Source organism: Antennarius striatus, chromosome 6 (genome assembly GCF_040054535.1).
Source record: "Antennarius striatus isolate MH-2024 chromosome 6, ASM4005453v1, whole genome shotgun sequence".
Classification (NCBI taxonomy): domain Eukaryota; kingdom Metazoa; phylum Chordata; class Actinopteri; order Lophiiformes; family Antennariidae; genus Antennarius; species Antennarius striatus.
Window position 1 is genome coordinate 6,101,878 of NC_090781.1, and position 72,089 is coordinate 6,173,966.

Sequence of the window (72,089 nt, forward strand, 5' to 3'; positions counted from 1 at the left end):
TCAACTGTTTTTGTAACGTTCATATGCCGACTGACTGTTTTATTTACACAACAATAAAACATTTTAATGTATTTCATTATTTAACAGAACCTGGTATAGATGAGAGCGCATTTATGTGCGTGAAAAGAGCGTTATGTTGGGGATAAAACAACCGAACAGTCAAACGTCCACTTAATATTTACTGTACAATATCAAACATAATGAAGATGAGGAGGATCCCTAACGAGATGACGAAGTCTGACCTGTGTGAACGATGTTCACGATACTTCATTCTCAGCTGCTGACGTGCCCTTCTCCCCCCACTGGATCGCACCTAAATAAAATAAATTAATAAACTATTATTGAAGCCGTTTACTTCCGTATTTTTACCGTGAGTGCAACGGACTTAGAACTTACGCATCGACTTGAGCAGCAATTCACTTCCACGACATGTGCCTCTTCTTTGCAGCTGCAACGCTGTTCTGTTTCTTCTGAAAATTTCCTCAAAGTCTTCATATTCATCAATTAAAATCTGTACTCCGACTTCCGTAAAGCGTTGCGGTGCGCGTCTCGTCCGTCGTCATGGTGAATCGATGAATCGGGGCTCCATTGATGATTGCTTTTTTTCAAGTTGTCGTGTCAGTTAAACTGCGGGTCAATTTACTCTGGGTTAGGAAAACTAACCCTGCACCGTGTTTGTGAAACCGAAATCCCTGGTTTTTCCAAGTTCAGGGTAAAGCAACCCAGAACCACAGGTTTACCTCAGTGTAGGTTAACCCTGCCTTCGTGAAATAGACCCAATACCACAACACCGGAACAACACTAAAACAACACCAAAACAACACCACAACAACACAACCATTCCCAGTATACCTTCTTCTTTTCCTTTCAGCTTTTCCCTTCAGGGGTCGCCACAGCGAATCAGATGCCACCATCTAACCCTGTCTTCTGCATCCTCTTCTCTCACACCAACTACCTTCATGTCCTCCTTCACTACATCCATAAACCTCCTCTTTGGTCTTCCTCTAGGCCTCCTGCCTGGCAGTTCAAAGCTCAGTGTCATTTCAGTTTGGATCTGTACTTCTGTTTTTATCCATTTGTAGCTGGGAGTACACACTGAATGGGTATATTCTGGTGTTACTTTTCTCTTCAGTCTTGCAGTCAGAGTCTTTGTTTGGCAGTATTTACAGCCTGAATTATGGGAATCTTGTGCTTCTTTTCCATCGTCTTCTCACCATTATTCAGTTCTTTTGGGGCAATTGACTTCCTTCCAGGATTTATTGACCGTGGCGTCATATCTTCTTTTTAAAAAGAGAACAGTCTCTGCATTCGCATTCTTGATCATCTTCTTGTTTTCCTTTTGGCTTTTCCCTTCAAGGGTCGCCACAGCGAATCAATTGTCTCCATCTAACCCTGTCTTCTGCATCCTCTTCTCTCACACCAACTACCTTCATGTCCTCTTTCACTACATCTATACACCTCCTATTTGGTCTTCCTCTAGGCCTCCTGCCTGGCAGTCCAAAACTCAGCATCCTTCTACCAATATATTCACTGTCTCCTCTGGACATGTCCAAACCATCTCAGTCTGGCGCCTCTGACTTTATCTCCAAAACCTCAAACATGTGCTGTTCCTCTGATGTACTCATTCCTGATCCTATCTATCCTGGTCACTCCCAAAGAGAACCTCAGCATTTCCATCTCTGCTACCCCCAGCTCTGTCTCCGGTCGTTTCCTCAGTGACACTGTTTCTAGACCAAACAACATCACTGGTCTCACCACAGTTTTTTACACCTTTTCATTTTAGCTGAAACTCTTCTATCACACATCACACTTGACACTTTTCTCCACCCTTTCCATTCTGCCTGTACACGCTTCTTCACCTCTTTTCCACACTCTCCACTACTCTGGACTGTTGACCCTTAGTACTTAAAATCCTCCACCTTCTTGATCTCTTCTCCCTATAACCTCACTCTTCCACGTTGGTCCTTCTCATTCACACACATGTATTCTGTCTTACTGCGGCTAACCTTCATTCCTCTCCTTTCAAGGAAAAACCTCCACCTCTCTAGCTTCTCCTCCACCTGTTCCCTGTTTTCACTAAAGATCACAATGTCATCTGCAAACATCATAGTCCATAGAGATTCTTGTCTAACCTCATCTGTCAGCGTGTCCATCACCTCATCAAACAACAAGGTGCTCAGAGCTGATCAGAGCTGATGCAGTCCCACCTCCACCTTGAACTGCACTGCTCAAACATACTTTTCTGCCACTCCAGACTTCCTCATACAACATCACAGTTCCTCTCTGGGCACCCTGTCATAATCTTTCTCCATATCTACAAAAACACAATGCAGCTCCGTCTGGCCATCTCTGTACTTCTCTGTACTTCATACTGCTGCTCATAAATGTTCACTTCTGCCCTTAGTCTAGCTTCCACTACTCTTTCCCATAACCTCATTGTACGGCTCATCAGCTTTATTCCTCTGTAGTTGCCACAGCTCTGCACATCCCCCTTGTTCTTAAAAATGGGCACCAGCACACTTCTCCTCCATTCCTCAGGCATCTCCTCACTATCTAAGATCCTGTTGAACAACCCAGTCAGAAACTCTACTGCCACCTCTCCTAGACACTTCCAAACCTCTACAGGTATATCATCAGGACCGACTGCCTTTCCACTCTTCATCCTCTTCAATGCCCTCCTCACTTCATCCTGACTAATCTTTGCTTCTTCCTGGTCCACAACAGCCACCTCTTCTAGTCTTTGATCTCTCTCACTTTCATGATTCATCAACTCTTCAAAGTACTCTTTCCATCTTTCTTAACTTATTTATCAGGTTTTCTTCAGGAATTGCACAATTATACAAATCAAATTCACAGTATAAAACATAAACTATGTTGTCCAATCCTGTAAAAAGAAAAATAGAAAAGAAACAAGAAAAAAACAAAACAAAACAAAGAAAAACAGAATACAGAACAACAACAAAAACCCTCAACTCACCTCCAAACAAACAAACAACCTCCATCCACTCACGTTACAACATACAGTATACAAATGCATACAAAAAATATATTAAGACAGGTAAAATAGAATGAGGTACACTCTATGCAATGTCCAATACAAGCCAGAAGTAAATAGGTATACAGTATATAGAAAAAATGTATGTGTGTGTGTGTGTGTGTCTATATATATAAATATATATATATATATATATATATATATATATATATATATATATAAATATATATATATATATATATATTATATATATATATATATTATATATATATATATATATATATATATATATATATATATATATATATATATATATATATATATATATATATATATATATATATATATATATATATATATATATATATATATATGAGGCTTCAGATGTTGTTCCAGGAATCTGCTGGAGCCACTCTCCCAGTTTGGGGGTCACTGTCCCAAGTGCTCCTACTACCACGGGGACCACATTAACCTTAACCTTCCACATCTGTTCCAGCTGTTCTTTCAACCCTTGATATTTCTCAATCTTTTCGTGTTCCTTCTTCCTGATGTTGGCATCAGCTGGAATCGCCACATCTATCACCACTGCTCTCTTCTGCTCTTTGTCCATCACCACTATGTCCGGTTTGTTAGCCAGTAGCTGTTTGTCGGTCTGGAAGCTGAAGTCCCACAGGATCTTAGCCTTGCCGTTCTCAACCACCTTTGGTGGTATGTCCCATTGGGATTTGGGTACTTCTAGTCCATACCGGGTACAGATGTTCCTGTACACTATCACAGCTACTTGGTTGTGCCTTTCCATGTATGCTGAGCTGGCGAGCATCTTGCACCCTGCTACCACATGCTGGACTGACTCTGGGGCTTCTTTACATAGCCTGCACCTTGGGTCAGAACTACTGTGTTAGATATTGGCCTCTATTGCCCTTGTACTTAGGGCCTGTTCTTGTGCTGCCATGATCAGTGCCTCTGTGCTGTCTGTCAGTCCAGCTTTATTCAGCCATTGGTAGGTCTTCTTGATATCAGCCACTTCCTCTATCTGACGGTGGTACATGCCGTGTAGGGGCTTGTCCCTCCATGTCGTCTCCTCCTCCTCCTCTTCCTCCTCAGGCTTCTGCTGTCTAAGGCATTCACTGAGCAGTTCCATCTGTTGGGGCCATCTTCCTGATGTACTCTTGGATTTTTGATGTCTCATCCTGGACAGTGGCCCTGATGCTCACTAGTCCTCGGCCTCCCTCTTTCCGCTTAGTGTACAGCCTCAGGATGCTGGACTTGGGGTGAAACCCTCCATGCATGGTGAGGAGCTTTCTAGTCTTGATATCTGTGACTTCTATCTCCTCCTTTGGCCAGCTTATGACCGGCAGTGCATACATGTTGATGGCTCGGACCTTGTTCTTGCCATTCAGCTGACTTCTCAGGACTTGCCTTACTCTCTGGAGGTATTTGGCTGTGGATGACTTCCTTGCGGCCTCCTCATGGTTGCCATTAGCCTGTGGGATTCCAAGGTATTTGTAGCTGTCTTTGATGTCTTCTATCCTGCCCCCTGGTAGGTTGACCCCTTCAGTTCTGATCATCTTGCCTCTTCTTGATACCATCCGGCCACATTTGTCTAATCCGAATGACATCCCTATGTCATCGCTGTAGATCCTGGTGGTGTGGATCAGTGAGTCAATTTCTCGCTCACTCCTGGCATACAGCTTGATGTCATCCATGTAGAGGAGATGGCTGATTGTTGTCCCGCTTCGGAATTGGTATCCGTAGCCACTCTTTGTGATGATGTGATTGAGGGGGTTCAGGCCTATGCAGAACAGCAGTGGTGATAGTGCATCCCCTTGGTATATGCCGCACTTGATGTTAACTTGGGCAATTGGCTTGGAGTTAGTCTCCAGGGTTGTCTTCCACTTCCCCACTGAGTTCTTGATGAAGGCTCTTAGTGTCCTGTTGATCTTGTACAGTTCCAGACATTCCAGTATCCACGTGTGTGGCATTGAGTCATAGGCTTTCTGGTAGTCAATCCAGGCGGTGCACAAGTTGGTCTGCCTATTCTTACAGTCTCTGTGTACTGCTCTGTCCACCAGTAACTGGTGCTTGGCTCCCCTGGTGTTATTACCAACTCCTTTCTGTGTCCCACTCATATATTGATCCATGTGCCTACTCATCTTAGCTGCCATGATGCCTGACAGGAGCTTCCATGTTGTACTGAGACAGGTTATTGGCCGGTAGTTGGATGGGGTAGATTCCTTCTGTGGGTCTTTCATGATCAGGACTGTCCTGCCTTCAGTCAACCATTCTGGGTGCGTCCCATCCCTTAGCAGCTGGTTCATCTGTGCTGCTAGACGCTCGTGGAGTGCTGTCAGCTTCTTTAGCCAGTATGTATGGATCATATCGGGGCCCGGTGCTGACCAACTCTTCATCTTTGACACTCTTTCTTGGATGTCTGCCATTGAGATGGTTACTGGTTCTTGTTCTGGGAGGCAGCTGTGGTCAGTCCTTAGGTCCACTAGCCACTGAGCATCGGTGTTGTGTGATGCTTTTCTTTCCCATATGCCCTTCCAGTATTTCTCCACCTCAGCTCTTGGTGGGTCTGGCCGGATGCTATTTCCCTGCCACTGAGAGTACACCGTTACTGGTTGAGTGGAGAAGGTCTTGTTTATTCTCCTGGCCTCAATCTCCTTGGTGTATCGCTTCAGTCGGGTAGCCAGAGCCGTTAGTCTCTGTTTAGCAGTTTTGAGTGCTTCAGGTATGGAGAGCTTGCTGTTTTTTCCCCTTTATTCACCATGTTCCCCTTCTGTAGCTCGGCTAGCTGGCTGACTTCTCTCCGTGTCGCCTTTATCTTGGCCTCTAACCATCTCTTCCATGGAGGGTATTGTTTGTTATGCCCTGTGTTGATCTTATATCCCAGCATTTCGAGGATTACTGTTGCTGTACTGTGGATCAGCTTGTTGGTCTCAGTTATGTTCCCTGTGGGGATGGTTCTTATTGCAGCATTCACATCTTCTAGCAGATCTTCTGAAGGTACTTGACAACTTAGGTTCGGTATTTGTCGGAGGCTCCAGGTTTCCATTTGGGTCACGATCTTCCTTCGCAGGTCAGCAGCTCTTGTATTGAGGCTGTGTATGTCTCTTGGGGCTTGGTACCCAATCACGGATTGTGGGGGGGGTGATATCCCCCCGCTGACCTGGCCTCCTGGCTCCCCCTTGACGTAGCGTTGTTGTTGTATTTCGTCGATCTCTAGTTGTGACAGCAGTTTTCGGTTGCAGAGGATGTATTTCTTGTGGCAGCTTAAGAAGTTTCACCTCCCTGCAAAGATGCTGGTGAACTTCTACACTGCCACCATTCAGTCCATTGTCACATCCTCTATGTCAGTGTGGTTTGCTGCAGCCACGGCCAGGGACAAGGCCAAGCTGCAGCGAGTCATACGTTTTGCAGAGAAGGTGATCGGCTGCAGCCTGCCAAACCTCCAGGAACTGTTCGACACAAGGACCCGCTGACGTGCAGCCAGGATTGCTGCTGACCCCTCTCATCCTGGCCACAACCTGTTACAGACCCTCCCCTCTGGCAAGAGGCTACAGTCCATCCGGACCAGGACCTCACGCCATAAAAACAGCTTCTTCCCCATTGCAGTCAGCCTCATGAACAATGCCCCCCCCCCCCAGGTAACCATCTGCCCCTAACCACCCTGCAAAGACAGTTTACTCTTTGGACTTCTCTTCTTTGCCTGTAAACACCAACCATATACAGTATATCTCATCTGACCGTAATGTAAATTGTAAATACTCTTTAAAAAAATGTTTTATTCCTTATTCCTTATTGCTTCTCTTCCACCTTTTAATGCACCAACACCGCGTGGAGTTCCTCGTATGGTAAACTTTACTGTAGAAGAAGAAGAAGAAGAAGAAGAAGAAGATACACTTTATTGATCCCCTAGGGGAAATTACATTTGACACTCAGGTGTACATTTGTTACATTTTTTTTGTGTTAGTTTTTCACACACACTATGTATGTACAGGCCCCTGAAACAACCACAGCACACAAAGGGGCCTGTAATCATGCAGTTAGTATACAAACACAACATCAAGCTGTACATCGGGAGGCAGAGTGACGGGCAGCAGCTTCCTGGAGTGCGCCCCAATAGAGCAGCTTGTAAGGGGGACGGCGCCTTGCTCAAGGGCGCCTCGGCAGTGGCTGGGAGGTGAGCTGACGCCTCCCACCGTCAGCTCACACTCCGGAGATGTTCTGGTGGGAGCGGGAATCGATCCACCGATGGCTGGGCGATCTGTCTTCAAGACATCTGCTCTACCGCTGAGCCACTGCCGCCCCTCACTTGACAATATTTTCTGATTCTGAACATTCATTCTTATACAATTAACACGGGCCATTAACGACAGTTTGAGTAACAATCTGCTTTAAATTTTGATGAGAGTGGAGAAAAATTAGCTTTAAATAAATGGTCTTGTTTGTGTGTAATCTTAATTCCCAGATACGAAAAACTGGTATCAACTTTAAACGGGAATAATTGTCAAAGACGGTCTGTTGCAACCAAATTAATAGGAAATAGCTCACTTTTACTCAGGTTTAATTTATCCTGAGAGTTGTCCAAAGTCTGAAAGTAAATGCAAAGCAGCAGGAATAGAAGTATCAAAATTTGATATATATATAAAAGACGGTAATCAGCATAGAGTGAAACTTTTGCAACCAGACCATGGTGCTGTATTCCTACAATAGACATATTAGAACTAATAGAAATTGCAAGAGGCTCAATAGCCACAACAAATAAAAATTTGTTGTCTCAGATTAGTCACTTTCTCCTGCCTCAATTTATTTTCATAATGAATGTAAGAAATAATTTCTCCCCGGATAAAAGCCTTCAAAGACTCCCAGAGAAGAGATGCCGATATCCCTGGTGTCTTATTGATAGATAAAAAGAAATCGATCTGTTTTGATACAAAATTGGTGAAGCAATCGCTCGAGAGACGTGTGCTTAATCGCCAAAGAGGACATTTAGATGGTTCAGCAAATAATTTGATATTCATTAGAAGTGGAACATGGTCAGAAAGAACAATGGCCTCATACCTACACAAGGTTAGAGATGACAGTAATCTATTATCGATTAGAAAAGGATCAATACATGTAAATGTACGGTGCACAGCTGAAAAGAAAGATACTCTTTTTTTAAAGGATTAAGAAATCACCTCGCATCAGACATTGAAAACTTCTGCATGAAGGAATGAATAATTTTGGCTGACCGTGAAAGTGGCGCTGGTTTCGTTGAAGAACGATCCAGTTGAGAGTCCAGCCAGCAATTGAAATCACCACCTAATATCAAATAATGCGATGACACGTCTGGGAGGAGAGTGACAAAATGTCTAAAAAAAGCTTCATCGTCACAGTTGGGTGCATAAATGTTTACCAGTATAACACAAACATTTTTAATTACACCAGTAACAATAATATATCCCCCATTGGGGTCAGAAATAATCCGATTACAAACAAATGGAACCGATTTATGCAGAAGAATAGCTGTTCCCCTGGCTTTACCAGAGAAAGATGAGTGGTATATTTGGCCTACCCAGCCCTTCTTCAGATTTTGATGTTGAGAGTTCTTGAGATGAGTCTCCCGCAAAAAAAAAGACCTGGACTCCTATCTGATGGAGATGACTGCGTTTAACAGGGTTATTAAGCCCTTGCAGTTAAAACTGGCCAGCAGGAGATTCTGTCCCATCAAAGTTGAAGACATAACAAGTCAGAGTTCATAAAAGAGAAAAAAATAAATCAATAAACTGATGAGCATCTGGGCACATAGGTTGCAAAATGAAACAGGAAGAGTGATACTCTTTAGTAAACACAGGAAAAGAGTGGATGGAGGTAAACAAACACACAGAAATACAAAAACAAAAACAAGAAGAAAAAAAAAGACGAAGAAAAAAAAATACCCCAAAAATGTCGCAGCAACCCCACAAACAGGGTGCGGGACACCCACCCCATCCCATAAAGCACATAGCCTAACCTAAAAGTGTCTCTTGCTGAAGCAAAATCAAACAAGGAAAACAGACCTGACTCCTCATAAGGGAATGTGACAAGTAAAAATGTAATTGCACCACAATATTACCGAAATCAAAAACTATGGATTAATAATAATTAATAACTATCAAAAAGGAAAAAATTAAGCTAGAGAAAAAAAATGCAGCAAATGTGCATATCTATCTTTCTCAATACAAGTGCTGGTCGTATCACACCAGTGCCATTTTAGTGTTTGTCTTGGGCTGGTATCTTCTTGAGTTAACCTTCAAGCTGAGTTCAGAGCCACAGCCTTTTTAATGTTTTTTCCAACAAAGTTCATAGCAGCTGAGGGGTCTTCAAATCCATGGACCTGCCCTCCAGGAAGAGTGATCCGCAGTGTAGCTGGATAGAAAAGCCCGAATTTGACACCTGGACAGGAATGTAGTTCGTTCTTAACTTTAGTAAAGGCAGCTCGTTTTTTTTGTCACTGAAGGGGTATAATCAGGAAAAACTGACATTTGTTTGCCTTTGTAGTACAGAGGGGCAGCTGCTCCAGCTTTACGCAGGATTTCATTGCGTTGTTGGAACGTATTGACCCGAATGACGAGAGCTTGGGGGGATTCCCCTCCTCCAGGTCTGGAGCGTGGGCTCCAGCACGGGTTTGTTGTCTAGGGAAAGCAAGTCCTGCAGTAAGTTCGCCACAGAGACAGTCGGTTGGGTTCCTTCCATTGCTCATCCTAGACCGTCCCTCTAGGTCTTCACACTTCTTGGACAACGAGTTAGCCAGAGTAGTTAGCTTAGCCACCGCTGCCTCCAGGTTACTTAGCTTGTCACCACGATCACTAGCAGAGCGTTCCAGGTCCACAATAGTCTTGTCGTGTGATGTTACTTTAGCTTCAAGCATGCCAAGAGCAGCTGAGAGCTCCCTCTTCACTGTCACCAATATTATCTGATCAAATCTACTCACAATATCTGAGCCCATATCCTCCATCATCGTCTCCTTTCGGGTTAGCAGTCGCTCATTGGCATCAGGCTCGGGATCCATGACACAACCAGAGCATGTCGGAGCCCTGCTCTGACATGCTCTGTTTGTGTCGGGTTTTCCTTGATTTGCCATGATTTCGAGATATCACCACACTAAGTCAGATACGGACGCCGTTCGACTGTTGTTACTAATTTGTGGTTCAATAAATAAAGTAGTAAATGGTGCGAAAAACACGTTAAAATAGTCACATTCCTTCAGAGCACCTGCAGACGTGTCTCACATGCTTACAGCCACACCCCCTCTTTCCATCTTTCCATCACACTACTGGCCCCTGTCAATAGACTTCCATCCCTATCCTTAATCACCCTAACCTGCTGCACGTCCTTCCCATCTCTGTCTCTCTGTCTTGCCAACCTGTATAGATCAGTCGCTCCCTCCTTACTGTCCAACCTAGCATACAAGTCATCATAAGCTTCTTGTTTGGCCTTTGCCACCTCTACCTTCGCCTTACGCTGCATCTCCCTGTAATCCTGTCTACTCTCCTCAGTCCTCTCAGTGTCCCACCTCCTGTCTAACCTCTTTCTCTGTATACACTCCTGTGCCACCTAATTCCACCACCAAGTCTCCTTATCTACTTTCCTTCCAGATGACCAAGTACTCTCCTACCTGTCTCCCTGATCACATTAGCTGTAGTTGTCCAGTCATCTGGAAGCACCTCTTGGCCACCCAGAGCCTGTCTTAACTCCTTCCTAAAAGTCATGCAACACTCTTCCTTTTTTAGCTTCCACCATTGTGTCCTCTGCTCTGTCTTTGTCCTCTTCATCTTTCTCACCACCAGAGTCATCCTACATACCACCATCCTATGCTGTTTGGCTACACTCTCACCTACCACTACTTTGCAGTCACTGATCTCCTTCAGATTACACCGTCCACACAAGATGTAGTCTACTTGTGTGCTCCTACCTCCACTCTTATACTGTAGGACACCCTATGCTCCTGCCTCTTCTGGAAGAAAGTATTCACTATAGCCATTTCCATCTTTTTTGCAAAGTCAACCACCATCTGTCCTTCTGCGTTCCTCTCCTGGATACCAAACCTGCCCATCACCTCCTCATCACCTCTGTTACCTGCACCAACATGTCCATTGTACTGTAGTCTGCACCAATGACAACTCTCTCTCTTCTAAGTATGCTCTGCATCACCATCATAGTCCAACCACAATTTCTCCTTCTCCTCCAGCTCACATCATACCTGTGGAGCATACCCACAAACAACATTGGACATCACACCTTCGATTTCTAGCTTCAGACTCATCACTCTATCTGAAATTCTTTTTTCCTCCAGGACATTCCTAACAAACTCCTCCTTCAAAATAACTCCTACTCCATTTCTCTTCCCATCTACACCATGATAGAACAACTTGAACCCTGCTCCTAAACTTCTAGCCTTGCTACCTTTCCACCTGGTCTCCTGGACACACAGTATGTCTACCTTCCTTCTCTGCATCATGTCAACGAACTCTCTACCTTTTCCTATCATAGTTCCAACATTCAGTGTCCCTACTCTCAGTCCTATACTCTTGGCGTTCCTCTTCTCTCTCTTCCTTCGAACGCACTTTCCTCCTCTCCTTCTTCGACCAACAGTAGTCCAATTTCCACCGGCACCCTGTAGGTCAACAGCACCGATGGCGGTCGTTGTTAACTGGGGCCTCGACCGATCCGGTATGGAAGTCATAGGTTTGATTCGCATGTTTGATTTGCCAAACGTTTTACGCCGGATCCCCTTCCTGACGCAACCCTCTGTATTTATCCAGGCTTGGGACCGGCACAATAAGACACTGGCTTGTGTCCTCTTGTGGCTAAATTATTCCAAGTATACCAAATTACAGAAAAAAATGTCACAGTTTAGCGTGGCAGTTCTGGTGTGTGGCAGGGAGAGGCCAGGCTGGTGGGTGGAGCCACGGCTCCACACCTGAGACTCATCCACACCCCCGTTCTGATCGTTCACACCTGAACTTCATTGGGGTAATCATGAGGAGGCTTTTTAAGCCTAGCTCAATGAGAGCTAGGTGCTGGTTCGTTTCTCTTGTTTAGTTCCTTGAAGTCTGTTATGTTTCTTGCCTGTCTGGAGAATTCTTTGAGTTTTGAATAAATCATGGAAGAAAGATTTGCCTTTGGTGTCCTGCCTTTGGGTCCATATCCCGCCACACGTGACAAAAAAAAGAAGGACCTGAAGGTCAAAGTAGAATTCGGTACTATCTGATCCTAATTCAGATCCAGATCTGGATCCAGATTATGAACTAACATCACTGGTGTCAAAGACAGACAGCAGATGCAAAAGTATAGCTTGGTAACATATTAATGAAAAACAGACAACAATTCAAAAGAAAACAGTATGCTGTCACTGTTTGACAGAGACACACCTCCTTCACAAGTATTAAAGAAAATTTAGTCAAACACTCATTTCAAAAAGTAAACAATCATTCAGAATTTAAAGATTATTCTAGGATAGCTGCATAACCTGCTCCTGAATATGTATCATGAAGCCACAAGGACAGTCAGACACACACACACACACAAAGAGCGAGAGAGAGAGAGAGATTTGATTTGTAACATGTTTATTCATAAAGTCAAATTACAAAATAATCACGTTGATACAAAATCCAAAAGAGATTCATGTAAAGATTTTCAATAATACTGTGATTTTTCTGAACAAAGAAACATCTAACCTTTTTAACATTTATCAAACTAAAAAAAACAGATAAAATTTAAAGAAAAAAAATTATCCATTCTCCACAATTATCTTCTACATTCATGTCTTTTGCTATAAAACTCTTTGTCTGTAAAAAGAGTGGCTCACCACTTCTTGTTTTACTTTCCATATAAAGCTGACGCTATCCAGAAGCATGTTGAGGTCAGGAAAAATATTTTCTACAGTTGCCCTCGAACCTTTTGTGTCTTGCAGGAATTTTTTAACGTTTTGTGAATCATATTTTTCTGTTACGACCTCTTTCAGACTGTTGTCATTTTCGTTGTGAGAGCTACTTGTATCAGGAGGTGTCTCAGGCGTTTCTTTAGCAATTTTCTTTGCTTTGCTCATTCTTGTGTTAGTGTTTTTCCTTTTTAGAGCTATCTTTAATAATTCTTCGTCTATCACAATATCATCATCCTCCTTGTCCTTCTCCAGCAGAGACTCTACCACCCTGGCGGCTGTCTGTCTGGCCCCCTCGGCCTCAAAGTTATTCTGTTGCTCTGCGTTAGCGGACAACGACTGTTTAACCATCCTGGCGGCTGTCTCTCCAGCCCCTTCAGCCTCTGTGTTATTCTGTGCCTCCGGGGTGATGGCCAGCAACTGTCTAACCTTACATTGTCACCTGTGACCTCTGGATTGATGCCCAGGGATTCCGTGTGGGGTGGAGATGGAAAGTAACGAGGCTGCAATTGAGAAATCAGGACCGCAGTACTGGAAGACACCAAAGGGATTGCAGCCCCCAGTTGTTTAACCTTCCGGTGTCACCTTTACCCTTCATGTTATTCTGTGGTTCCTGGAGGTGCGTTCGATATGATCACCGTTATAATCGGCTGGCCAAGGGGAGGATGGGGATGAAGGTATTCTTAATCACCACTCCACTCACAACTACCTGGTGCACCTTTTCAATTTCGTAAAGAAAAATTACCCCTGCTTTGTTTATTCGAGAGAGACAGAGCGAGAACATTTTATAAACGTTTAATTCAAACCAGTGACGTGCAGTGGGGTTCATGACTGGTGAGGCACTGACTTCATCTTCATCTTCATCAGATTTACAAACATATGAACCTACGGTGTAGCTTATTTACCATTTACTGTAATTAGCAACAGTGAGTGGGTTATGTTTAAGGTCTCATAGCAGAATTATTTACACATACAAACTGTAACACAAATAAACACATTAGATTAAAAAAATGTTATATTTTGAAGAGATTTAAATATATGCTATTCATTATTTTGCTGGCTCCATAAGTACAGGTATTTAGGTTTAATCATGCAACAAACTTTTCTATCACTCTGTAAATTTACACACACTTGAACTCATCTAATTTGACACACACACACATAGGACATAGACGGCGGTCTCAGTTCTCTCTAATCTGACACACACACACAAACACACATTTACAATAACAATTCCATTTATGGAAGTTTTCACACTTATGGGGTGACCAGGATGTATGCAGGTTTGTTTACAGGATGAGACCGGAAACGGAAACTACACCGAGAAGATAAAGCCAAAAAACCTGTCGCGATCTGATTGGACCAGAAGACACCACATCCCCTCATGCATATTCCTATTCTGAATTTTTTAAATTTGATCGGGCTAAGACATAATTTGCTCTTCTTCAGCTGCGTCTGATGTAAGACCCATGTAGTACCGGCAGTCAGGGAGACGGAGAGAGCCCAGATATCTGTATTACAGTTCTTGTCAGGAATAAACTTTTTAAACTTATGACGATCAGTTAAGTCTCCTACTTTACCTAAATAACAAGAACCCACGGAATAAAGAAGCTTTGAAAGGATTTTGCTTCGTGTTGTTACCGGTACTTACATGTTTGTTTATATTTTATGTTTACTTATAAATGAAGTCCATGTGCAGCTCCTTCTGAAGGAAAGTATTGAAAAATTTTTGAGTTATAATATGTAATCCTCCTTTTTTAGAGGAAGGCAAGGCCAGCGGGGAAAAAAAAAAAAAGAATTGCTGCGCTTGTCTTGCAGTAGATTGCAGCTTGCTGCTACTTAGGACTTGTTCAGACTGGTCACCCATATCCGATTTTCAGCCCATCCAAATTGATATCGGAAGTTTGAACAGTCACACACCACATGATATCCGATTTTGGCAGGACAGATTGAAACCACATTCGGGAGGTAGTTTCATATCGGATATGGACAGATGTGTCTCAGTCTGAACAGCTCCAAACACTCCAATCGGATATGGTGGACTGTGACATCATAATCGCTACTGAGAGCAAGGCGCCAGAAGGAAGAGCATCTTTCATTATGGAGTAGTAAAAAATGGAAGAAGTTGACAATGTCTGGTGTGTGTGAGATTTTCACCACCTCTACCAGACAGTGATATCGCAAATACACTAGGGTAATACAACTTCATGTTCGGTTTTGTTGTTGCCACTGTCGCAAATATATGACCTCACACATTACACGCACTGAAAGATGCCTCTGCCCCGACATTGTTGTAACAGCAAATTGTCAGATCTGCCGATAATGTGGCCCAGTCAGAACAGAGCCAGATCGCATTTGGAGACTTGCTAAAAACACACAGAGTCGTTAGAGCAAAGAGACAAACTCTCTACAAGGAAAGGGACTGTATGATTCAGGTTAAAAAAGTCAGTTGCTGTGGTGTGAGTCGGTTCTTCAGCTCTTCATCAGGCTTCCGATGAGCCTCACTGAGGTCACAGCCTCAGTGAGGCTCTATCTAGAAGATAGAGGAGCGGTGCCATCCAGGGTGTGTCCACGAATCACCAAACTCCCAAATGTGGATAATTAAGCCGTGATGAATTTGGACTCCACTGATGGTCCTGCAAAAGTTCTTACATTAAAAAGTCCTCCTTTGATAACAAGTTCCTTTGAAATGCAACAGAGTGATTTAAAATCCTGTGGTCTCCTCTTAGACAAAAGTCCCCAGATTGTAAAAACACTCTGATAAACACATAGAAGATCTTTTAGTCTGTCGTTTCTCAGTTCCATTAGGAGCAGAACAGAGCAGAGTTGTGAAGAAAAGAGAAGAGAAGAGAAGAGAAGAGAAGAGAAGAGAAGAGAAGAGAAGAGAAGAGAAGAGCACCCTGAGTCCGGTTCCTGCGTGTAATCCAGGAATCGGCCGACTCAGCCCTGCCCCCATCTTCAACATACACTGTGCACCATTATACAATAAACTAACCCAAGACATAAACTCATCACCAAAACCAAAAGCTTTAAGTGCAGCAAACAAATATGAATGATCTACCCTGTCAAAAGCTTTTTCTTGGTCTAGTGACACAATACCAACATTAACACCATATTCCCGACACAAATCAAAAATGTCTCTCACGAGGAAAATATTGTCCATGATGCTTCTATCAGGGACACAGTAAGTCTGGTCGCGGTCCACCATTAAAGCTAAAACATCTTTTAGCCGATTGGACAGCGCTCTGGAGAGCACCTTGTAATCCGTGCACAACAGAGCAACCCGTCTCCAGTTCTTAATTAAAGTCAGGTCCCCCTTCTTCGGCAGCAGAGAGAGCACTGCTCTCTGGCAGGACACATGAAGAGACCCAGTTCTAAAGCTTTCAGGGAAGACCCCGTGCAGATCCGGCCCAAGGATATTCCAAAAATGTTTATAGAAGTCAGATGAGAGGCCATCAATTCCTGGCACCTTTCCTTACGCCATTTGATTAACTGCTGTAGTAAGTTCCTCCAGAGACAACTCTAGATCCAGAACAGCTTTCTCTTCCTGACTAAGTTGAGGAAGACCATCCAAGAGGTCCTCACAACTCTCAATGCTGCAATCTTTACCATGAAGAGGTCCGCATAAAAGTTCATTGCGTGCTGCCTCATCTCTGCTGGATCAGTAGATAGAACACCTCCTGGAAGCTGCAAGCAGGTCATTCTCTTCCTCTGTGCTACTGATCTCTCCAGGTTGAAGAAGAAAGAGCTGGGAGCATCCATATCCTTCAGTTGAAGGAAACGGGACTGGGCCAGCGCCCCCTTCACTCTTTCTTGGAGGAAAGAGCTGAGCTCCTGCCTCTTTTCCTGCAGCAGGCGACCTGTGTTTGGTCTTGAGTCCGGAATTAATCCCTTTTCTAAGAAATTAACGTCCACTTCAAGCTCTTTTACAATTGTCTTAAGTTTAAAAGTCGATAAAGCTGTGTACTATTGGCAGAACACCCGGATCTGTGTCTTTCCAACCTCCCACTACAACTTTATCGAATTGAAATCGACCTTTCTCTCCCTCCATCTCTGCCAGAAAACCCGAAAACTCCTACAGAAACTCCGATCCTGCGGGGAGTTTGTTGTTAAAACACCAGCAGGAATTAACCCTCCCACCTGGTGTAAGGATCAAATCTGTACAAACAAAATGATGGTCAGTGAAGCCAACAGGGGTTACTTTGCTGTCAGCTAGTGAGGAGGTGAGAAACTGTGAAATGTACAGCCGATCTAGTCTAGCTGCACATATCCTGTTGTTTATGACTTTTAACCACGTATACTGTTTGGATTTCGGATGCTTAACCCTCCACGTATCCACGAGATCTTCCTGGCTGATGATGCTCTTCAGGTTCTTTGAGGATAGTGGATGAAGCTCTTCGCCAGTTCTATCCAGCGTAAAATCCAAAGTACAGTTAAATCCCCCCATAAAATTATCTGTTCTTGATGGAGCTTCCTCAGTTCCTCTTCCAGAATGTTAAAAAAGGCTATCCTATTGGTTCCCTGGTTTGGAGCGTAAATGTTCAGAAAACAAAACACACAATTATTAATTTCTGCTCTAACCATGAGGAGCTGACCCTTCACTACCTCAGAAGAGGATAAAACCTTTATGTCGTCCTTTGGTCTAAAAAGAACAGCCAAACCTGCACTAAAATTACTACCGTGGCTGAGGACAAGGGACCCCTTGTCAGGATTTGCAGTTGCTTCTCTCTCTTTCTCCCTCTTCTGAGTCCCTCATAGTTTCCACCTACCTGAGTGTGGCTGTTGCTGGCAGCAGAGCAGCACACCTGTGACTAATCTCCAATCTCCAGACCTTCATGAGGACCAGCTTTCCACCATTCATCGCCAGTTCGTTTGTACTGCTTTTCCGGTCTGCTGCCTGTTGGACTATTACCATTCCAGCCGCCTGCCTGCTTTCTCATCTCCTGCCGATTTACCTGCTCAGCCTGATCATCTGGTTCGTCATCGCGTCACATTCATTGTTAAATAAATCTATTTTTCTCTTTTACCTGACGTCTGCGCATTTGGGTCCTACAGTAAACCACGACAGAACGAACTGGTCAGCATGGACCCAGTGGAGACAGATTCAGATCACGTCCACCTGGCTCTTGCAAATCAAGGAGTTCTACTTGGACAACATGAGCAGCTGCTACATAGCCTCTTGGAGAGTCAAAAGACTTCACAAGACCAGATGTGCCATTGACCTTCTTCCAGGTTCAACTCTGCCTTCCAGCCGTCTGTACAGTTTGTCCAAACCAGAGAATGAAGCCATGGAGCAGTATATAAGAGACTCTCTAGCAGCGGGTATAATCAGACCTTCGTCCTCTCCTGTTGGTGCTGGTTTTTTCTTTGTTGGTAAGAAGGATGGTTCACTTCGCCCCTGTATTGACTACCGTGGGTTAAATAACATAACAGTGAAAAACAAATACCCTCTTCCTCTCATCAACTCCGCATTTCAATCTCTTCACAATGCTACCGTCATTTCTAAACTTGACCTTCGCAATGCGTACCATCTTGTGCGCATTCACAAGGGGGACGAGTGGAAGACGGCATTCAATACACATTTGGGCCATTTTGAATATCTGGTAATGTCTTTTGGGTTGACAAATGCTCCTGCAGTTTTTCAAGCCCTGGTCAATGATGTATTGAGGGATTTTTTGAATCACTTTGTGTTTGTCTATTTGGACGATATTTTGATTTTCTCTTCTTCTGTAGATGAGCATGTTACCCATGTCCGCCAGGTGCTGCAGAGACTGCTGGAGAACAAACTATTCGCCAAGGCAGAGAAATGCGAGTTCCATGTTGAGTCAGTTGGATTTCTCAGTTACATCATTGGCAGCGGGCAGGTGAAGCCAGAACCCCTCAAAGATCCAAGCAGTTTCGCAGTGGCCAGTCCCAGGTACCCGTAAACAACTTCAAAGGTTTCTCGGAATTGCTAATTTCTACCGCCGTTTCATCCGGAACTACAGTTCAGTGGCAGCTCCTCTGACTCGTCTCACCTCCCCCAAGATTCCTTTTGTGTGGTCTTCAGATGCAGATGAAGCCTTTCAGGCTCTTAAGAGACGTTTTACTGAAGCACCTGTTCTCACGCATCCTGACCCAACCCTGCAGTTCATCGTCGAAGTGGATGCTTCGGATACTGGTGTTGGAGCGGTTTTGTCACAGCAATCTGCCTCTGACCAGAAAGTGTATCCTTGTGACTTCTTCTCAAGCCGTTTATCCACAGCTAAATGGAATTACACCATAGGCGACCGAGAACTACTTGCTGTCAAGTTGGCCTTGGAGGAGTGGCGGCACTATCTGGAGGGAGCAGAACACCCGTTTGTTGTCTGGACAGATCACAAAAAACTTGTCGTACATCCAGTCTGCTACGCGGCTCAACTCCCGTCAGTCTAGATGGGCTTTGTTCTTTGGACATTTTAATTTTTACCTTGACCTATCGACCTGTTTCGAGAAACACCAAACCCGATGTTCTTTCCCGACAGTTTTCTCCTGCAGACTCACCTGACAGTGCTGAAAACATTCTCCCACCTTCTTGCGTTTTAGCTGCTGTTACTTGGGAGATCGAGTCTTGCATCAGGAAAGCTCAAGAGACTGATCCTGATCCGGGTAATGGTCCTCCCAACTGTTTGTATGTCCCACAGGCTGTATGTTCCCAGGTCATCCAGTGGGGGCATACGTCCCGATTTGCCTGCCATCCGGGAATTCGCCGAACCCTAGCCCTCCTCAGACGCCATTTCTGGTGGCCAACAATGGAGAAGGACACCAGAGAATATGTTTTAGCCTGTACAGTTTGTGCTCGAGGGAAGACGTCCAATCAACGGCCAGCTGGTCTTCTCCGCCCCTTACCCATTCCAACTCGTCCCTGGTCTCACATAGCCCTTGACTTAATTTCTGGTCTTCCCGTCTCTCAAGGTAACTCCATAATTACAACCATAATTGACCGCTTCTCTAAATCTGTTCATTTTGTGCCCTTACCCAAGCTTCCTACTGCCCGCGAGACTGCTGACTTGCTGGTCCAACACGTCTTTCGGTTACATGGGACTCCTCTGGACATTGTTTCGGATAGAGGACCACGGTTTATTTTCCGGGTTTGGAGGCAGTTCTGTGAAGCCTTGGGTGCTCAAGTGAGTCTGTCCTCCAGTTTTCTTCCAGAGACTAATGGCCAGTGTGAGCGGGCTAATCAACACTTGGAGGCTGCCCTTCGTTGTGTTGCGGCGCAAAATCCTGCGGACTGGAGTTTATATCTCCCTTTGATGGAATATGCACACAACTCTCTCCTGTCAGCCGCTACTGATATGTCACCTTTTGAATGTGCTCTTGGATATTTGCCTCTACTGTTTCCTGAACAGGAAGCAGAGATCGCTGTTCCATCCGTCCAGGAGCATGTCCGGCGCTGTCGGGAGATTTGGAGGTGTGCTCGTTCAGCCTTGCTTTGTTCTGCTGAGCGAAACAAGCGGATCGCTGATAGACACCGGACTCCGACTCCGCCCTACCAAGTGGGTCAAAAAGTGTAGCTGGTGGCTAAGAACATTCCCCTGCAGGTAGAGTCTAGTAAATTGGCACCCCATTTCTTTGGTCCATTTGAGGTTGTTGAAGTGGTAAACCCTGCCACTGTTCATCTGAGCTTGCCGCCTTCCATGAAAATTCACCCTACCTTTCATGTGTCTCAGCTAAAACCGGTCCACTCTAGTCCTCTCTGCCCTCCTACCGATCCCCCTCCTCCCCCCCGGGTCATTGATGAACATCCCGTGTTTACCGTTCGCCATTTTGGATGTTCACCGTCGTGGCCGTGGCTACCAGTACTTGGTTGACTGGGAGGGTTATAGTCCAGAGGAGCGTTCCTGGGTGTCCCGCAGCCTCATCCTGGATCCTGAGTTGATTATGGACTTTTACCGCGCCCATCCTGACAAGCCCGGTGGACTGCCAGGGGGCGGTCGTTGAGGGGGGGTACTGTCAGGATTTGCAGTTGCCTCTCTCTCTCTCTCTCCCTCTTCTGAGTCCCTCATAGTTTCCACCTACCTGAGTGTGGCTGTTGCTGGCAGCAGAGCAGCACAACGGTGACTAATCTCCAATCTCCAGACCTTCATGAGGACCAGCTTTCCACCATTCATCGCCAGTTCGTTTGTACAGTTTTCCGGTCTGCTGCCTGTTGGACTATTACCATTCCAGCCGCCTGCTAGCTTTCTCATCTCCTGCCGATTTACCTGCTCAGCCTGATCATCTGGTTCATCATCGCATCACATTCGTTGTTAAATAAATCTATTTTTCTCTTTTACCTGACGTCTGCGCATTTGGGTCCAACAGTAAACCACGACACCCCTCCCACCATAAAGTCCAATCTGTTTCATCAGCAGGAGTGGTATGAGTCTCCTGGAGAATCATCACGTCCACTCTCTTCTGAGTTATAATTTCAGACACCAAAGCTCTCTTCTGCTTATCCCTCCCTCCATTGATGTTTAAAGAACCGATTTTTAAATTTCTCCATACGAAAGGTAGGATAGATAAACAGACAAAAAGCAACATTCAATGTTCAGAAGTTCACAAAGTTCAACAAGAAACACCGTGTTGTACATGGTCATTTAGAATTTTTTACTTTCTTGACTATTTTACCCGATTTTTCCTTTCGCAGAGTTGTGATATGTTTTTTTAAACTAAATCGCTTTCGTTCATCTAACTGATCAAAACCAACCCTCCTTTTAATAATATTAACTGAACGAATGAATTTATCAGCATCATTGAAATAATCACTAATGTCTGTTGATCTTTTGTAGGTTTCATCAAGGAAATGAACAATGTCCTCTAAAGAATACAGATCTGTAGGCTTGCCTGAAGACTCACCCACAGAAACTATCTGACTCAGAGTCGTAGTCCATCTCATTCTCAACCAATTCCTGGCTATGAGACGCAATCTGTCCGTCAGTCCCATTATCATTATCATCATCATTCACATCATTTGAAGTTGCAACAGCAACACCACCCATCCGAGAAGAAGTCTCAATGACCTCAGTCAGAGGGCAGCTGCTGCCGCTGCTGGTCTCCATGGCTCCGGAGACCAGCTTCTGATCAGCCTGATTCTCAGCCTGGTTCTGACCCTCCAAGGATCTCTTATTTGATCTCTTTCTCAATCTCTTACTTGGCACAGTTACAGAAACACTTTCTGGATACCCCACGGCATCGCGTGCCGTCAACGATTCGAATATATTGGTACTATTTGTAACTACATTACTACACTTTACCGTTTCATTACACACCGCTGCGTCCGAAGACACAAGCACAAACATCTGGAGCGGCTTTCGCCGCCGCCTTAACACGACCGGCCGCAACCTCGGAAAACAGCGCATCAGCAACGGGAGCGGCTTCAACCGCTACCTCGTTACCACGCGCCACTTCCGAGGACACGTGCCAACCAACACCTGGAGCGGCTTCGGCCGCTACCTCACTACTATACTCTGCAACCGCGGACGCGAACCTCTTCGCCCCTACAGCCTCATCAGCCACCACCGCAGCAGAGGCGGCGCCACCCTCCGCGGGTAACACGGAAGCGGACGCCTGCCACCTGTGCGGACACAATGCATGTTTATGTCCAACATTACCACATTCAAAACATTTCATCTGCCCCGAATTGGCATACACCATGAAAGACATATGACCGTGTTTTACTGTGAAGGACACCTCCAGAGACTGATCGGGTGTGTCCAGAAACATGAACACCTGCCGGCGCAGGGACTTAACATGCTTCAGTTTAGGGGTTTTCAACCCTATTTCCTCTCAGTAAACACACTTGCAATTTTACCAAACCGACGGAGCCAATTTTCCAACATCTCCACGCGGAACACCTGACACGGTGATCCGCGTGGATGGTGCCAACAGTGGGGACACCTGAAGAAAACAGCTGATTTTACGAACACACCACGCTCTATCAGCTGATAAACGTTCTGGTCTTCCTTTAGGAAGACAACGATGCCTTTGTTCATTCTCGAAGCATACAACACATTCTCATGACCCACCTGGTCTCCTACCGCCAGCAGAACATCTTCCACCGACGCGGTGTTATCCGGGGGGACGATCCGTACTCCCTGCTGGAGTGACGGAGGTGGCGTCTCGGCAGGCGCCATTGCGCCCAGAGTCCTCACAACACCAGCAAATACTCAAACAACGATTCACAACCCAAAAAAAAGATAAAACACTTACCTGACCATGTACATAGTACAGAAGAAAAAGAAAGAGGTGCAATTAGTCCAACCACAAGGACAGAAAAAACATTCAAACTACTCGCGCCACTCAATGTGGCACTCGATCCACCACTCACACTCACGCTCACCGGAAAGAGAGGAGAGGAGAGAAGAGAAGAGAGAGAGGTTTGAGAGAGGAGTGAAAGAGGCCATCCACGTCAAAGTGGAGAAGCCATCTCTGAATAGAGGCGGTGGTCTGCGACATCACCTTTCTCCCATTTATAATCATGTCCTTTCGAAACTCCCAAAAAAAATTGTCTCAACGGATTGACCCAGGTTATGTGTCTCATGCTAATGACCATCATTAGCATACAAAGGTGTAACTCACATCTCAACGACCTCCTTTGACACCCCCACCAACAATCGTTGAGGAGCCAGACTGGTTTAACGACGGTTGTTGGAATGTGAAAAGCACTGACCACACCCCACAGGGTTTATAATCTGGGACATTATCAGCCACTCTCTGAACTGAAGAAGTCTCTTGGATGAGAGACGAAACGTCTTCAAGAACTTTCTTAACGTTCAGTGGATCGACTCAACAGCTTTTGGATAACCATGACCTGGATGACTGAGAACCTACACAGACAGAAGAGAAGAGATTTTTTTTTATTTTTACAAAAACACTTTAATCACATTCAAACATTTTAAAATTTTACATTAGATGAAAGCACTACAGTGCTTCAGAAGAAGAGGATTTTTTTCAAAAAAAATCACATTTAGAACATTTAGAACATTTTACAATTTTTCTTTAGATGAAACTTCAAAAACACTAAACACTCAAAAACACTAAACACCAATAAACAAAAGGAAATACAGTATAAAACTTCTGATGTTACAGCAAAAAACAGTAGCTGCTTCTTGAACAGTATTGTTTTCAATTCTCCTCTTCCTGGTCACATAAATTGTGAGTTTTGCCTCTCCAGAGATAAAATTTAAAAGCTGCCACTTTGTCTGATTCGATTTATTGTACCCAGCACCGTAGATGAATTTCCTGATAGTAAAATTTTCACTGAACAAATTAAAAACATTCGTTAGAAGAGTGGAGAGCACTGCAAGTCTCCCACACTCACTGAAAGCATGAAAGACTGTTTCACGAAGGGGACAGAAGGGACACTGGCTGGGCACCGCAGGGTTAAAAACAGAGATAAACGCATTGGAACCGATGGCACCATGTAAAATCCTCCACTGGAGGTCAGCTGTTTTTTTATTGAGGGGAGGTTTGTACAGAAGTCTCCACTGTGGGTCAGGTCCATTTCCCGTCATCCTGTTGGCCCAGGTAGTGGGTGCTCTGTCACACAGGCTTCTCTTGTTGATTACTTTTACACATTGTTTGTACAGAATTTTTTTGTTGGCCGTGTGCAGGCTGAATTGTCATTCATCTCCGAGGAGAGGACCCTCTAGTTCTCCAAACAGGGGACTGATGTGGACCTAAGGGAAAGGATCTTTGCTGTCCGGCGCAGTCCCTGTACTATAGTCCAGGAGGAGGCTTCTCTCCTTCCCGGAGAGTCTTTGCCTCCACAGTTGTAGCACCCTCTGAGCCACCCTGGTGGACTGGATGTTCAGCAGGGAGCTCACAGCCTGCGTATCCGCCAACGCTGGCCCTGCGTTGTCCACAAGCTGCTGGAGGGTCACGGTCCTGGTTCTGCAAAGCGCTGCAGACAGTGAGAAGAGAAGAGAAGAGATTTTTTTGATTTTTGCAAAAACACTTTAATCTCATTCAAACATTTTGCAGTTTTACATTAGATGAAAGCATTTAAGTGCCTCAGAACATCTTTTCCAAACAAACTTCAATCACATTTAACATTTAGAACATTAAGAACATTTAGAACATTTTACAAATTTTCATCAGATGAAATTTCAAAAACACTAAACACTCAAAAACATTAAACACCAAGAAACAAAGGGAAATACAATATAAGCATTAGTGCATTATAGCAGGAAGTTTGCAAAAGTGAGGTGGTCATCAACTAAAGTGCATAGGACATTTTTGTAACACCAGATGTTCCTAAAGTTATTCAGGTCTTTTGTCAATTTATAGAAACCAAATTCTAGTTTTAAGCGACATCTGATGTTACAGCAAAAAACAGTAGAGAAGAGAAGAGAAGAGAAGAGAAGAGAAGAGAAGAGAAGAGAAGAGAAGAGAAGAGAAGAGAAGAGAAGAGAAGAGACGACGCGCTGGGAGTCCTTGCGCCTCACCGGTTGACAGCTCCTGTCTCCGTCTGTAACGACTTATTTATTCAGGGATAATTAATCAGGCGCAGTTTTCTGGCTGTATGATGAATGCGCTTTGTCATCTCTGCTGTAGCTGTGGAAAATACAGTTATGACACTACAGTTTGGCTTGAGGTGCCTGATATCACGGCACAGCAGTCATGTCCTGGTTGTACTGCAGGACTAATGAAAGAGAATATCACCAGAAACCATCAGAAAACTTCTGCTTGAAGGTTGATTGCCTTTCGTTTTCATTTCGGGAGAAACTATCTTTTTCTTCTCGTTTTATAATTTTGTCAGCTCAGTTTTATAATGCAGCTATGTGTTTAGTAGTCAGTGTAATTAATGTCGCTGTCTGATTTATGATTCATGGTAGTGCCCGTCACAAAATTTAGATTATGAAGCTCTTCACTTATCGTCTTTCCTAGAGAATCGGGGTTTTCTTCACTCTTCTAACGAATGTTTTAAATTTGTTCAGTGAAAATTTTAGTATCAGGAAATTCATCTACGGTTCTGGGTACAATAAATCGAATCAGAGAAAGTGGCAGCTTTTAAATTTTATCTCTGGAGAAGCAAAGCTCGCAATTTATGTGACCAGGAAGAGGAGAATTGAAAACAATACTGCTCAAGAAGCAGCTACTGTTTTTTGCTGTAACATCGGATGTCGCTTAAAACTAGAATTTGGTTTCTATAAATTGACAAAAGACCTGAATAACTTTAGGAACATCTGGTGTTACAAAAATGTCCCATGCACTTTAGTTGATGACCACCTCACTTTTGCAAACTTCCTATTATAATGCACTAAGTTTTGTATTGTATTTCCTTTTGTTTATTGTTGTTTAGTGTTTTTGAGTGTTTAGTGTTTTTGAAGTTTCATCTCAAGAAAAATTGTAAAATGTTCTAAATGTGATTGAAGTTGTTTTTGCAAAAAATCTTATTCTTCTTCTAAAGTACTTTAGTGCTTTCATCTAATGTAAAATTGTAAAATGTTTGAATGTGATTGCAAAAATCAAAAAAGTCTTGTCCTCCCCTGCTAGCTGCTTACTTTCAAAAGCCTGTGAAGCTCTGTCTGCATCCAGGCTGATCTTCTGGCTCCATCTTGTGGCCATTATTATAATCACAAATAAAAGTAAGTAACTAAATTGACTTTTTTTCTGTGCCGTTGATGATATTTGGACCCGTTGTCTTGGAACGGAGAGAAAAGTACAATTAATGCACTATCGAAATGCACATGCGATCAAGTTGAATAAAAAGTGGTAGAAATATGTCATACCTGTATTGTAATATTTCAGGGAAGCATTTTTTCGCATACACTGCATCCTTTAACAACGTATAAACTTGCTGCAGTGCAAATTATGCGCATGAGAGATGAAAACCTTCCAGAGTACTTTTACCTTCTGAATTTTTTTGTGCGTTCCTGAAGGGATTGAGGGAAAAATATGTCAAATTAAGAGTAGTGATTTGAAACTATTTGGCTTGTGCCACAACACATAAAAAAAGCGTGAAGAGAAGGAAGAAACCTGTAAAACTATCCTGAATATGGTACCTGCTTGAAAGGACGTGGCCTGTCCAATCAGGAGCGTTGGTTTAGTGATTTAATTTTGCTTTTTGCTTCTCTAAATAATTAAGGACTATATTATTAACTATTACAGTAAATACATATAAAAATGAAGTATGAACTATTGTGCACATTAAATGTGTTTTACCATGGTAAGGTACTGATTTATAAATGTTAGGTGACATGTGATGGAAGAAAACATAGCAAGTTAACATTGAGTTTATTGATATAAAATTTTTTTAGACACAGAACATGACAGCATCATAGCACTATCCAAAATTATCCCCGGTTTCTGGTTGGTTCACTCGTCTTCAACCTGTTTTGGCTACAAAGAATAAAGCAGAAGTTAAAATATATCTGAGGTTTAAATTTTCTTATCACGCTTAAAGATTCAACAGAACATATGAAGAGGATAAAACGCTGATCCGCTTTTTTTATCCTTTAGTGTATGACCAGCAGCTATTACTATGTAGTTATATGTCATTTAAACTGTAGGACAAATGCTCCCTTACCTTGCTTTTGCCACAATTGGCCAGCTTGTTGCCTTAAGAAAAAAACGTTGAATGATTAATTACAGTCCCAAAACTCAGAATTATTGTGTTGTCCTTCCAACAATACAGCCATCATAATGACCATGATAGAGGAGCAAGACGTGAACAAGAGATACATCTGTTTTTGAGATTGTTGAGCTTCAGAATACAGATGTTGACTTACCTGCCAACAGTATAATGGAAAGGAAAACAATGATCCCAGCAAAGACTAGACCACCAACACGTAATTTGTGATAGTCTACAAAGTCACATAAAACACACCATCACTGTCAGCTTTGGATAATTTTTCCTTTATTTTACTCCTTCTTAATCTTCCTCTTCCACGTTCCTTGAAACCATTTTGTCTTACATCTCACTGATTTTATCCCATGTCTCTCACGTCTATCTAATTTTTATTATTTTTGTTATTATTCTGGAAGACTAGTCGCCATAGAGTAAAGAATAAGAAACAAAAAATTATTCCATTTATCCCAGAAGATACATTTTTAAAGATGTGAACGCTTACCATATACAAAGTCTGCATCAAGGTCAATGGCTGCATCTGATAGACAAGGAAAGGACACGAGGAGAGACTTGCTTTAAAGGACATGATTGTTCAGCACTGCATTCATCCATCTGGGTAGTTTTCTAACTTAATGTGTCACCATGTTAACAGTCAGATAAACACAGAGCCAAATGTGCTGACAGGACTTTGAGGCCACAGGAATTTTTGTCAAGGACATTTCAGGACATTGTGTGACTTAGTTTCAATATCAACTTGTTGCCCATCACTTGTTCAGCTCATGTTACTTACAGTTAATAAGTCATCCATATATTACATTAGTACATTATTTGCACGTTGATGACTCAAGGTCTGAAAGCAACAAATGCAGTGACCTTGAAAATCTAAATGGTGTTATGTTAAAGTGTTTTTTTATGTGTCCCCTTTTTGTAGACACTCGATGGGTCACCTGTTGTGTATCTTACCTTCAGAAGACATGATGCCTTGTCTGTGTGTGTGCCCTTAGCTGACAAAGCTGGAAAAACATCACACAAAATATTAACACAAGGCAGTCGTTAACAGCAGCCGCCAGCTGGCAACTTGAACACGTCTGCTGTTTTAATAATTCAACCAGGAGGAACTTTCTTTAAAGTAAAGACTAGAATAGTTTCTAACACTAGGTGTTTGTCTGCATTAAGTTTGCATGAAAGAATTTTTGTGTGGATTAGTTGCTTCCATTTTAATTAAGTTATAGGCCTATAGAACCTCATTTAAATTGGCTTACTTGCTATAGATGAGAGGTAGTTGAAAGGCTCGGAAACTCTATATACCCTGACAAATTGCCCCACTGAGTTCTGGGCCGCGGAATTACAGGCAAAATGATTGCCTTGATCTTCCCTGAGAACTTTGATAGGCTAATGGTGATATTGATCCTCCCTCTTGTTCCCTTCCTCTTTATTTCTCTCACACTGTAAACAGGCTTCTCCTCTGATCTACAACTTCTGACCTATAATCATTAACTTACACAGATGAACAGAGAAAAAAAATCTGCATGCTGTCTCCATTTTGTTTGGGCGTGCTGCTGTGAATTGCAGAACTATGGGCTTCCATTTATTATGTGTCTGTGTCTATTTAGTGCACCACTGAGCACAAGGGCATACCAGACAGTTACTCATTAATAGCTCCAATATTCATTAACCTTCACTGTTGTGAAATCTAATCAAGGATATAGATGGGGACCAGAGAGACTAGAGAGTTTGCGGTAACACCTGCCTAATAAAAGCAGAATTGATACCCAATGATTTTGACACAGCACCTTTAACCTGCAGCAATGCGTCACTGCTATTAGATTCATTCAATGTGGGAGTAATTAAAAAGAGCACTAAAAATGCATTATCCTCTATGCCTGCTTTTAGAGCACATTATCCAGAGCATATATCCTCCATTTTTATAACAGTAAGATTTACAGTTCACACAGAAATACATGTTCTGGACACTAACTGGTTTCAAGATATCCATTTAATTAACACAAGTGGAAAACATGCTCCTAAGATCCCATCTATGATGATGTTGGTATATATGTTTTAACATTTCATTAGGAAAGTAAGCAATCACTCACCAGAGCTGCTGAAGACTGTGAATTACCTCTGTCCAGGTGTGTATGTGTATGTGTGTGTGTGCATCTGCGTGGCCCCAGACGGGGCGGGAACAGATTTCATATCCATCCCACAGATCCACCCTTAAGATCCAGATACACAACCCACTCCTACACACCCACAGACATATTCCAGGCTACTCGTTATCTGGTTATATATTTACTCAGACTATAAAAGTTGTTCTCTGATGCCAATAAAAAGAATATACCTTTGGAATCATGGAAGAGTGATCAGCTCACAACTGGTTCTGCATTTTCTGACAAAGTCAGTAACATAAACCCCACTCATCTGTTAACTTTAGTTGACATTGATTTGGATTAGAAACCATGTACAGTGTTGGAGCATTAAAAACCCTTGGGACATCATGTGAAGTCATACTTTGATTTATTTATGCCAAAAGCACAACAGGTCAGTACACAAGGCCTCAAGCATACAAAGAGCATCAGCCTGGTTGTACTCTTACAGTAGATGTTCTTAAAACAGGCGGCCTATAACCAGACTTCAGATTGGTGAAAGTCTAACCTGAATGGAGAGTCATATAAAGGACTGTTAATCTGCTCTCTCACTATGATTTGGCATACATTAGGCTACAACTAATGTAGTCTTGCACATAAATCAGGTGAATATTAAGTTCTCTAAAAGAGACTTGGTTAGTAAGTAATTCAATAAACCAGAAAAAAACAGAAGCAGGCATTACCATTTGCAGCACTTGTGAGTGTGTGAGGTGAGACTAATCATACTTTTGTGAAGAGAAGTTAATCCTGACGGCGCCAGTGACGGTGCAGCTGCGTGCATGAGTGGAGAAAAAGGCAGTGAGACAGCTGATACAGGAGCTCCCTCCACAATAAATGGTAGAGTACTGCTGTGGAGGAGCTCATACAGGTATCTGGAAACAATTCCAGTGCTCAGACGGAGAGCTATGGGAGTTGAGATTGTCTTATATAAGGCTAATCACATTTACATGTAAGGATACACATGCACATGTGATATACAGGCAATCGTACATACACAAGACATGCATGCACATACAGTAGGTACCCACATGTGCACGCAAACACACCCAAGCATTCAAATCCAAATGAATCCTACACAACTGTATAGCTTCTTAGCGAGCTATCCTTATTTATCTATGCATTTATATAGTGTATATAGTATATATGAATATATCTTACATAAGCTAACAAATTTGACCAATATAGGGTTTTTTTCAACTGACAAAATAAACAGCATATTGACAAATTTTAAACTTAAAGGCAATAACTAAATGATGACCAACAGACCACACAATATAATAAATTATATGAGGGCTCAAAGATGCTCTTTTTTATTAAAAGTACCACTTTAAGACAAAGATGTAGAGTGAAAGACTGCTACGGGAAGGCACAGGAACAAACAAGAGCACTGAGGGACTGACAGTCACGACAAAGCACAACAGGGCAAAGGTCTGTCTTTAGGGCGCATAATGTTCATGTATATATATATATATAACACCTGGAATCGTATATTTCCTTATTCCTCTGCTATACAACTGATATCATAATTATCTTTTTTTTCAACGTTACAGTGACTTGATATCAAATGAAGGTAATCGTTTTAGAAGGAAGTCCTGTCCGACTGAGTTGCCTCATTCCTCCGCAACAGTTTCTGCAACAACCGTACCTGAAACAAGTCAAGAATTCAGTTTAATTTCAGTTTTCTTCCTTTTTCTGTTTAGTCATATCACCTAATAGTAAAGAATGTGAGCAGTACTTAAAGTTGTATAGTGTTAATGTCATTCTTTATAATATTGTTACACTTTTTCCACTGTGTTGAATCTTGATTTACTGCTTCTGCTGCAAGCATCTTACCCTTGGGAACGATCAGGTTCTCCTCCTGCTTCTCTTCATCTCCAGGGGCCCTGAGGAGAACAGCCACAAGATATAACCAAATCATCTTATATGAAAGAATCCTTCACACCACCAGATTGTTGGTTCTTTTTCCCTGGTCAGAAGACCATTGATGTACCTGGGCTTCTGGTTCACACTGCAGCGGCATCGCCGACCTAGAAAAACAAATTCTGTTATTTTGTCCAGAAATGGAATTAGCTTGGTGTATTATCTGCTGCACTAATCATGCAATAAGGTTTTAAAGGAAATCATTCAAATGTTATTTTATATTTGTTACATTTCATTTTCAATGTAGTTGGACCACTTGATGCAGAAACACAACGTAAACAAGTTCACTTACTGAGGATGAGAAGAATGCCTAGTGTGAAGAGCACAACGGCAAATGCCAACCCGCCAATCCTCAGGCTTTCATAGTCTGCAGACGTTATCACCAGAGCATCATGGAAACAATTTAGAAGAAGGTGAAAGGCATGTTACAACTGTGTCATTTCGTCAGAGGATTGTTCACAGAAAACACTTGATTCTTCTAAACCTACCATAAACAAATGGGTTTTCTTCTTTTTCTTCTTTGCCATCTGTAAAAAAGAAAAAGTATGCAGAATGATACACAACATTTCTCTAAATCTTAAACAAAACATTTCGACTATCAGAGTTGGACCCAAGTGTTGGCATGAGTCAGATAATGTAGACAAGAGCAGTTCAGCCTTCTGCAGATGGATGGCCTACATTCAAGTTACAGTTCTGAGTGTCAATAGTCTTATAGCCACCAAAAAGCCTGCTCAAACACATCCTTCCATCATCATTGTTTTTGCATTCTTCAGATTATAAACTGTTTGTTTGTTTGTTTGTTTGTTTGTTTGTTTGGTTGGTTGGTTGGTTGGTTGGTTGGTTGGTTGGTTGGTTTTAACTGGCATTGTCCCCACTTTTTTTAAACAGGTAGCGGCTAAAATTAAAGAAGCTAAACTGAATTTAACAACTTCAAGGCCAACTCAAAGTTTTCATTTTTACATTACCGCTCCTGAGCCCTATTCTTTTTTTATTGTAGTTGACAACTCCTTGCACGGGCATCCAAATTAACTGCCCCTTTCAATGAGATTCAGCTTTACAACTTTGCTTGATGGCCTTAAAGGGAAAGAACAGTTAATGTTAAGTGACATATATGTTATTCATCATTATGAAAAAAGAAAAAAAAATATGCTCAGCATTATCCCTTTGGTTAGAGAGCTTAAAATCTGCGCCGCAGCAGTTTCCACATCCAATGGTCACGTGGGGGTCATACGTCATCGGCGACCAACTTAGCTTGGCACCCATAGAAGACAATGCAATCCACGATGCGATTAACTCTGTAAATATAATGGTTACCTGCGAAGTGAAAGGTTGTGTCAACAGAACATCAAGAACACAAAGACAAGGACCTATCGTTCTTTGAATACCCTCTGGGAAGCTAGGAAGGAGATGGAGGACACAGATAAACCGGGTCAAAATGACCAAGGATCCGAGGGTCTGTCATGAGCTCTTTACCTCGGAGGATTTCGAAAGAGATTTGAAGGTAAGATCTTTTTTGGACAACCCATTATTTATTCTGAATTCCCAAGGTTTAGTGGATAATTAATTCATGTCTGGAGCCACTGGAGGCATTGTATAAATGCTTTTATGATCAGATTATCGCGTGATTATGGCATTCGCAAAAAGTAAACAATATCAAACGTGATAGACAGGTCATTTTACTGAGGAGATCTGTGACACTGAAATAAAACATACAAAAGCAGCAGGTCAGGTCCTGATCCTTATACTTTTGTAAATACAAGACACACTAATATAAACTAGAGTTGTTATTAATTCCACAAGGTCCAACAGTAACGAATGGCGGCCAGCTCAATGCTAACATAATATGTTATGTTAGCATCGTGCTACCGATGGTAGCGCGTTAGCATCGGTTGAGCGATTAACTTTTCCATACACACAGTAAACCAAAACAGGACAAACTACTTGGATATCTCTGTCAGACTCTGATTCAGATGAAGACACCTGGGATCAGTTGCTAAATGTCCAAACTCTCATCCTCTTTTTACATCGGGTGATAATTATATAGAATAATTACACCCCCAGATGAGCTCACAGGGAGCTCTTCTTCAGTTTCTGACGACGAAGACATTATTTCAATTCAAATCAATTTACCTGCCTATCCCTTCTAATATTGTTTACTAGTTATAATGTTCCACATGACCACTGAATGCCGAAGCTGCTGCGGCGCAGATTTTAAGCTTTTCTGACCAAAGGGATGATGATTATTTTTTCTTCTATTTTTCATAATGATGAATAACATACAGTCACTTAAAATTAACTTTACTGTCCCTTTAAAGGAACAGTTTAAATTTTTGAGCTGAGTGTTGCAGTGACATTGTACACTGTCCTTGACATTTAGGTCTCCTGGGCTACCCTGTCCAGACAAAAATATAAAACCTGGGAGTCATTTTTGATAAATTTGTGTCATTGGATTGTCACGATAAGGAACATATGAAAAATGCATTTTCCATTTAAGAAAAACAGTATCTCGAAGATACAGTCCCTACAGGTACAGCTGGAAATCCAGCCCTGGAATTGATCATATAAGCTTTTATGTCATCTGATTTAGCTTATTTTAGATTATTGTGTTTTAATAAAACTGCTCCTTACATGGATTCTGTCTGTCCAGAATACAGCAGCAAAGCTTTTTTAGAGTTCATTTTAGAGCTCACTTTTGGAGAAATCCCATCGTACTTCAACGACCTGTTGACATATTTCCTCTTCTGCATTAGAAAATCATTAGACCAAAGGCCATGACGCTGAACTGAAAACAGGTCTTTTCAAAAAGGCTTTTAACATGAGTATAACAGCTCTTTCTAATTAAAAACATTGTCTGGATATTTTCATCCCAACAATGATTATTTCTGTATTGTGTATCTTATCTTATCCTTTAAAACTTTTTGTAGCTTGTGCATTTTATCTAACTGTAAATCACTTTGTGATTTTTTTTATCTGTATAAATAAACATATTTAATTATTTAATAAGAAAAAACTACAGGCAGCCGTGAAAGAAGGTCAATTCATATAAAGAGACAATCCAAGAAGACCAAAATGAATCAGTACCAAAATTCCATGAGGAAGACAATAAATAAACTTAGAAAACTTACAAGGGACATGAAGGAAACTCAAGTGAGAATGCTGGAACTTGTTGAAAGAAATCCATATGAAACTAAAAGGGAACACACACAATCTTTGCACATAAAGTGACAAGACAGTGACAAACAGGTGACACTGGGAAGAGGTGAAAACAATCAAACAATCACATTTAAAAAAAAAAAGAATGAACTAAATGCAGGTTAAAACAAACTTTCAAATGAAACCAATAAACAAGGCAGTCACAGACTGCAACATCCCACGACACCCCGGAATTCAAAATTTTACCCTGACCTACTTCAATGTAGCCACAAGTGGACACAAGCCAGTGTCTTATTGTGCCGGTCCCAAGCCCGGATAGATACAAAGGGTTGTCTCAGGAAGGGCATCCGGCCTAAAATTTTTGCCATATCAAACATGCAAATCAAACCTATGACTTCCATACCGGATCGGTGGAGGCCCGGGTTAACAACGACCGCCATCGGCGCTGTTGACCTACAGAGCGCCGGTGGAAATTGGACTACTGTTGGTCGAAGAAGGAGAGGAGGAAAGTGTGCTCGCACGAAGAGAGAGAAGAGGAGCGCCAAGAGTATAGGACTGAGAATAGGGACGTTGAATGTTGGAACTATGACAGAAAAAGGTAGAGAGTTGGTTGACATGATGCAGAGGAGGAAAGTAGACATACTGTGTGTCCAAGAGACCAGGTGGAAAGGTAGCAAGGCTAGAAGTTTAGGAGCAGGGTTCAAGTTGGTCTATCATGGTGTAGATGGGAAGAGAAATGGAGTAGGAGTTATCTTGAAGGAGGAGTTTGTTAGGAATGTCCTGGAGGTAAAAAGAATGTCAGATAGAGTGATGAGTCTAGAAATAGAAGCTAGAAATAGAAGGTGTGATGTTCAATGTTGTTAGTGGTGGTCAGGTTTGGTATCCAGGAGAGGAACGCAGAAGGACAGATGGTAGTTGACTTTGCAAAAAGGATGGGAATGGCTATAGTGAATACTTTCTTCCAGAAGAGGCAGGAACATAGGGTGACCTATAAGAGTGGAGGTAGGAGTACACAGGTAGACTACATCTTGCGTAGACGGTGTAACCTGAAGGAGATCAGTGACTGCAAAGTAGTGGTAGGCGAGATTGTAGCCAAACAGCATAGGATGGTGGTGTGCAGGGTGACTCTGGCGGTGATTCCTCAGATGAAGAGGGCAAAGGCAGAGGGCAAAGGCAGAGGGCAAAGGCAGAGCAGAAGACGAAATGGTGGAAGCTAAAAAAGGAAGAGTGTTGCATGACTTTTATGAAGGAGTTAAGACAGGATCTGGGAGGCCAGGAGGTGCTTCCAGATGACTGGAAAACTACAGCTAATGTGATCAGGGAGACAGGTAGGAGAGTACTTGGTGTGTCATCTGGAAGGAAAGTAGATAAGGAGACTTGGTGGTGGAATGAGGAGGTACAGGAGTGAATACAGAGAAAGAGGTTAGCTAAGAAGAAGTGGGACACTGAGAGGACTGAGGAGACAGGAGTACAGGGAGATGCAACGTAAGGTGAAGGTAGAGGTAGCAATCAGAATCAGAATCAGAATCAGAGTTTTATTGTCATGCTGACACACGTTTAAATATGGCAGTACGAAATATGTCTCTGGAGGTGCCAGTAAGCCCGGTTGATAAATAAGATAAATAAGATTAAATAAGATAAATAAGATAAGTTAAGAAAAGATAGGTTAAAAATGTAAGATAAATAGGAGAAAAGAGAGAAGTTAAGAATAGTAAGTGTAAATTGAAAAGTGTTCGAACAGCAAAGTCTACCGGTATTTACAGTGTAGCAGCTGTATGTGGGTAAGTATGTGGGTGCTCCATCCATTGCACTTGATGAAGCACCATATTGCACCAGATCCCCGTGTGTCTGTGGTGACACTCGGGGCGTCGTGAGGGTGACTACAGAGCACCACAGGAGTTCAGCTGTCTAACAGCCTCTGGGAAGAAGCTGTTCCTCAGCCTGGTGGTCCTGCTCCAGATGCTCCGTAGTCTCCTGCCTGAGGGGAGGGGTTGGAACAGACTGTGTGCTGGGTGGGTGGGGTCTCTCATGACGTGGGTGGCCCTCCTTCTACACCTACTTGTGTAGATTTCTGTGGTGGTAGGTAGGCCACCCCCTACAGTCCTCTGTGCAGCCTTCACAACCCTCTGCAGAGCTTTCCTGCCTGCTGCAGAGCAGCTGCCGTGCCACACCGTGATGATGGTGGTGAGGATGCTCTCCACCGCTCCCCTGTAGAAGGCCTTCAGGACGGGACCCCCCAGTCCAGCACACCTCAGCTTTCTGAGGAAGTAGAGCCGCTGGTGAGCCTTCCTGAGCAGGTAGGAGGTGTTACAGCTCCAGGTGAGGTCCTCAGTGAGTTGAACCCCCAAGTACCTGTAGCTGGAAACCACCTCCACAGCTGCTCCTCCGATGTGCAGGGGGGGAGGGGAGTGTCTCTTCCTCCTGAAGTCCACCACCATCTCCTTGGTCTTCCCCACGTTGATGCAGAGGTTGTTGTGTCTGCACCAGTGCACCAGGTGCTCCACCTCCTCTCTGTATCTGGACTCATCATTGTTGTGGATGCGTCCCACCACTACTGTGTCGTCTGCGAACTTTACGATATGACAGCTCGGGTGTTTTGCTGAGCAGTCATACGTCAGTAGGGTGAACAGGAGGGGGCTGAGCACTCAACCCTGTGGGGAGCCGGTGCTGAGGGTGATGGGGGAGGAGACCGTGTTGTTGACCCTGACAGTCTGTGATCTGTCTTCCAGGAAGTCCAGGACCCAGTTCCCTGTGGTGGCAGACAGTCCCAGCTCTAACAGTTTCTGCACCAGGGTCTGGGGGATGATGGTGTTGAATGCGGAGGTGAAATCCAGGAAGAGCAGGCGGATGTAAGAGTCCTTGCTCTCCAGGTGGGTGAGGGATGTGTGGACCACAGAGGAGATGGCGTCGTCGGTGGAGCGGTTCCTCCTATAGGCATATTGGTGGGGGTCCACCGTAATGTCTATGGAGTCCTTGATGTGTGCCATGACCAGCTTCTCGAAGCACTTCATGACTATCGGGGTGAGGGCCACTGGCCGATAGTCATTCAGCTCCTTCACTGAGTGGCGTTTGGGGACCGGGACGATGGTGGCGGACTTCAGGCAGCTGGGGACCGTTGCTAGCTGCAGTGAGGTGTTGAAGATGTCTGTTAACACCTCTGCTAGCTGGTCGGAACAGTCCTTCAGCACTCTCCCTGGGACGCCGTCGGGGCCTGCAGCCTTGCGAGGGTTAATCCTTTGCAGGGTCCTCCTCACATCCTCTGTGGTCACACTGAGGGGCGTGTCGTCGGGGGGGGGGGGGGGTTAGTTTGGTGCTTGGGGGGGTGTTGGGGTCCTCAAAGCGGGCATAAAACTTATTGAGGGTGTCTGCTAGGGAGGGATCTGTCGGGCCCTGTGCGTTCCTGGTGTTACAGTTAGTGATGCACTTGATGCCCTTCCACATGCTCCGTGGGTCCCCTGAAGTCAGGTGACCCTGGATCTTTTGAGCATAGGTGGATTTGGCCTCCTTTATGCCCTTATCCAGAGCCCTCCTTGCTGCCCTTAGTGCCCCTGCCTCCCCCGCCCTGAAAGCAGCATCCCTGACCTTCAGCAGAGCTCTCACCTCTGCATTCAGCCAGGGCTTCTGGTTCGGGTAGACGGTGATTGTTCTGGTGTTGGTCACATCGTCTGCACACTTGGAGATGAACCCGAGGACAGAGGAAGTGTATTCCTCCAGGTTCACCTCTCCCCCCTGTGTGGCTGCCTCCCTGAAGATCTGCCAGTCTGTGTGTTGGAAGCAGTCCTGGAGCACCAGGGCCGCGTCCTGGGGCCACACAGGGACAGTTTTCCTCGTGGGTTTGAGGGATTTCACCAGGGGACGATATGCTGGAGCCATCAGGATAGAGATGTGGTCGGGGGAGGGACCTGTATGCGCCTTGTAGGTTGGTGTACACACAGTCCAGCGTGCTGTCCCCACGTGTGGGGATGGTAACGTGTTGGTGAAAACTGGGCAGTGTGTCCGTCAGTTTAACGTGGTTGAAGTCCCCTGCTACCACGTAAAACGCCTCCGGGTGCCTGGTCTGCAGTGAGCTGATGGTGTCATGCAGCTCACGTAACGCTTCGTTTCCATTAGCGTTAGCATTAGCACCCGGCGGGATGTAAACAATGGTGACAAACACTGCCGTGAACTCACGAGGCAGATAGTGCGGCCGGCATTTAACGGTCACATGTTCTATCGCCTCGGAGCAGTAGCTCTTAACCAGTTCACTATTTGTGCACCAACCCCTGTTCACGTATGCACACAGTCCCCCCCCACGTGTTTTCCCGGATCGATGGTCCCGGTCCGCTCGGAACAGCTGTAATCCATCGATCTGGAAAGCGGAGTCCAGCATGCTGCTGTTGAGCCAGGTCTCCGTGAGGCCGATCACACAGCAGCTCCTCATCTCCTCCCAGACCCCAGCCGGAGGCGTAGCATGTCCATTTTATTGTCCAAACAACGGACATTGGTCAAAAAGAGTGAGGGGATTGGTGGTCTGCTGGATTTTAGCTGGGTTAGCCAACCAGCCCTCTTCCCTCTTTTCTGCCTCCGGGCACATTGCTTCCTCTTGCCGGTCCGTCCTTGGGCCCCCCCGCGCCGCTCTCGCGTTCTGAGTATACCCAGTCTGCCGAGAGTTGCTTTCACCGTTAGTGAAATTGATGCCATTTGGTTATTTCTGATGAAGTACAGTTCGGCTGGGCTGTACTTCACATTTGCTGTTAAGCTGCTGTTCAGATGATTTCTTAAAGCGCTAGAAATGGGCATTACAGCGGGAGCTCCAGAAGCCGCTGCAACCCTGTGCACCGCCATCATAGAAAAGGCCAAACAAGAAGCTTATGATGACTTGTATGCTAGGTTGGACAGTATGGAGGGAGAGATTGATCTATACCGTTTGGCAAGACAGAGAGACAGAGATGGGAAAACATGCAGCAGGTTACGGTGATTAAGGATATGGATGGAAGTCTATTGACAGGTGCCAGTAGTGTGATGGAAAGATGGAAAGAGTATTTTGAAGAGTTGATGAATGTGGAAAATGAGAGAGAACAAAGACTAGAAGAGGTGACTGTTGTGGACCAGGATGTGGCAAAGATTAGTCAGGAGGAAGTGAGGAGGGCACTGAAGAGGATGAAGAATGGACAGGCAGTCGGTCCTGATGATATACCTGTAGAGGTTTGGAAGTGTCTAGGAGAGGTGGCGGTAGAGTTTCTGACTGGGTTGTTCAACAAGATATTAGATAGTGAGAAGATGCCTGAGGAATGGAGGAGAAGTGTGCTGGTGCCCATTTTTAAGAACAAGGGAGATGTGCACAGCTGTGGCAACTACAGAGGAATAAAGCTGATGAGCCATACAATGAAGTTATGGGAAAGAGTAGTCGAAGCTAGACTAAGGGCAGAAGTCAGCATTTGTGAGCAGCAGTATGATGTGAGATAGAAGAGTTTCAGCTAAAATGAAATGAAAGGTGTACAAAACTGCGGTGAGACCAGCAATGTTGTTTGGTCTGTAATACAGTGGTGAGGTGTGCTGTAGTTGTGACAGAGGATTTCAAGGTGGAGGTGGGACTGCATCATTGATCAGCTCTGAGCCCCTTCTTGTTCACTATGGTGATGGACAGGCTGACGAGGTCAGACAGGCATCCCCATGGACTATGATGTTTGCAGATGACATTGTGATCTGCAGTGAGAGCAGGGAACAGGTGGAGGAGAAGCTAGAGAGGTGGAGGTTTGTCCTGGAAAGGAGAGGAATGAAGGACAGAATACATGTGTGTCAATGAGAGAGGCCCAAGTGGAAGAGTGAGGTTACAGGGAGAAGAGATCAAGAAGGTGGAGGATTTAAGTACTTAGGGTCAACAGTCCAGAGCAATGGAGAGTCTGGAAAAGAGGTGAAGAAGCGGGTCCAGGCAGGATGAAAAGTGGAGAAAAGTGTCAGGTGTGATGTGTGATAGAAGAGTTTCAGCTAAAATGAAAGGAAAGGTGTACAAAACTGTGGTGAGACCAGCGATGTTGTTTGGTCTAGAGACAGTGTCACTGAGGAAAATACAGGAGACAGAGCTGGAGGTAGCAGAGATGAAGATGCTGAGGTTCTCTTTGGGAGTGACCAGGAAGGATAGGATCAGGAATGAGTACATCAGAGGGACAGCACATGTTAGAGGTTTTGGAGATGAAGTCAGAGATGATTTGGACATGTCCAGAGGAGAGATAGTGAATATATTGGTAGAAGGATGCTGAGTTTTAAACTGCCAGGCAGGAGGCCAAGAGGAAGACCAAAGAGGAGTTTTATGGATTTAATGAGGGAGGACATGAAGGTAGTTGGTGTGAGAGAAGAGGATGCAAAGGACAGGGTTAGATGGAGGCAATTGATTCGCTGTGGCGACCCCTGAAGGGAAAAGCCGAAAGGAAAAGAAAAAGATGAGACTGACTTACTTGCATAGGTCACAGATCAAAGCTAGTATTCTAACCTACTTTCATTGATCAAAGCACTAGCTTTGATCTATCGTCTTACTCACACTGGCCTTCTCCCTCATCTTTCTATCTTTATCTGGTTCCTGAGTGTACAAAAGTGGAAATTTGACCTTGACCTATTCATCATCTAGGTCATCATCTCATTTTCATCCCCTTTGCCGCCTGAGTAATGTGCTTTTTCTTTCATATTTCCATTTGCAACGGTTGTGATGATATTTGGTGGACATACCAACGAATGGACAGTCGGACAGACACATGAACAGACGAACACACAAACACTGACAACTACATCACCACTTTGAAGCGGTATGTAATAACCAACAAATCATCAGATAATACATTTATAACATAAGGCAAGAGCACAAAATAGAATTTCCTTCTTACAAAAGTCCAATCCAGTCTCAATCTTTCCTTATGAACTCCAGTTGAATGCCAATTTCTGATCTTAAAATTTTAGAGTAGATATTTAAAAATTTGTATTTGAAAAATATTTACTGCTCAAACTCTTGTGTTGCAACCTACCACCCTCATCGCCTCAGCTGTTCTTTCTCTCTATGAATTTATTCATAACCATCACGCAGTTGTGTCAGATTATCCGTAACCTACCACAGCTGCCACTTTCTGCCGTTGGAGAGCAATCCATAATTTGATCTGAAAACCAAACAATCCATCAATTTGACAGTCTGAGGCGTGAACCCCATGAAAGATTACATCTGGGGTACTCACCCTGCACACTGGGGTCTGCTACAGCTGAGAGCGGAAGTAGTTTGAGTCAGAGAGTGAAAGAAGAACAAAAATGAAGATTAGACAGACTAGTAGTATTGATTGATTTACATCTATTCATATCTATCTAGTGTGTGATGATGCGAGTATGCATTTACGTCTAAACACTTAATCATGCACAGTTTTCCTCTCTCACACACATACACACACACAAGCACACAAACACACGCATAAACACACACACAAACGCACTCACACAAACACACACATGCACGCACATACACTTACACACACACACACACATACGCACACGCACACGCACACGCGCGCACACACACACACACACACACACACACACACACACACACACACACACACACACACACACACAATAACTGTCAAATTGATGTTTGCAATGAGCCCATACCCTGTGAATCTTTTCATGTGACACCACTTCCCTGTATTCTCATAGACAATTTTTTTTTGTGTGTGTGTGTGTGTGTGTGTGTGTGTGTGTGTGTGTGTGTGTGTGTGTGTGTGTGTGTGTGTGTGTGTGTGTGCGTGTGCATGTTTCATGAGAAGTGGGACACTTACCAGCTACACACACCAGGAGAGAAGAGAGGAAGAGCAAAACAGTTTCCATGGCAACTTGAAATACAATAACAAAGAGGGAGGGTGAGAGACAAAGACAAAAAAAGCGAAGTCAGCTGTAAGATACAGTACTCCAAGACACACGTACTATGGCACCACACATATACAATAAGTTTTATGTGAAAGCAGGGATCACAAAATAGCAGCGGTGTCTACACCCCTAGTTTGATTAATGTGGAATGCACGGGGATATTTTTCACCCTGTATAACGATCAGCGTGTCTTTTCCTGGCAGAAAATTACTCCTTCCTCCCAGTGAAAATCACACAGCCTTGGCCTATCTTCGCACAAATTATTCCATTAAGACACACTAGTTTGTTTCCTACGAAAGAATGTGTATTTTGCATTAGTTATGTTTGTTAGTTGCAGACATTCATAATTCATGTTTTTTTTCAGTCGCTAACAAGTGCTTACCTATACTTGAAATAATATTTCCAAACTCTTAACACAGACTCACACCTAAAAAAAACGAAATTGACCAAATGGAAAAATTGTCTTCTCAAAAACGCATATTGTTAAATATATACCAACTCTTCATTTTTTAAATAGAACACATCTTTCTCCGCACACAAACTTTACCAAAACACTGGAAATTTGACTCAAAATTAAATTATTATGTCAAAGAATAATGCTTGTTTTCACTTCATAAGGTACATGCAGTCAATCAAAGTTAACCAGGATTCAAAATACTGGGTATTGTTGACATTATAAAAATTGCATAGACTTTCCTGTTTCAGTTTTATTGGTATTTGCCTGCAAAATATACACAAAATTTCCTGGTTGGGAACTGTATGACCACATGTAATGTTCACATTCAAAAGCATTCCAGTACAGACCAAATCAGTTTTTTTCCTTAACAGTTTGTAACAGGAGGTACAGTAAAAATACTGTTTACAATATGACAGAACAGAAAAAGCTTAAAGTGAACAAAATATCCATGAAACACACAAAGCATTCTGAACAAAACAACAAGAGCAAAAAGGCCAGAAAAAAAGGGGGGAGGGGGGCTTACATAAACAAAAATTACTATCTCTAATCTGTACGATCTTCAGGGTTTGGCCACATGTTTTCATCTACATCGCATCTGATATTATCCCAGGCGATGCACCTGGGATAGAACTGCTTGGTATGCCGCATCCACCCATGGCAATGATCAGCTGTGTGTCCATTACAGTTTTTTTCAGTCACTTACAAGCGTTTGTCCAAACATTTTCAAAACTCTAAAACACAATTAGCACAGCATTGGTCTTTTGTGGCCATGCCATTCACACGTTTCATGTTGCTTTCACACAATATGCAGTCAGTGAACAAATTATCACAATGCTTTCATTTTCTTAACAGACAATCTCTACCTCCCAACAAAATTATGGATTTTTAAAAATTATTATTTATGAATGTTAACACACAACATCCCACAATAGCAACAACAATATTCCAAACCTTAGATACAGTATAAAAACCTCTGCTTCTGCAATGACATCAGTTCAAAAACAATATATCACAGCTGATAAACAAACAATTGAATATTTTTTTATTTCATGTTATATACTAAATTACAGTTTTTTTCAGTCGCTAACAAGCGTTAGTCCAAACAGCAGTCACATTTTCAAAACTCTTAACACAGACTCACACCTAAAAAGCACAATTGACCAAATGGTTAATTTTCTTCTCAAAAACACATACTTTTAAATAAACACTAACTCTTCATTTCAAAATACACACACCTTACCAAAACACTGGATATTCAACTCAAAATGAAATTATTATGTCAAAGAATAATGCTTCACTTCATAAGGTACATGCAGTCAATCAAAGTACACCAGGTTTCAAAATACTGGGTATCGTTGACATTTGAAAAATTACATGGACTTTTATGTTTCAGTTTTAATGGTATTTGCCTGCAAAATGTACACAAAATTTCTTGGTTGGGAACTTTATGTCCACATGCAATTTTCACATTCAAAAGCATTCCAGTAAAGAGCAAAACAGTTTTTTTCCTTTACAGTTTATTACAGGAGGTACGGTAAAAATACTGTTTACAATATGATAGAAAAGAAAAAGCCTGCAGTGAAAAAAATAGCCATGAAACCCACAAGAGCATTCTGAAAAAAAAACCCAACAACAGCAAAACGCCTGGAAAAAGGGGGGTGGGGGCTTACGTAAAAACCCACAAAATTACTGTCTCTAATCTCTCTGATAACATCTGAGGCGAAGCACCTGGGATAGAACCGGATCCACCCTGGGCAATGATCAGCTGTGTGTCAATGGGGGGGCAGTGACTCAGTGGTAGAGCGGGTCGTCCAATGTTCCAAAATCATCAGTTCGATTCCCCCTCCCATCCAAAAATACCCGGAGTGTGAGCTGACAGTGGAAGGTGTCAGTGGAAGTGGATGTGGAAGTTGCTCATTTGGGCTCCATAAAGGAGCTGCCACTCGACCCCCCCCCCCCCGCATGCATGCAGGACACCTATATGTGTGAGTGTGTGGTCAGGGCCTGTACACACTAATATATGCACGTTTGAATTACTAACACTAGAGTGTGCCACTAATTTCCTTTTCAGGATTGAGTATATAAAATTAAAAAAAAATATCAAAAATTTTAAAAAAAATTCAATTGTTTACATGCTGCGATATATTGTTTTTGAAGTGATAATATTGCAGAATCAGAGGTTTTTATACTGTACCTAAGCTTTGGAATATCGTTGTTGCTATTGTGGGATATTGTGTGTTAACATTCGTAAATAATAAAAAAAACAATCCATAATTTTGTTGGGAGGTAGAGCTTGTCTGTTAAGAAAATGAAAGCATTGTGGAAATATATTCATTGAATGCATATTGTGTGAAAACAACATGAAATGTGTGAATGGTATGGCCACAAAAGACTGATGCTGTGCTAATTGTGTTTAGAGTTTTGAAAATGTGACTGCTGTTTGAACAAACACTGGTTAGCGACTAAAAAAACTGTAATCCCAAAAGGGAAATAAGTGACCTACTCTAGTGTTAGTAATTAATACGTGCATATATTAGTGTGTACAGACCCTGAACACGCAAACACACACAGGGGGCTTGTACACATGCAGGTGGAGGTAAAGGGGTGGGCAGCTCCATTATGGTGCGCCCAAATGAGCAATTTGTCAGGGGGGACGGCACCTCGCCCAAGGGCGCCTCGGCAGTGCTCTGGACGTGAGCTGTCAGCTCACACTCTGGGTATTTTTGTGCGGGAGTGGGAATCGAAACACCGATCTTGGAACAATGAACGACCTGCCCCCCCATTGACACACAGCTGATCGTTACCAAGGGTGGATCCGGCACACCAAGCGGCTCTATCCCAGGTGCGTCGCCTTGGATGATACCAGAGATCGTAGAGGTTAGAGACAGTAATTCTGTGGTTTTTTTTATGTAAGCCCCCCTCCTTTTTTTTCTGGGCTGTTTCCTGTTTTGTTTTGTTAGTTTGTTTTCTTGTGTGTTTCATGGATATTTTGTTCACTGTAATTTTTTTCTTTTCATATTGTAAACAGTATTTTTACTGTACCTCCTGTAATAAACTGTAAAGGGAACAAACTGATTTGTTCTTTATTGGAATGCTTTTGAATTTGAACATTACATGTGGATATTAAATTCCCAACCAAGAAATTTTGTGTACATTTTGCATGCAAATACCAATAAAACTGAAACAGGAAAGTCTGTGGAATTTTTATAATGTCAACAATACCAAGTACTTTGAAACCTGGTGTACTTTGATTGACTGCATGTACTTTATGAAGTGAAGTGAAAACAAGCATTATTGTTTGACATAGTAATTTCATTTTGAGTCAAATTTCCAGTGTTTTGGTAAAGTGTGTGTGCAGAAAAAAATGTATTCTATTTTGAAATGAAGAGTTAGTATATATTTAATGAAACGTATTTTTGAGAAGAAAATTAAACATTTGGTCAATTGTGTTTTGTAGGTGTGAGTCTGTGTTGAGAGTTTAAAAAATGTATTTGAAGTACTATGGATAAGCGCTTGTTAGCGACTGAAATAAACTGTATTAAATTGTTTGTTTATCAGCTGTGATATCCATAATCCATAATTTTGTTGGGAGGTAGAGCTTGTCTGTTAAGAAAATGTAAGCATTGTGGAATTATGTTCACTGACTGCGTATAATGTGAAAGCAACATGAAATGTGTGAATGGTATGGCCACAAAAGACCGATTCTGTGCTAATTGTGTTTAGAGTTTTGAAAATGTGACTACTGTTTGGACAAACACTTGCAAGTGACTAGAAAAAAAACTAGGCGGCACGGTGGATCAGTGGTTAGCGCTGCCACTAATGTGTTGTCCCCTTTCAAATAAACTAAACATAAACATCCATCCATCCATGCATCTACCCATGTAACCATCCCCTCCAACAACTATGATAATTTTTAACATCATCAAGACACAATGTCCTTTTGGTTTACAACAGAAAAAATGTCAGTCAAAAAATAAGCATTATATAACCATAGTTTTATGGTTTAAGTATTGTTCTACTATGTTTTGGCAACTAAAACTGCATGATGGTATGAATGTTGTACACTTTCTTACACTTATATCTGAAAATCTAATGTAAAAACACACTATACTTGATATACTTGGTGAACTTTGGCCATTTCTTCCATTGCTGTGAGCATCCAAGCAGATTTCTAGGTTTCATTTATAAAAATCCCACTGGTTTGATATGTTTGAAAAAGGTTTACATTATTTAGTCATCTATGAAGAAAAGTTATAAATATTTTTTTAAATAGTGATTGTAGCACTGATGAAAACACATCAGTGTATGTAAGGGGTCCAATTTCCTGAGCACATTAAATGCTTGGTGTGTCTACCAAAGGGTTAACAGAGATTTATAAGTAATATTTCAAAATACAGATAGTTGCTAGATTTGACAGCAATGCATTTGATGCAGTTGTTCAAAGTAATAAAGAGTAGGTCTATTTATCCCAGGCTTCATCTTTCCTGCATGAGGGCACCACTTGGCCGTCCACCTGTCTGCTTTCAGGCCCTCATTTATTTCCATCATCCGACTAACTGGTTCTCTGATTGAATAGGTCTATTTATGTCCATCCACCTGCCTGGCTGCTTGTCTGTCTTCAACTGCATGTGTAGTAGAGGGTACAGTGCACTTAAATGAACAGAGTCCATTAGAGTCATTAGGCGAGGGACTGACTGTAGCTCTCCTGCCGGAACGCTATTTGTATGTTAGTGCTCCTTTGTGTATTTGACGTTTGAGCCGCCCAACCAATCAGAGAAACACACTTGTAACTAGGACTTTTATGAGATTATAGAATACAAAATGGTAACAGCAGAGCACAAGAACTATATAGGCTTTTATTCTAATGGCATGTACTCTTAGCTTACTGAATAACCAGAATAGATAGGGTTACCAGTTGGTGATACAATTACTTCATTTTTTAAAGCTAAACTATCTCTTATTAAAGAAAAGGTTAATGAGATGATAATTTACTGTAAGTATGAGGATCTATATGATAGATAGATAGATAGATAGATAGATAGATAGATAGATAGATAGATAGATAGATAGATAGATAGATAGATAGATAGATAGATAGATAGATAGATAGATAGATAGATAGATAGATAGATACTTTATTAATCCCGGAGGAAATTGCATATATCCACTGCTCAGGCATTAAATAACAAATAATACTGGATAATGATCTGTATGATATGATATATGTATATGATATATATATATATATATACATATATCATATCATACAGATATCATATATATATATATCATCATATATATATATCATCATCATATGATATATCATCATATATATATATCATCATCATCATATCATATATCATATCATATATATATATATATATGTATATGATGATATATGTATATATATGATATGATCTGTATATGTTAATATACAGAACACGTATAATATAATATAATATAATATAATATAATATAATATAATATAATATAATATAATATAATATAATATAATATAATATATATATAACATAATAATAATAATAATGTATAATATAATATATATAAAATAATATATATAACATAATATACAGAATATGTTTACCCCAGAACAAGAATATACAGTATATTGATATTACAGGAAACATGATTTTAAAATAACAGAAAACATCTCATTATGAGGTGAAAGTTAGTTTCCATCCATTATCCATCATCCATCCATCTATCCATCCATCCATCCATCCATCTTCTTGTAGGTGACATAATTGTGATCGTCTAATTTAAAACCTCACAAAAGTCAAACAGCCACTCACACTCACACCTACAGACAACTTGAAACAACCAATTCACCTAAACTGCATGTTTTTGGAGGTGGGAGGAACCCGGGGAGCACTCACACATAAGCTCTGCACAGACAGGAATTAAACCCAGAACCTTTTTGCTGTGGGACAACAGTGCCACCCATTGCACCACCGTGGAGCCCGAGTTAAAGTTTCTTCTAATTAAAAGATAATGATGTTATTTTCTGAAGTTTATTCTGCTACTTAAAGCTCAAACCAGCCTGGGGATGGCTACCCAAATGAAATATCGCTGTGGAAAATTGACCATAATTCAACTTGATCTGCACCTTCTTCTTACCTTTTGCTTTTCATTTGGATCCACCCCATTATCTTTCCATCATCACATGCAGTCCAAATTATTTTTACATCATGGGATAGTTAGGAACGATTGATGGACAGATAAAACTGCGGTCTAACTGGGATAATCACATTGTCTCTTCTTTCACTGTTCTCAGTGCAAACAAAACTTTCAAGTGTCCCCAAAATGCAATAAAAAAACTTGTTGAAGAGAGTAAAGACACCATAATTTGGAAGTTTAAATTTTATATGATTGAGCTACTAAGAGATTTACAAAATAAAAGTCTCTGTTTTCCCAGTGTGCTTACATCCGGATGCTCTGTTGTACTGCATCGATCTCTTAATGTCAGACTAATGGGCTGGCTGGATGCTGGAAGGAGAGATGAGACTCAGCTGGTAGATAGAGAGGGGTGTGCCATGTTATCGAGTCTCTTCTCTCTAAAAAGCATGTTAAATGTCATAGATATCAGTGTATGTATTTAGTGGCATTTTGACAATCTGGTCCTAAAGCCTCTCTGAAGTTAAAGGTCAAGCAGTCAGTCAAACTCATAATACTGAAATGCTCTTTAAACTACAATAAATATCTGTACATGTTTGCATTACAAAACTCTATTCTAAAGGAGGTCTGCATTATTATTCATGGTAATTATTACAGGTTTTATGGGAATTTAATGTAACACATCGCAGTTGCATTCGGAGATTAGGAGGCATTATGGTAGCCCCGAGATGGGCAACCGCAGAGGAAAAGGCCGCACTGGTGAATCTCACACGGCAGCATGGGATCAGCTAACACCCCCCCCCCAATCGCTGGGTGTTTAGTGCAAGCTAACGGCAGTCTGCAGTGGGAACCTTGGAGTAACATCTAGCCCGATATGTCACTAAATATTCCTTGTTTATTTTGTTATAGGGTTCTGGATTAAGTGTACATTAAGAGGTCAACATAAAGCAGAGCAATTACCACCTCTGATTTTTGGTTGATTAATCGGCTTTCTTTCATTGAAAGTAAAGCTAAAAATCATTGACCCCCACTTCTACTCTGATAACTTTTGTACAGCCCCTGTTATGGAAGCTAATTAATGGAAGATCAAACCGGAAATGAGTATTGTTGGGGGGATGAAGTTTTTTTTCCACGCAAGATACTGCCACTGTCTTTGTGTCTTTGTGCTTCTCCTTGACAGATGGGGAGAAATTATGGAAGACAGGAAATCCAAAGGCCTGGAAATCCCGCCCCCACTTCAGCAACTACAGCACAATTTGGACTGTAAATTCTATCTGGCCTATCTGCCACTCTTTCTCTCTCTTTTCCTTGCCCTGTCTCTATCCCCAGTATATCTCCTTTCCCACTCAACCGGTCAAGGTGGATGACCGCCCTCCAGAGTCTGGGTACTGCCCTGAGTTTCTTCCTCAATGAGGGTTCTGTTGGGTTCTGTTGCCTATTGGGATAGGATAGGATGGTGGCACGTGCACATGCAGCAGCTCCTCCCTCTCCCGCTAGAGCAGTTTTTTTACTGCCTGTGTGTCTGAGAGGACTGTAATTTCATCTGTGCTGTATGTCGTTCATATATGGTACATTTGACAATAAAGTTGACTATGACTATGACAAAGGACCTTGTGACATTTTTAAGAAACTGCTCTTCAAAGCAAACCAATCACCCCAGTGATTCAACACTTCTGGCCTACCGATTGAAGACAACAGTTCCCATGATCCCATAAGATCTCATTTCATCATCAAACTGCAATTTGTTTTTATTGTTTTACTTAAGAGACCCCAAGCTACGGACATTCCATTACCTTCTCCCTCATAAATTATTAACGTGAACCTGAAAGGCCTTTGACATCAGTGACAACAGTGGTCCACAATTTCTTCATATACAGTCTAATGTTATATATTTGTTAAAATCAATGATTTGAAACAAAGACAACAATGAGACCATAGCGCCTTCCACAACACGTTTGTTGCTGTGCAATATGAATCTCTTATGTTTTTATTATTCAAACCATTATTGAATCAGTGTTAAATGTTCTCCATGCACTAATCATTATTAAGTATCATTCATTTTTTCAACTGCATCATCTCTCAATAAGTAAACAACATCTGCAATTTCCTTTCCATCTTTTCTTATTGACACCATTGATTATCAAAATTTTGTTTGACATTTAGCCTTGTCTCTTTTCTAACAGAGGAAGGAGAAAAAGGGCAGGCAGAGCAGCTGCATCTGTTTGGGTAGGAAAAGAGAACAGCAGGTAGAGAGGCAGCTCTCTGTGATGCCGGAACAAAGAAAGGGCTAAAAGTGAGATAGAAGAATGAACAGACATGATATGTCAGTAGAGGGCTAGGTGAAGGGCACACAGAGGAGACACTGTTGAAGTGAGGGGAAGGGCAGTTTGATGTATGATAGTGGCAATTCCAGAACAGAATGAATGAAGCCTTTAAAGTAAATGCAAGAAATGTAATAAGATTCTTCGGGAAAATGTTATACATTTCATTTGACTTAATTTAATGAAAAACACTGCATTCACCTACTGTTGACTAAATGTGATTTTTTTGTTTGTCTGTTTGTTTGTTTGCTTGTTTTACATGAAAAATCCCTACCAATCCCCTAATTTCGGCTCTAGTATAATCAGGGTTTTAAATAGGTTGGCTGGTGTGTGCCAAACGTCAATATTTATGTCCAGGCTCGTGCTCTGGATACTGAGAGGATGATGATGGTGACCAATGACTCAGAGAGCTCTATGTACACGTAGTGCAATAAATAAATAAAAAAAGCCCATTCCCTATTTTTCAGAATCAGTTAATATGTGGAGCAGCTAAATGGGTCACGCAACAAGCGGGCGACAGATAAAACAACTTGGTGCCTTATGTCGGCCATCACCGGGTTTTAGTACGATAACATCCAGTTATCTCCATAGCAACTGCTTCCAAACAATGTGCTTAGATGGTTTATCGTCTTACAAGGACAAACAAGGAGAGATGGGTGTGGCAGGCGGCTTTGAAGGCAGGAGGACATTTCTTGGATAAATCGGCGCACATTGTTATGGGCAAACATACGTCAGCGGCAGGAGATGGGCATTGGATGATCAGCGCTCGTTTTTGCTACCGACAACAATATTGCTCAGAAACCTCTCCATGATGATGCCAACGCAGATCACAGATCGCTCTACCAAGCGTTCACGCAACGTTGGCTGGCGCGCCAGACATATTTACCACTTGATGTGTGACGTCTGCGCAACCAACCTGTGGATCGTCAGATGGAGCAGCGACCGCTGACACTGACAACAATGACATCATACACGTTTTATTTTTTTGTTGGTTTTTTTTTCATCTTGGGGCGCCGTCACGATGATGGCAGCCACGGAAAAAAGAAAATGTATCATGTGTCACAAGCGTTTTAGGATTCAGTAAACAAGACTATAGTGATGAGGTCCAGTAGACACACCCTCGTTCTTCGGCGTTAGGAAACAGCGCGCTACGCTGAATGCCAAAGCAAGTTAATAAGACCATGTTTAAAATATTGTTGCAAAAACGTTTGCGGACAATACAGACATTTTCTTAGCCCTCTGACAATACGGGTGCTTGCACGACTTACTCACGTTGACATCCGCAAATTGAGATTTTTGTTATGGTCATATAGTCCGAAAAAGATCTCAACACCGTCTGAATGGATATTGAATATGTACTTCAATTAACTCACCTCAGCAGCTGAAATCCACCTACAAAAAGCAATCAGTCGGTATCACAGGGATGCAGTTTTAGATAATCTCATCTGTCAATATGCGCTCACTGCACATCAGCTTGACCTGGAAAAAACGTATGCGATGGATAGACTCCTTGAGTTACTGTTTGTTCCAGTGAGATGAAACCTCTGTCTATCTCCTCTCCTCTCCCTCTGCCTTTATCTCCCTCTCTCTCCCACACGCACGCACACAGCTGCGTGGACCAGCAGCATTCAACCAGCCATCTGCGTGGAAATATTTTATCCATTTGTGATTTACGACACAATAGTCATTTTCATTGATCTTTGGTTTATAAATGTTCAGTGTAGATTGCTTAAGAACACATATATGGCATAGTGTCAAAGTACTTAACTGTAGCCTCACAGCAATAAAGTCGTGAGTTCAATACACAACGTGACCTTTCTGTGTGGCCTTTGCATGCTCCCCTGAGTGTGAAGGAGTTTCCTTCAGGTACTCCGGGTTCCCCCACCTTAAAAAAGCCCTCGTGTATGATTCAGTTGAATGATTCTTTAATGCCACTGCAGAAAATGGTTTTCTGACTAAGCAGCATGTCTGAAACACACACACACGTTTATAATAAAGCAGTTAGAGTACTTCATACTGCCTGGTGTTGCACTGTTGGTTGGCCAGTAGGAGTCGCAATTTTAGTTGCGTCCACAGGACGTTTACCTGGGCTGACATCTGTTCACGTGGGATGTTGGTGGAGCGCAAAAGTCGGGTCACGTGGGAAGTTATTGGCGCGCTACAGTCGCACACTCACTTCGTGGATGAGAGAGATACGGAGCGGAGACAGGTGGTTATCGGCGGGTTTGAAGAAAGACGCTGAGTTGACCACGTTGTGGATAATCAATCAATCAACTTTCATACACGTATATAGTGCTTAATCACATCTGAAGACATTTCAAAGCTCTTTACAGATAGAAAGCCAACTATGCCCTCCAGAGCATGCATAAGCGACGGTGGCAGGGAAAAACTCCCTCATTTAGGAAGAAACTCTGGGCAGGACCCAGGCTCTGGAGGGCGGTCATCCGCCTTGACCTGTTGGTTGGGAAAGAGAAATACATTGGGGAAAGAGATAGGTCAAGAAAAAGAGACAGAGCGAGAGAGAGTGAGAGAGTGGCAGACAGGCCAGTTTGAGTTTAATGTCCGTAGTGCACTGTCGCTGAATTGGGGGTGGGTTTTCCAGGCCTTTCGATATCCTGTCTTCCATCCACGTTCTCCACCTGTGGAACAGAGGCACAAAGACAACGACAGTATTGTGCAGACAGAGAGTGTGATTTGACAATAATAATAAATTCTAGGAGCATAGAAAGATAAAGAAAGAAGTGACAGAAGCTCCAGAGTGACTCCCTTTAACGGGAGAGACGGAGAAAAATACCCTCAGCAGCCTAGGCCTATAGTAGCTTTTTTTTTTATTTGGGGGGGGGGTTATTTTAATTGTAGGCTCTATCAAAGAGGAGGGTTTTTAGTCTACTCTTAAATAAGCTAAGGGAGTCTGCCTCCCGGACCAAAGCTGGGAGATCGTTCCAGGGTAGAGGGGCTAGATAGCTGAAGCTTCTGCCTCCTATTCTACTCTTAAAAACCCGACGGGTCACCAGAAATCCTGCATCCTTGGATCGAAGGGCCCTGGGGGGGTGATACACTTCAATAAGATCTTCAATGTAAGACGGACTAACTGAACTAACTGTAGAGTCCTAATAGAGGAGCTAGAACAGCCCAATAATAAGGAATTGCAGTAATCCAATCTAGAAATATAACATAAGATTACTTAATTGGCGTAAGTAACCTTATGGTTGTTACTTTTGTTCAGTTTTGGCATTATGTTAAAGACGTGTTTTGGGGATGTTGCTTACTAATTCTGTTCATGCAGAGGGGAGAGCACACCGTTCAACGTGCTTTTCGGGTGTTCATCGCCATTTCTAGAGTGAGGCCCCAGTTAGGATATTAAGGTGTGTATGTTTAATACACTGTATGTCCGAAATGTTTCTGTAATGTACTGTTTTATTGCACATGTATTTTCAGAATGATGCTCAGTAGTGTGTGTTTTATTTTATAGAAATTGCCACTACTGTTGTCTTGTCTGGTGTTGTCTTGCAAAGGTTTATTTTTAGTTTTAATCAAGAAGTTTTTATTTGTTACCATTTATTTTTCCTTTATTATCCTCCAAAATCGTTTGAGGGAGATAAATGGTAATTCATGTATTTATGTTATAAATAAACTGACAGTTCAACCAAATTTAATACTGCCCTCTACCTGAGTTGGGGGGAGAACAGTCAGGAAATAGAGCCCACATTTGGGGAGCCGTCTAGACTGTGTGTGTGTGTTGGTGTCCTACTGGCCACACATAGCCTGGTCACACAACCACCTCTTTTTGGTGTCAGAAGTGGGATTTCCAGGTTGATTTGGTCTATAGATTATTTTTTGTGGTTTGATAAGATTTTGGTAGTGCTAGTGCCTAGTAACAAGACAACAGTAATGGTGAAGAGAAGTTCTGCCCAGCCTGGTGAGAGCACCACTGCTACCTGAGGACGAGACGTCAGCGGCACAGTGGTAGGGGACCAGAGAAACAAGAATTCCAAGAGACTGTTAAGTTCAAAAAGAGACATTGCAGGATGTCAGAGGGGGAAGAAACCCCAGGGGTGTCCATGCTAGTCCAAGTCGGAGGAGAGTCGGCTGCATCATCTGCAGCGAGTGGAGATCACCTGTCAACTCTACAGTCACAATTAACTGAGTTGAGTGAAAAACATGATGCTGTGATGTCCAGTGTATCACTCTTTGGGTGATACACAACCAGGGTCCATTGTATATGTACGAAGGGAAAGGCAGATTGTACCATTTAATGGCTACTCTGGAAAGATGCTCAGTCTGTTGATGAGTTTATTGAAGAGATAGAAAGGGTGATAAGTCTGAGGGGTCTAAGAGAAGCTGACCAAGTAGACTTTTTCTGTCACATTTAAGAGGATCTGCATTAGATGAAATTAAGTTACGCATATATAGACAGGATAAGAAGCCCAGTGACCTGTTTTCATACCTACACGAGGCGTTCAGAGAGAAACGCACTACACCACAGTTCCTACATGCATTCTACGCGCGCAGACAGTTAGAGGGAGAAGACCTGAGAGACTATTCGCACGCCCTCTCTCAGCTATTCAATGCCGTGTTACTCACTTCTCCTGACTTTGTTTGTGACCCACAGCTTGCGATACGCGACCAGTTCATTGAAGGTTTGCGTGACTCCACCCTCCGTCGTGAGCTCAGGAGGCTCACAAGAGAAAAACACAATTCAGCCTGGTTGAGGTTAGAGAGGAGGCTATTATGTGGACCATGGAGGATTGACCCAGACGTAGCAATGTGGAGAGGAGTAGAAACATGGTGGGGGACAGACTTGATGGACATCCAGTGAACAGTGTGTCCGCTCATGACTCTGGAAGTGATTTAACCTTAACTCTCCAGGAAGTTGTTAAAATGATGGCTGAACAAGGCAAGGCGATTAGAGAGCTGACCAGTGCCGTACATGAGCTCACCACTCAGAAAACCAGGCCTAGTGCCACAAGCTTACCTAATAAGCCGAAGGTAACTCCCAGATACACGGATGATGGCCAGCCTAAATGCTTAAGGTGTGAAGGAGTAGGCCATATGGCCAGGCAGTGCACTACTTGCAGGGCCCAAACTAGTCCAATGCCTACTGTGCAGGGAAATGAGGATCCTCAGTGGCAATGAGCCGTGCAATGCGAGGCAGATCGGAAGGCTCACCGCAGACTTTGACTAAAGAAAGGTTTTTGCAGAATGCAGTAGGAAAATGTCCGGTTGTAGACATTCAGATAGGCGGCATCCCCCTGAAGTGTCTCCTGGACACAGGAAGTAATGTAAGTACTTTGACAGAGATTTTTTCAGAAACCACCTACATGGAGGTGATAAGGACATGCATTATACATCAAAATAAATCACTGCAGCTAACAAACTACCCTTACCGTATCTTGGCTATGTTGAGCTGGATATACAAGTCATGGGAATCTCTATTCCTGAATGTGGGTTTTTTGATAATCAGAGATGATAATACAACCGATACAAAGGGTCTTGACTCTTGCCCGCCAGGAATAATTGGAATGAACATAGCTAAACGGTGCAAGCAGTTGATACTGACTGAGTTTGATGAAGTGCTTGTAGGGGAACTAGACTCGGACTGGCGAGGGGTCTTTCAACGTGTACATGAGGCGGAAGTAGGTGGAAAGACAGTCATGGCTCGTATAGCACAAAAGGTCAAATGTCACTTGCCTGCACTATCAGTAGCCATGGTGAATGTGAGAAGCCCCAAAAGAGACTTTGGTGACGCTTCCGTTCTGATATTTGAGTCAAGCATTACACCACTGCCTGGTGGAGTTATTGTAGTACCTACGGTTGTGTCTGCCGATAGCTACATATATACTGTACATACATAGTATATATAAAGTCATAAATCAGAAATGATAAATCCCAAAATACAGCGTCAAAGAATAGGAATTTGATCTGAAACCTAAAATTGGATACAGCACTTTTTATATGCCTTTTAACATTTCTCTATGTGTCAAGGACTCCTTGTTAGTTTATTGCTGGAGGAATTGTGGAATGTTTTGTGATTGCCCATTAATCCAGGGGTTCTGGAGAACTGTTGGAGAAGAAATGGAGAACATCTTGGGGATCTCTCACAAAAGATCCTAAATTGTTAATATTGGGAATTATCCCTGGGGCGATGTGCCGTGTGGATCAGGGCTACATATTGTGGATTCTTTCACTGACCATTGAAAAGGTGATACAGTGGTACCTCTACTTACAAAAATTGGTTCCGGAAGAAATTACGCAAGTACAAAATTACATGAGTAGAGACGCATTTTCCATGCAAATGCCCTAATCCATTCCAAGCCCCCCAAAATTCCGACATAAATGTTTTATAAAGCATAAAAATGCATCAAAACATGTAAAAAATACATGTTACGATTAGATTATTACACAATAAATGAGCGTTGTGCATAACATAAAAAACAAAGAATAAAAATGATGGTCGTTTACCTTTTAACAGCTGTCCCCATTGTTTTTTTGTCCTTTTTGGTTCATGCGCTCCTATCTCACCATGCCGAACAACAGAGTGAATTCCAGTCCTCCTTCTGAACTTCTCCGACCAAGCAACGCAATGCCTTAAACTCCTTCAACTTCCTTTTGTTTTGATCACGTGGCGATTGTAGATGCATTACGGCCATATTCTTTGGCGAGCTCAACCAAACGTATCCCTTTCTCATGCTTTTCTATGATCTCTTGCTTTGTTTGTGCTTTCTTTTACTCTTTTCTCCGTCACTTTCTTGGGGTCCATGGTGAATACGTACTCAAAAAGTTATTATATTTGCGCAAAACTATCAGAACACCTCACGGGTCGAGTGCCGAATGCCGAACACACTCCATAAGCACCGTTCTAGCTCCACACAGAGGTGGAGTGGTATCCCTCTTAGCCAATGGGATGCCAGGAAGATATGTAATAGGTAATAGCGAATGGCAGAGCAGCTATGAGAATGTTGCGTTCAGGAACCTGTGGGAGATTCAAGTATCAGCCAATACTGTGTTTTTATATTACGTAAGTCGAAATTTCTTTCGTGAGTAGAGGTAATATTTTCCTACTGAGAAATTTCGTCAGTAGAAAATTTCATAAGTACAGACATTCGTAAGTAGAGGTATCACTGGAACTGCAAACTGGAAGGACGCAAAACCACCAGCAATAGCTCATTGGAGTCAGAAACTAAGACAAGTCTGCACAATAGAACGGATGACTGCAAGATTTTACAAAGTTGAAAATGTGTCACAAAATACTCGAGTGTTAATTGAATGAGGAAAGCTCTAATAGAACATGTCACATAACTGCCGTTGTCCTGGAAAGAGGGAAAAGTGCTCTACCGTCCTATGTCACTGAATGTTCTATATTCTATATATAATGTTCTATATTCTATTGTATATGTTTTATGTTGTTTGTTAAATATTAAAAATTTAAAAATAAAAAAAAACATGTATTTCAGAAACACAATGTTGGCCCATGGTGCTTTCAATTAGTAGTGGTTCAGGACTGACTCTCCACTTGATCCTTGAAATTTTATGGCACATTCTGAAGACTAACCATGATAAAGTTTTTTCTTTCTCTAAATTTATGTTGTGCTTGATTTATAGCAAATAAGCATAATTGTGGGGCGGCAGTGGCTCAGTTGGTAGAGCAGGTCATCCAATGACCGCAGGATGGATTAGGATTCAATTCCTGCTCCCGCTCAAACACCTCAGAGTGTGAGCTGACACTGGGAGGTGTCAGCCCACTTCCCGAGCACTGCCGAGGTGCCCTTGAGCAAGGTGCCGACCCCATACAAGCTGCTCATTTGGGGCGCACCACAAAAGAGCTGCCTGTCACTCTGCCTTCCAATGTATATATTGCATGGCTGCAGGCTCCTTGTGTGTGTGTGGTTGTTTCAGAGGCCTGTATACGCATACTGTAAATGCATGTCTGAATATACTAACAAGCACCATGAGTGAAAAGATAATTTCCTACGGGAAAAGTATGTTTCTTGTTCTTCTAAATATTATTGACAGAACGTGTGATTCGAAATTTGAGAACAATTTCTTAACAATTTCACGGTATGAGAATTAAATGAGGCTTAGATATATGTAATGGCAGCTCAATACATGAGTCAATGGTTCAATATCTGGATTCAAGTAATAATTCAAATCCAGAGATATGAAGTTTTTAAATTAGTCTCTCAGAAAGTTAATAAAATACAACAGAGTTACAACTAAAATGAAATTGTTGCTGACAATTTGCTGATTTGGTTTGATGCAGCTTCAAAACGTCATGATCTCATGAAATATGACACTGTGATTGTATTATATTTTTAATGCTGCTACGTGTCCGTGAGAAGAAAAAAAATGCATACCCATACACTTGTAAATCACATTTAAAGACTAATTGTCAAACCGTCTGGGTAGATCACAAAGATTAGGCTCTTCATTGGCACAGAATGACCAGCAATCTTTCAAACTTGCTTATCAGGTAGGTAACCAAAACACACAGGATGACTGACACATTAAGCAGCATAAGAATAGAAATTGTCGAAGTCTGGAATTTAATTAATTAATTTAATCAGTTATGAAAACATGCAGTGAATTATTGCACTCAGTACTGCAGCTTTGTGTGCGTGTTGCATGTGGTCATTAAAAAGTAGAACGTAAGTAAAGGTAATTAAATTAATTACATAATCAGATTTATCCAATACATACCATGTGACAGGATTATTTTTGAAAATGTGCAATATTTTGAAAGATAGATGTACTCTGTTTAAGAAAAGCATTATGTCCTTCTGAAACCTCCCCCATAACCAGTATGCAAGCTTTCATTATATTCTTTCAGTATCTTCTCATAAATTATAGCTGGTAATGTGCAAAATCCATCCATCTCTTTGAGATGACTTCATAATGCATGTTCACTGGGATGGCGGGAGAGGTGGATCATCAGCAGGACACCTAAAAGATTCACAGCCCATTGTGCTGCAGGAAGGATTGAGATGAGGAAAATCACCTGGCTGGCAGTAAATCTAAACAGTTCTCAATCATCTTATGTCAAACATACATTTCTATATTATTACTCTCTGTTTATTCTTACCTGCATTGTATGATAGATCCATGGCAAGAACCTGCTGACAGAGGTGTAAACACCAGGCTTTGATTTCAGACCACAACCAACTCCCCAGCTGGTGACTCCCACCAAGTTCCAAACATTGTCTCCTGACACCAAAGGCCCACCACTGTCCCCCTGGTGATAGCAGCTTTTTCTTTGTTAACATGTCTCACTCTACAAAAGCATAATGCCCAATTCTCTCATCCAATGACTGCTCACCTGACAGGCGTCTTTGACTCCCTCCTCATATCCAGCACAAATCATGCTCTCTGTGATTGTGTACTCATACATGTTTTTACACATTGTGTGATCAATGATCTCCACATCTACCTCCATCAGAACTTGAGAGGAATGGTCTACATTATAGGGAACAAAATGCTGATTAATTTTCCCAAACAAGGCTCTAGATTAGAATATGCAAATAAGCAACTGACAAAACTATGAAACTTTGCCGTTATCCAAATCTGCGTAGAAATGACAGAAAAGACTGATTATCTGGGAGTATAAGGGATATACAACAAAATATACTCTAACCTTTTATCTAAGCAATATTAACATATTATTGCAGGTAGCTAAATAAGTCATCTTACGTTCATTGGTTGCACCAAAACCAGTTGTCCAGCATTTAGTCCCTGCTTGAAATTCCTTGCCCGTGGGTGGCAGACAAATTGGCTGAAGGTTCTCTGTGTAATACAAAAAGTCAGATTTAACTTTCACGACCATGACACCAACACCATGTGTTCAGTAGAACAGTCCAATAAATCTAGCATGCTCACTCAAACGAAAACACAAACACACCTGGATGATTAGTTTTTCAGAATGACTTGTGGATCACACAGAAGATGAATAAGCACAGCTTCATCAGTGTGCCTCATCAAATGCTGCTACAAATTTGGTTTTGGATTCTACTTTATATGCAAATCATGTATGCCTCTATCTTCACTGTAGTCTGGTTTGATTTTCAGACGTTACATAACTCTTCATGTTAAAGGGACAGGAAACTGATTGTGAAGTAATATATATATTTTGTTTATCATTATGAAAAAAAAAAATCCCTGATGTCTGGCATTATCCCTGGGCTCAGGACACCTTAAAATCTGCGCTGCAGCAGCACCGTCACGTGGGGTCATGCATCATCGATGACACCCGTCGCTTCATCAGTCAGGGCAGCCATTACAGCACAATACAGTACAATCAATGAAGCGATACATCTGATAAAATCATGGTTACCTGTGAGGTGAATGGATTTTCCAACACCACAGGAGTTAGACACAAAGATAAGAACTTACCTTTTTTTTAAACAACTTATGAAAAGATTGGAGAGTAATGGAAAACAAGAATAATCAAGGTCAAAATAACCAAAGATCCAAGAGCCAATAGCACTCCACCCCGGATGATTTTGAAAGAGATTTGAAGGTAAGATCATTTTTGGTTTAGTGGATAACTAATTCATGTCTGGAGCAACCGGAAGTATTCCATAAATGTTTTTATGGCAAGATTATCATGCCATTAAGGCACTCGCAAAAAGTAAACAATATCAAAAGTGATAGACAGGTCAAATGATTGGGTTTGTTTCCCCCAAGGCTTGTTACTAATTTACACCAATTACCTCAGATTTTTTGATTGGTATCATATAGAGGGTTGTAATGTAGCTGCTAGAGGGCACAAGCCAGTGTTTTATTGTGCCAGTCCCAAGCACAGAGGGTTGTGTTAGGAAGGGCATCCAACGTAAAACTTTTGCCAAATCAAACATGCGAATCAAACCTATGAGTTCTATACCAGATCAGTCGAGGGCCAGGTTAACAACAACCACCATCGGTGCTGTTGACCTACAGGGTGCCAGTGGAAATTGGACTACTTTTGGTCGAAGAGGGAGAGGAGGAAAGTGTACTCATAGGAAGAGAGCGAAGAGGAACGCCAAGAGTATAGGACTGAGAATAGGGACGTTGAATATTGGAACTATGACAGGAAAAAGTAGAGAGTTGGTTGACATGATGCAGAAGAGGAAGGTAGACATACTGTGTATCAAGGAGACCAGGTGGAAAGGTAGCAAGGCTAGAAGTTTAGGAGCGGGGTTCAAGCTGTTCTATAATGATGTAGATAGGAAGAGAAATGGAGTAGGAGTTATCTTGAAGGAGGAGTTTGTTAGGAATGCCCTGGGGGTAAAAACAATGTCAGATAGAGTGATGAGTCTGAAGCTAGAAATCAAAGGTGTGATTTTCAACGTTGTTAGTGGGTATACTCCACAGGTGGGATGTGAGCTGGAGGAGAAGGAGAATTTCTGGTTGGACTTTGACGAAGTGATGCAGAGCATACCTAGAAGTGAGAGAGTTGTCATTGGTGCAGACTTCAATGGACATGTTGGTGCAGGAAACAGATGTGATGAGGAGGTGATGGGCGGGTTTGGTATCCAGGAGAGGAATGCAGAAGGACAGATGGTAGTTGACTATAGTCAACTACCATCTGTATGGCTATAGTGAATACTTTCTTCCAGAAGAACATAGGGTGACCTATAGGAGTGGAGGTAGGAGCACATAGGTAGACTACATCTTGTGTAGACGGTGTAATCTGAAGGAGATCAGTGACTGCAAAGTAGTGGTAGGTGATAGTGTAGCCAAACAGCATAGGGTGGTGGTGTGTAGGATGACTAGTGGTGAGGAAGATGTAGAGGGCAAAGGCAAAGCAGAGGACGAAATGGTGGAAGCTGAAAAAGGAAGAGTGTTGCATGACTTTTAAGAGGGAGTTAAGACAGGCCGTGGGTGGTGAGGAGGTGCTTCCAGGTGACTGGACAACTACAGCTAATGTGATCAGGGAGACAGGTAGGAGAGTACTTGGTCATCTGGGAGGAAAGTAGATAAGGAGATCGGGTGGTGGAATGAGGAGGTACAGGAGTTTATATAGAGAAAGAGTTTAGCTAAGAAGAAGTGGGACACTGAGAGGACTGAGGAGAGTAGACATAGTACAGGGAGATGCAGAGTAGGTGAAAGTAGAGGTAGCAAAGGCCAAACAAGGGGCTTATGATGACTTGTATGCTAGGTTGGACAATAAGGACTGATCTATACAGGTTGGCAAGACAGAGAGACAGAGATGGGAAGGACGTGCAGCAGGTTAGGGTGATTAAGGATAGGGATGGAAGTCTATTTACAGGTGCCAGTAGTGTAATGTGAAGATGGAAAGAGTACTTTGATGAGTTGATTAACAAGGAAAATGAGAGAGAACAAAGACTAGAAGAGGTGGCTGTTGTGGACAAGGAAGTAAAAAAAATTAGTCAGGAGGAAGTGAGGAGGGCATTGAAGAGGATGAAGAGTGGAAAGGCAGTCGGTCCTGATGAAATACCTGTGGAGGTATGGAAGTGTCTAGGAGAGGTGGCAGTAGAGTGTCTAACTGGGTTGTTCAACAGGATCTTAGATAGTGAGGAGATGCCTGATGAATGGAGGATAAGTGTGCTGGTGCCCATTTTTAAGAACAAGGGAGATGTGCAGAGCTGTGGCAACTACAGAGGAATAAAGCTGATGAGCCATACAATGAAGTTATGGGGGAAAAGTAGTTGAAGCTAGACTAAGGGCAGAAGTGAGCATTTGTGAGCAGCAGTATGATGTGTGATAGAAGAGTTTCAGCTAAAATGAAAGGAAAGGTGAGACCAGTGATGATGTTTGGTCTAGAGACAGTGTCACTGAGGAAAAGACAGGAGACAGAGCTGGAGGTAGCAGAGATGAAGACGTTGAGGTTCTCTTTGGGAGTGACCAGGTTAGATAGGATCAGGAATGAGTACATCAGAGGGACAGCATATGTTAGAGGTTTTGGAGATAAAGTCAGAGAGGCCAGACTGAGATGGTTTGGACATGTCCAGAGGAGAGATAGTGAATATATTGGTAGAAGGGTACTGAGTTTTTTACTGCCAGGCAGAAGGCCTGGAGGAAGACCAAAGAGGAGATTTATGGATGGAGTGAAAGAGGACATGAAGGTAGTTGGTGTGAGAGAAGACGATGCAGAAGACAGGGTCAGATGGAGGCAATTGATTCGCTGTGGTGACCCCTGAAGGGACAAGCCAAAAGAAAAAGAAGAAGAATCATATAGAGGGTTGTATAGTTTACAGCTATAATGCAGTTATAACATTGGGCCGTAATTATAGGGGATAATTATATCTCCAGCTGGGTTCACTAATTTTCCGTATCCGATGATGATGACATGATTACATCTCACTTCAAAAGCGGTGATGTAGTGTTCATGTGTTCGTCCGTACGTTCGTTGGTTTGTCCACCAAATATCTTTGCAACCGTTGCAGATAGAAAGATGAAACAAAAAGCACATTACTTGGGTGGCAAAAGGGATGAAAATGAGATGATGACCTTGACGTTGAGAAAAGTAGATCATGGTCAAATTTCAACTTTTGTACACTCAGGAACCGGATAAGATAGAAAGACAAAGGAGAAGGCCAGTATGAGTAAGACCACACTGGCCACACTATAGATCAAAGCTAGAGCTCTTATCTATGAAAGTAGGTCAAAGCACTAGCTTTGATCTTTGACCTATGCAAGTAGCTAAGGATACAATTTTGAATTCAGGGGTGTCACGGGATATAATGGCGATGATATGGATTCACCCCAATGTCTACGATTGCGTCACTTCTGCTGTGAGGGAGCGCATCGTAACTTATGATATATTTTGTTTGGCCAAGGTCCCCATTGATCATAAAAAAAATTATAATGCCAACAAAACTTTTGTTTAATTATGTACTTTAAATAATACACCTGGTTCAATTTGGCTTTCCTGTCCCTTTAATAGTACACAGATGGAATTAAATAGGTTAATTAATGTGACACTATTGCAACTAAGGTGTAACAGGTAACAATAAAATCTTTCAGTTTCAACCATGACATTCATAAAGATAAAATCTTGATTGAATGAACTCAATTGTGACTGACCGACTGAAGAGTTTAGTTTGATGAGAGCAATGTCGTTGTCTAAAGTGCTGTCATTGTAGTTCTCATGTACTATGATCTCCTTAACATAGTAGGTTTCATGTAGATTGATCTTTGAATCCAAGACAGGGTGCACCGTCCAGTATTTTTTTTCATTTCGAAAACTGCAGCACATAAAAACAGTGTTCATTTAACAGCAGGCTATCATTAATTTTATATACTGATTTGATCCCCGAAGGGAAATTACGAAAGCACACTCAAGTTAGTGGCTCAAACGCATGCATACATATTAGTGAGTGCAGGCCCCAGTAGCACACACGCACACATACAAACACACACAAGGGGGTCTGTAGGCATGCAATTCGTATTCAGTGGGAGGCAGAGCGACGGGCAGCTCCATCAAGGTGTAAATGCAATACATCCAAATGAGCCATGTGTGTGTCAGTGGTGAGGATGTGCCCTACTCAGGGGCACCTCGGCAGTGCTCAGAAGGTGAACTGACACCTCCCTCTCACAGTTCACACTCCAAATGTTTTTGGTCCACATTGGGCCTTGAGCCGGTGACCCTCAGGTCCCCAGTCCAAAACTTAGTGGATTGAGCTACTGCCCCTTAGTAAGTGCTGGTAGTATAAGACAAGCATCACCGCATCATGCATTATAATGGAATTGTATGTGGAAATTTATTAAATTTATATAATGATTAAAAACAAAGTTGTACAGTAGTAAAAACCTGAGGTCATGATTTCTGTGTCAGTAACCTTCTGAAGCAGTGTCCAGCAGTCACTAAATAATTAGATGAGATCAGGGCTGCTCCGCAGGCAGGTTTATATTTGTAGAGCAACGGCATGTGCCAAGGCCAGTCTCCAGGCTTGGCAGCTTGACCCCCAACAATTTTGGATGTAGGCATTCTCTGACCACATTCTAGAAAGAGGACACGGTGTAAGGTTCTATATAGGTTGGAGGAAGAGGATGAAAAGTGTTCGTGTTAGTCTGAGTGTAGCTTCCTTACCTACACACTTCAGGGAGACAAGCTCATTCTGTGGACAGGAAGAACTGTGTAGATGTGGTAGATGAGAAAATCAATTAACATGGAAAAAATACAGTGAATGAGTACACTCATTACTGCAATATTGTTGTATTGCATGCATTGCATTAAGATTATGGATGAAGATTAAGGTAAGAACTATCTTTAATTTGTATCAATAAATGTCAAAAAATGAGGAACCATTCATCAGTATCAGTTAATCTGAGTTGTGAAGGAAAAAAAGGGGAAATTGATATGATTGTACCTAACAGTCAGACCTCCCTGGATGAATGAAGAAGATTCATCGGTCAGTACTAAACCGATACTGTTATCCAATGTCTGTACTTTAGACAAAAAGGACCTGGAGAAACAGACGGACAGTTCAGCAAACTTGCAAATACAGAGACAATTTTATTGAAACAGTGCTTGATTTAAACCTATTCAGGTTCTGTCATGAGACGCTGCAGACAGTAATGAAAAATTAGTTTGTCCCTTACAGCAGCCAATGAGAAGAAACGAAATGCTTTTCAAATTTGTTTTTTCACTTCAGTAGTCATAGCTGTTGCACCAAGAGGTATGGTGTTGTTCACCCACAGCAAACCCTAGGTAAAATTAGCTTAATAATTTTTGTGTGAGACTAATGACTTACTGTCCAAATCCCAACTGAGCACAGGTTTTGTCTGCATAGTGCTTGTTCCAGCCTTTGTAGCACACTGGTAGGAAGCGGAGATCTTGAGTTGTCTTAACTTCTAGATTATTCAATCCAAACCTCACTGGGGAAAAGAGGAGGAAGACAGAAGACAGTTTAGAGAATGTCTCTTCCATGTAGGATAGGATACCCTGATTTTTACCAAGCTAACTTTATTCTGATGGTTTAAAAACAGTGAATAATTGAAATGACTGAATATTCACTGAGACTATGTACTCGTGAATAAACCTATGAGAAGCTGACATGATTTCTTGTCGATCTTTAGATCTACCTTAATATTTGTACTGTTTCTGGTGAAGTCATGGTGTGTGTTTTACTCACCGCATGTTGTTTCATCAGTACCAAGAGAACAATCTTCAATTCCATCACATTGAATGGCATTGCTGCTGCAGGTGTCTTTGACTACTGAGGGAACTATTTCAGCTGTGCGAGCTTCATTATCATCATCAACATGATCAATTGGTATTTCAACTGGCACTAACCTAGTGCCAAAACGGACTGTTAGGGGAGAGTGGACAGAAGTCAGTGTGGGCAAGCAGAGTGTGACGTTATTGATGGAGTTAAACTGAGTCTATATATGAAACAAGAACAGCAAAACACATCTTAAATGAAAAACATCATATCTTTTCTTGTCACTTAATGAATGTTACTGTTTTTTTTTAACTTTTTCAGAATCGAAGTTGTCAAAAATAATTTTAATGCTAGATATATGAAACAGCTGCAACTAAAATAAAAGGCTGCTAATGTCTGGCTATAAAATTGTTATGAATACTAAGAGCTCAATAGAAATGAGAAAATACCTACATTTGTATCCATCTTACAAGCCTAACATAAAACTAGCCTGGTTATTAAGAGATCCAGTGTCATCAGAATCACATAAAAGCTGTCAATAACATAACACACTTGACATGCAGTTACAAAAGTTCTAAAGGTATTATAAATGTAGTGAATGTAGTATACTTCCGAGCCAGATGGTCAGCATCAGCAGAGCGACTAACAGTAAGACTCCCAACCCTGCATAATACCGGGCATTGCTTTTGCAGCGCTTTTTCGTCTGACTGCCAGAGCCTGGCCACACAATAAACAAACAAAGCACACATAAATGATCCTTAGAGTGACTATTTTGGTAGTACCCTCACTACTAAAACACTCTATTTTACATATTAAAATATGTTGTGTTACAAGGATAACACTCACATTTGCTTAACTGTGTGATTTGGGGAGCAACCACAGGCAGGGGATCCTTGGAGATGTAGTACAGGCCTGGACCCGTCTCCCCCTTACTGGGCTTGGAGGGGTGCTCAATATCTACATCATTGGAGTAGCAAGGAGGAGCAGGGTCGTTCTGTGAAGAAAATATCAATGACTTTAGCATTACTTTAATGATATCGTTGAAAAACACATACACAACTTATCGTGTCTTCTGTTACCCTTGGAAACAAAACATCATTATAGCATAATGCTATCACTATACAGAATATAGATAGGCAAACCACATGCATATTTTTGGTTGCCGAGACCAAGCATTGCCCCCATTGCAATTTCAATTATCAAGCTTACAATTAAAATTAATTACTTTGAGGTTTTAAATGTCCAATATTACACTCTTTTAATTAGAGTAAGATTTATTTTTTTTTAATGTTATATACTGATTATAATCCCCGCCTGGAAATTAGTAGCACACTCTAGTTAGTTCAAATCAAATCACGTATATACCTGTGTACACAAACACATGGGGCCTGTACGCATGCAGAGGAGGTAGAGTGGCAGGTAGCTCCTTTATTGGTGCGCCCCAAATGAGCAACTTGTAAGGGGGACGGTACCTTCCTCAAGGGCGCCTCGGCAGTGCTCCGGAGGTGAGTTGACACCTCCCACCGTCAGCTCACCTCCACAACTTTGAAACTTTGAAATCAACTTTGAAATCTTACTTAAAAAACTGCTTGGATCATGTACTGTATACTGTACCTCTTTGTTCTAACCCTATCTTCGTAGACCGTCCACATCAACTTTGTTTCTGTAATCACCCTCTGTAGTATCTATTTCCTGGAAGAATTGTGAAGACTACTACTACTACGTCAAAGTTCGTCTGATATCCAAAAGGTGCTTTGCAGTAAAAGTTTTTGGATGGGTGGAAGAAGCAAAACTAAGAGAGGGTGGTTTATTTTTTTCTCTAATGAAAACCATGAAAAACTGTCATTTACATAATATGAGACCTCTTTCTTCTGACCTGTCTGACTAACAGATTTCAGCAGAATATCAAGTATATGTTTTAATCAGTATTTGCATTTTGGGTGTTTCGGGTTTTTTTGTTTTGACTAATAGGATGATGAGAGATAATCAGAGGATTAGCTATGAGGGCCAACATTTAGATTTGAATACATTCATATTTTGAATACATTCAATCTGTTCCCTCTGCCCACAGAACATTTTTATTTCATTTTATTCCACATCGTTCCACTGTTCAAGTTATGTTTCCTGCTTACTTGAATATCTCAAGTTCAGTTTAAAAAAAAAAAAAGAGGTCTTAACAGTAACGATAACAAGAAATGATAAATTAGGTTCTCCTGCCTTTGTTGATCAAATGGTTGATGCCACTCCTGACAGAGTTAGGTTTACAATCCAGCCTTGAATGTGACTTATGTGACTAAACCTGTATGTTTGGGGACATTGCAATCCAAGTACATGTTTGCTTGCAGGAAACGTCTATTAATAGGCCCGCGAAGTGAAGTTTGATGGAACAAGATTGTGATGATGGTAATAATAACAATCAATTCTCTTATTCTTCTGAATCACGCAAGAAATAAATTAAGAAGTATTAAAATAAAATTAAATTGGTTAAATCAATCAGGGTAATCTCTAGAGCAAAGAAAGGTCTTGTGACCCTCTACCATATGACATTTTAATCTGGGGCAGGATTAGCCCCTCTCCAGTTCAGTTTGTCTAATTTTAACCACATACTTACATTATATATATATATATATATATATATATATATATATATATATATATATATATATATATATATATATATATATATATATATATATATATATATATATATATTTTTTTTTTTTTTTTTTTTTTTTTTTTTTTAATGTGCTTGTCATTTACCAATTCAAATGTACTTGTTATACAATACCCATACCATTCTCACAGCAAACAAAGTATTAGACTATACAGTATATTCTTAGACTCTACAAATGGACATGGAAACCAGATTTAATTATTTTTGCACATGAATGTTGCCACAACTCGAATATAGACAGAAATATGATGAAAAACATGTACCTCCAAACTTTTAGAAATCTAAATCCTTTTGATTTTCAGACTAATTTTCCTTATTAATCATATTAACCCTACTGTCAAACTCCTACTAAAAAACCTGTTTGCCTACAATTCCTACCAGAACCATCTTTCTGAGTCTGGCTGATGAGTGGGTATAGATTAAGAAACAAGTTTGACTATTGACTAGAGAAACTTTACAAGAAAGAACGTTTGTCATGAAAGACAAAAGTACAGCTTACCGGGTCATATTTTCCCATTGGATTCAAGTTGGCGGATGGTGGTCTATTCTTCTTTTATTGTCTCCTTTCTTCTCTTCTGTGTTATTGTTACTGGATTTCATCCAAGCAACAGGTAAATCTGCCTCCCCGTCTGTCTGCCTGACACCTCCCACCTGTAACCTCCATCATTCTCTCATGTGAGAACAGGCGCACCCAGAAAACAAGTTTTGAACCTGTCAAACCAGTTTTGCTGCTGACTTCAGATGCTGACATCAGATGACATCAGATGAGCTGTTAGGGTCCTGAAACATAATCTCCTCCTTCTCACACAGAATTGAAGACCTCAAATACTGAAAGGTTTTTATCAGGGCTTTGAACCGGTTCATGGAACGAAAACGAAAACCGGAAACTTTATATTTTTTAATGTTCCGGAACAGAATCGGAACAGAAAATAATCGTAAACCGGTTAATACCGGGTTTTTTTCGTTCTTGAAAAAAATATTTGACCTCATGTTTCACCTCCTGTCATTCACTGGACGCGGATGAGAACGGAGGGTAGTAGCGGCTATCAGCAGCAGTTAGGGAAAGGGAGGTCTCCCAGTCACCATTTAATCATAACAGGTAAACACTGCAGTATGTCAATCTTAAAAATGTATGATTTAGACATTAACGCATTGGCTGCAGTCATTTTCAGAGCAATGTGTCCCCGTACTGCCAGCGCTTTGTAGCAATATTGAGCTATGGGAGAAGCACAATGAAGATGTTGTTCAGCAATAAATGACATGGTGGAAATTACTCTTGTCTTATTTCATGTAGTGTCTAAGTAGGAGGCATAAGCCTTAACTACATTGATATAACTGTCATAAAGCAGTGGTGTAGTGCTGTGGTAGTGTTTACTGTGGGGTAGGGATATATCTATAATTATAGTCTATAGTATATAAACTAATTGCTTTAGTTGCCAATTTAAAAGTCCTTACGTTACTGTATTTTGCGCACCATTCAGAGGCGCAGTCTAAATAACGGAGTTTATTTCTGTACTTATACACACGGCGCACCTTATTGTTCGGTTCATGCTTGTTAACGGAAGCAAAAAGGTGACTGTGGTTGAACTGTGTTGTACTACACCTTTAAATTTCAAAAAATACACCGACGTTATTTTTTAAATATCTTTTTATTTCTTTATTTTTTGATAAATCTGTGCAAAATCCTTCGAAGTCCTCATCTTCGGTCTGCATTGAATATCTCGGTAGTTTCTCTATCGCTGACCATCTGGTTTCCGGGTGGCTGTCTGGTAATGATGCCGGCTTTAGCGAAACATCGGACAAAAGTCGAAGCAGACACGTTAG

General features: G+C 41.9%; 2 protein-coding genes and 1 long non-coding RNA gene across 4 annotated transcripts; all 3 read right to left on the reverse strand.

Annotated features, from left to right (window-relative positions):
• Nucleotides 1–23,896: 23,896 nt before the first annotated feature.
• Nucleotides 23,897–27,124, reverse strand: LOC137596999 (uncharacterized). The gene is made up of 3 exons (XR_011035596.1): nt 26,642–27,124; nt 26,414–26,553; nt 23,897–24,810 (listed from the first exon to the last, which is right to left on the reverse strand). It is a non-coding gene; the product is annotated as an uncharacterized lncRNA (long non-coding RNA).
• A 2,899-nt stretch (nt 27,125–30,023) lies between these two features.
• Nucleotides 30,024–53,027, reverse strand: fxyd6 (FXYD domain containing ion transport regulator 6). Of its 2 annotated transcripts, XM_068318002.1 has the most exons (9): nt 52,865–53,027; nt 42,491–42,544; nt 41,900–41,923; nt 41,780–41,824; nt 32,036–32,074; nt 31,840–31,914; nt 31,618–31,654; nt 31,461–31,510; nt 30,024–31,272 (listed from the first exon to the last, which is right to left on the reverse strand). In XM_068318002.1, exons 2-9 carry the CDS (start codon nt 42,537–42,539, stop codon nt 31,238–31,240), a joined length of 354 nt encoding a protein of 117 aa, XP_068174103.1. In that variant the 5' UTR covers nt 42,540–42,544; nt 52,865–53,027; the 3' UTR covers nt 30,024–31,237. The 2 variants fall into 2 exon arrangements, with proteins under 2 accessions (XP_068174103.1, XP_068174104.1); XM_068318003.1 differs by lacking the exon at nt 41,780–41,824.
• A 6,764-nt stretch (nt 53,028–59,791) lies between these two features.
• On the reverse strand, nt 59,792–70,905 carry tmprss13a (transmembrane serine protease 13a). The gene is made up of 13 exons (XM_068317607.1): nt 70,765–70,905; nt 68,438–68,585; nt 68,201–68,308; nt 67,562–67,738; nt 67,181–67,304; nt 66,797–66,892; nt 66,517–66,560; nt 66,266–66,428; nt 65,511–65,671; nt 61,176–61,268; nt 60,805–60,941; nt 60,571–60,720; nt 59,792–60,455 (listed from the first exon to the last, which is right to left on the reverse strand). Exons 1-13 carry the CDS (start codon nt 70,780–70,782, stop codon nt 60,441–60,443), a joined length of 1,434 nt encoding a protein of 477 aa, XP_068173708.1. The 5' UTR covers nt 70,783–70,905; the 3' UTR covers nt 59,792–60,440.
• Nucleotides 70,906–72,089: the final 1,184 nt, after the last annotated feature.

Coding starts and splice junctions, on each gene's coding strand:
- tmprss13a (XM_068317607.1), bottom strand. Junction 68,309..68,437: donor AATCACACAGTTAAGCAAAT/GTGAGTGTTATC, acceptor TTGTGTGGCCAG/GCTCTGGCAGTCAGACGAAA. Junction 66,429..66,516: donor TGTCTCCCTGAAGTGTGTAG/GTAAGGAAGCTA, acceptor TCCTCTTTCTAG/AATGTGGTCAGAGAATGCCT.
- fxyd6 (XM_068318002.1), bottom strand. CDS start 42,539: ATGGAAACTGTTTTGCTCTTCCTCTCTTCTCTCCTGGTGTGTGTAGCT. Junction 31,915..32,035: donor AGAAAACCCATTTGTTTATG/GTAGGTTTAGAA, acceptor TAACGTCTGCAG/ACTATGAAAGCCTGAGGATT. Junction 31,511..31,617: donor AGTGTGAACCAGAAGCCCAG/GTACATCAATGG, acceptor TGTTCTCCTCAG/GGCCCCTGGAGATGAAGAGA.